Source organism: Apteryx rowi, unplaced genomic scaffold (assembly GCF_003343035.1).
Source record: "Apteryx rowi isolate R43461 unplaced genomic scaffold, aptRow1 scaffold_314, whole genome shotgun sequence".
Lineage (NCBI taxonomy): Eukaryota > Metazoa > Chordata > Aves > Apterygiformes > Apterygidae > Apteryx > Apteryx rowi.
Genome location: NW_020449575.1, coordinates 1 through 72,089, shown reverse-complemented (window position 1 = coordinate 72,089; position 72,089 = coordinate 1). Strand labels below are relative to the sequence as shown.

Genomic DNA, 72,089 nt, shown 5'->3' with positions numbered 1-72,089 from the left:
GTGGGAAACCTACTGTCTCTGTCTTTTTGGACTGGTTTGCTTCCCCTATGCTTCCCAGAAACTGTGAGCACCCAGAAAGGAAAGTATCCTGGCTTTTGCTACACCTCAGGTCCTCAACATTCATGTCCTCATCTCTGGCTTTCCTTCAGAAAAGTAAAGGTCTTCTTGGCTGAAGTAGACAAGAAGGTATGCTATGAGGAAATGAGATCTATTCTGACTGAGCAGCTTGGTTTTTTTAATCAGTCTTAGGTAAATTTTGCTAAATCTATTTTCTGTGTGAATTTCTTCACTGACTGCTGGTCCTGACTCCTGAGGACAGCCATGCCATAACAGTCACCAGTATCTTTTTGGAAGGATCAGAGAGAGGGAAACTTAATTAGACATGGTATTTTAAAAAGACACCACAGGCAACAATTTTCAGGAGACCCCATGAGGAGCAGACCCAGCTTTGAATTTTCAGTTGATAGAATCTAGTAGTGCATAATTGTTTTCTGATAGAACTTCCATTTAATATCAATCAAGAAACTTTGGATTTCTTTAAATAYGTGCCCCAGGAGACCGATTTAGTTTGAAGGCACAATAATCCCTTCCTGAAGCTACTGTATCTGGATATCTCTGGCAAAATATGTCAAATTATTATGTTCAAATTTAGGATGAGACCTGACTGAACTCACTTTCATGAGGTGTAAAAATAATCTATTTAGCTCACTGTGCCACTGAAACCCTGTCATTGCTAGCTTCACAAAGATTCTATTCATATTTCACTGTTACAAGATAACTTTTCTTAAAAAATATATTTTTTGGAGAGCTCTGTGGGTTTAAGGCTATGTCTTTTTTCCATCAAAATCAAAAGTTAACTTGGAAATATATAAAAGAATATAAATTAAATTTAGTGAATACCATTCTATGATCCATCATGATGCATATAATTGCCATAGGTAGAAAATACATCTGTGGTGGAGAAGTGGAAAATTGGAACACTATGGAGTTTCCACCAGACTCCCTTGTTAGTGAATCTAAACTAATCTTTAGTGAATTCCTGAGAAAGCATGAAGAGGTTTCTCCTCCTACCAAAAACTGCTGAGCAAGTGAAAATGGAGCCAGAACAGACACTATCACTTTGCTTTAACAATTTAGATGTGTTTTTTAATTTGATTTCTGCAAAGATAATACTAAACAGTGAAGGCAGCTGATTCTCCCTGGAGTATCTAGTAATCTGTATTAAGTAAACTTAATATAGAATGTAAAACAAAAGCCTTTGAATGAAAAGTTGCTCCATACTGGTGGTCAAACTGAATTATCTGGACAGATTCACAACACATAGTGCTCTAGTTAAGTTATGGCTAGGTTTACCCTTCTGCAACAGCAGTTCAGTGTACTCATATGTGATATGTTTTTAAATTAGCCAGCCCAAGTACCTGTAGCCAGTCATTTGTGGCAGCATGGAGTTCAGTGAAGTCTAATTGACCATGTTTTTTGTCCATATTTTTGGACAGCTCTTTCAGGCTGCTAAATACCATGCTAGCTACTAACTTATTTTAACACTGCTTTGACCAAGTTATATCTCTCAGTCTATTAGGCAGACTTCTATATAATAAGAGTTTCAGGAAGGTACAAACTGGAATAAGCCCTCCTATTCCAGCAGATGGAAAAGCAGGAGAGAGAAGGAAGAYGACCACCGTTCCTCATAATCGCCACAGCCCATCCCATGGGTGATTTCTCATTGCTGATCTCCCTGAGGATCTGCCCCACTCAGGCAGTACACGCCTTTCTGGTGTGAAATCACCAGAATCTAGGGAGGGTCACACATCACAAAATTCCTGTGATCCTAATGGGTTACTAGTTCTACAATATTTAAAGGATAACTGGAGGCTGAAAAAGCTGCAGTCAGCAAAACAACCTACAGCTAATTAGACTGCCAAGAGACTGATGTTTCTAACCCTCTTTCCCCATGAAAATCTCCCATGGATTCACAGGGCTCTGTAGTGAATATGTCTGTACCACAAAATGGTTGGAGAGATAACTGTTTCAACATATTCTTCCAAAGGCATAAGACCTATAATTTTACGCCAAATTGGGTCTAATTGACAACAATGACACTGCCTTTGCTGAGATATTCTCTTAGGGCTTGTCTTCTCTTCAGGGTAACTCAGACTCTCCCACTGTCCCCAAAACAAAGCCCTCTGACCTAGGGCTTTAACGATGGACTAATTTATCTGGCTAGGATTACCTTAGCAAGAAAACCATTGAGAACTGATGATCTGTTCTTTCCTCTTCCCAAAACTGAAAAGCAGAAAGCACGGTGCCAGATTCCAGTTAGAACTGAGAGGAATGAAACAAATAGAGGGAGGAATGAAACAAATAGAGGGAGGTGTCTGTAAAGCCACAGGGACAAATTAGGATACCAAAGAGAGGTGCCAGAGTACGAAGCGTTGGTAGAAGTTACTGAGGCAAAACTCTGTCTTCAGGCACTGAAAGGTATATTTGCAATGTTAAAATAACTTTCCCAACTGCAGGAGAGGAAGAAAAGTTCACTGGTCAGACCATTAGGAAACCTGAATTCAAGTCATTGTTCTGCCACTGACTTTTCAGTTGACTTTTTTTATGCCTCGGAGACATAAAACGCAGCTACACTGCCTTTTTCCCCCCATCTGCAAAATTGGGAATGACAGTTTTTCACTACTTCACAAAATACACTAAAGACTCTGAATTGCTCTAATGTCAGGGTAATAGGAGCTGTCAAAGCACCTAAGCCAGCAAGTTTTTTTTACTTACTAACAAATACAACTTGTTTTAAGAAAGCTGTTCTCTTTTTCCTATTAATGAGTCTCCAAAGAGAAGAGATCTAAGTTTCCATTAAGACCTGCACAGAACAAGTGTTTGTCACCAATGGTTTGTCCTAAAGTGAAACTGTAAACATATGAAATTCTATGCTAATATATGGAAGTTATAGAAATTTCCTTAAATTATGACAGACGCCTTAAGAGTGGAACTTGGAGGAATGAAACTATAGATGACAGAACTTGCCTCACTTAGGATATGTACCTTCTCAAAGGCAGTTACTGAGGATCATCATCTTATACTTAAAGTTTTTCAAGAACTACCAAGAATGCACAGAAAGAAACAATAAAGAATTGACAATGGTATGATTTATGTTTTTAGTTTTCCTATGTGAGCACAGAAGAATCTGAGTTCCAACAATTGACTACAGCATGAGTAAAGGATCTAATGATTAATGCTATGTTTGTTTTGGGACGATCTCTGGAGTGTCAGGGACATATGTACAACAAAGGAATGGTGTGTCTGGGAATACTTCATAAGAAAAGTTTAAGCACATCGTGTTTGTTTGTTTGTTTGTTTTCTTCCTAACAAATTATTATGTGCCATCAAGGGATACATCAGGATAAAACTTTGTTTCAGGTTTTTGTTTTCTTGATTGTTGAAAGACTCATCATGACCCAGACACATTAGTCTGCTTATTTATAACACAGGAATAAGACATATCTTTCTGGGATATAGTGAAGAACAATTGTTAATTGAATAGTATACTAATGTGTTTCCCAACTGGAGGCTCACAGTTGGGCTTGCAGAGCATATTTAAGCGTCTCATGTTCTGACTGTACTTGCAGCTAACAGTGTCAGAGAATTTCCGGTGAAGTTAATGGCTGTGGGTCATCTTACTTGAGGGAAACTTGGATTGGGCCCTAGGCATCTACATGAACATAGCCCATCAGAGGTCAATTATGCTATTGGAAACTGGATTATGCCATTTGCCTTTAATAGCTCTGAAGTAGTTTGACAGCCTCAGATGAAAAATACATAAATGTAGAAACAGGAGTATGAAGTGGAAACATATTCAGGATTTCTTCTTTTCCAGTCAGCTGGTGACAGTTATGTCTAGCTACACCAATATTTAGCTTTTCATGATTATGAAAATGCTAATCCCTAAGGTAACTTATTTAGAATAAAGCACTTTTATTTACTTCTTCTTCTAGATGGACTTATGCTCAAATTACCACTTGTTATATTGTAGATGTTTACACACAGCAGGGGAATGAATGAAAAAACATTTCAAGTTTTCACTTATTGTGTGCCCCCTTAATCTATGGATGAGGCAAGGAAACAGCAGGGGTTTGATTAAGCTTATTTTATTTTAAAAAAAATGTATTAGCGATCAAACATGAACTACTGAATGGCTGAAAAGGCAGGAAACTTAACCCCAGTCATGTGCACACGGCCATTTGTAAAAGAAATTAGCCTCCTGATTCTGCATTTGTTAATCTACACATCCTGACACAGAACTGGCAAGAAAAAAAAATCTCCCTACCTTGCTAGTCCAAAAGAAAGATCAGTTACTGATGCAGCTAATGCTTCACACCCCAGAGGAGAAGCTCTATGCTCGCTAGGGAGAACATTTCCCCAGTTGGGTCTCGGTTTAGGTGAGCTTTCTTGTTCCTAGCTTCAAATACTTCCTGAACGATTATATTAAATATATATATATAAWATATATATATATATAATTATATATATATATATAATAGCATATGTATATATAATAGCATATTTTTAAGAGTGTAACACTAATACAAGGACCAAACTGGTAGATATAAAATAAACAATGTATGCTAGCTAGGAATACAAGGTGTTTCTTTTCAAGTTAGACAAAAGCTAACTCCTCTGTGCATTTCCAGCTAAGTTGCTGGAATCCTGTTCTTTCTCTGAGAATTATCAAAGCAAGACTTTTCTCTGCAAGTACATTATGGGCATATCCTCCTCATTTCCCTTTCCTTTGGATTCTTCTACTTCTATTTTCATACATAGACCAGAAATACAAGATTAGACCTTTTTTATAGTAATTTTCTGATGTTCATTACACTAAGTWTTAGATCCACATCTGTCTGTGGTGCAGCACAAAACAAAAACATCAGACCTTGGGATCTGATCCATATGCCATCAAGTGCACTGTGATTTCTCTGAGTAGGTGTGTAAAAATAAAATATGCTTCCACCTGTTTTTAAACAAGACAGAGCCACATCTATATGTGTTCTATATTTTTGATGAGCATAGAAAGGTTAAATAACTGCTTACTCCAAAATCTCTTTTACCATTAACATGGTATCAAAATCTTTTTTGTAATCTTTTGTTTACTATTGATCACCTTCTAGACATTGGCCTTTAAAGGCTCAGTTTCTGTGATACAAACTCTAAGGTTATTTAAACAACAAATTCAAGAAACTTGAAAAAGAAAAAAAAATCCTTATCATGAAGATTTTTCTTTTCCACTCTCCCCTGCTTCCTCCAATGGACTGCAAAGAAGATCACCCCTTTAACAGAAAGAAAAAGCATATGTCAGCTTGCTTCACCTACAGAGCCTTCAGGCAAAATGCATCAGTTTTTCAGCACTGTCAAGGACTGAATAAATCATAGATAAGTGGGTTAAAATGTCAGCACCCAGTGGGACCAAAATACATCTACAACACTTCTTCCTTTAAGTGAATTGCTAACTGCAGTGCCACCATCACTTCTTTCATTCATTTAGCAGGACAACATAAAACTCTTTAGGATTATAATTTTTAAAAAGAGGGAAAATAATCCAACAGGTTGTTGGCTTTTTATTTTTTCCCTATTGCAATAAGTCTGTGAAAGTCATCTTGTACAAAAGGTCAGATAAGTGTGAGGTGAAAGATGGTGTTAAAAGGCTTTCAAACTTTGTTTATTAATAGATATAACCCTTTCACCTCTGCTACATCTGTCACAGCTAGGTTAAATATCATCTATCACATTGGTCACCTGACTTATTAGTGGGCGAAAATGCCACAAAAAACATTGAACAGCCACAAATCCATTAGATAAAAATGCAAGAGAAGAATTGCCTGAGCTCTTCTAACAAAGCATAACCTAACATGGAGTAACTAGAGGCATCAAGGGTAGCCTCTGGGTTTAAAAGCATTCATTAGGCCATTGATCATTGAAGACAATACACGGTGACCTCACACAAACACAATGTAAACTTCCAAACTCATTGATGGCATTCCTAGCACTCAGTTTTAATTTATATTGCCTCTCTGTAAACTGTTTGACATAAGCAGTGAAAGATGGAAACAGAAAAGGGCCTTATGACTGTGATGAGCATACCACCAAATGCAGCTGGATGCAAGTGAATTAGCTGCAGCTTGCTTTGATGTTCAAAGAAAGTTCATGCCAAGATGTGTCTTACAGAGTTTTTGTAAGACTCTCGAAGATACATCTTTCCTTCTGGAGAGCCCAAAATATATTAGAATATACAAATTCCTTGAGTCTTTTTTAAGGACGTGAAGAAATGAAATGGAAAATGTACAGTTTTATCAGGCATTTATCAGGCAGCATGTTATTGCTATGTAACTCAAATCATGCACTCAGGAAGGTGTGTGTGTATCCATGTGTGTGTGTGTGTGTGTCTGTGTATAAATGTGTGCACATGTGCTCATACATGAATTACCCTGATGTTTCTGAATGATATCCTATAGCTTTCTATTTTTCCTGTATGAGTTTTTAATTAAGAAGGGAAAAAAAATCTAGTTAAATTTCATTGAAGCAAACTTCTGAGACAAAAATGAAAGAGCCTGTAGAAAGTATTGTAGTATTATCTTGCCTAAAACACCCATTCTTTATTCTGGCCATTTCTGAAATGTCCAAAACCCACAAAATACCTGTAAGAAGGCTATTGCTGTTTAACAACACTGACTAAAAAGTAACCATGGTGGAATGGTACAGCCAAGTGCTTTTAACAGAAACAACACAGAACTTGAAAAAAGTGTGTAAAAATTTGACACTCTTCTGACATAAATAGTATGGGCTAAGCATATTTCTTTGCCTCAGATGGTATTGCTACTGGTTAATATTTCACTCTCCCTAATTTAGATATGCTGTTGAATGCAGTAACACATGCAACTGCCTTGCTGCCCAGACCAGTTCCTGATGCCGTGCCCGCACCTACAGGAACCCCTACTGTCTTATTTTGGTCCTCCACTGTCTGTTCTTACCTTGCCTTGACTTCTGTTTCAGTTTCTAACTGTGGCTGAATTCTTGCTTCTCTTCCAGTTGTCATCTAGTCTTGGTTCTTGGTCTAAGCAGTGGGCTTGGTAACTGCCCACCATGAACCTCAAAAAGGACTAGGGGGGAAAAGCTAAGCTTCCTCCACAGCTGCCAAGGCTACAAAAGCTTTTTATTTTTAAGAATGGAAAAATCCAAGATATTGTTCAGTGAAATACCTTCCAATTTGTTTTTAAAAAAGTTCAGAATAAAAGGACTAAAGCCTCCAGAAATGGCATTGCAGATAATAGCACAGTAGGAAAAAATGCTGGTTAACACATCCAGTCTGATGAAATGAGCATCTTCATTTAGCTATTTTTAGTGAAATAAATACTCATGCCAGCATTAATATTGAACTATGATGCATTTTTTTCTTTCAAGTTTGAAAGTTTGAGTGGAAAAAATTATAACAATGTATGTTGTCCCTCCCTCATCTACTGCTTTTCTCTTCTCAATATCCTCCAAAGAAACACAAGGTCACATGGAAAATGTACTTGAAAATAAACTGAATAGATTTACAAAAGGCTGATATTTGAAAGAGGATTATCTGAAATACAAGTTAGAAATTTTTAATCCCAAATTTAAGTACATTTTTATCACATAATGTATGATGAAAGGCTTTCTATTACAGCTGGTAGGGCCAAAGAACTACTTTGGAGGAATAAATTCCAAAAAATTACATGCTGTGAGGATATCCCATAAATAACCTAGGACATTCTACAGCATAAGGGATTTAATCTTATCTTCTGAGAATATCCCGTTTACAGGCAAGTCCTCACCATGCAGGGTTATATTGCTTTTCTCAACAAGCTTTTGGATGAAAACACTGTGCCAACCCTCAACTCCTTAACAAAGTCCTTCAGGTCACTTTCAACCTCACATCCTCAGTCTTATGATTCCTACAGTCGTTGTCAGAAGAGTTGTGAGACCTAATATTGGTTAGCGATCCACTGGTCTTCTGATTCCTGACCCTTCCTGCCACTTTCCCTGCTATTGAGGCAAGAACCACTCCATTGCAGGTACCCCAGCTCTGTGTAAGGGATGTATATGCTCTGGCCATTTCACACAGAATTATCTAGTGTTTGTGCTGGTGAAGTTACACAGCCTTGGAGAAGAGGCATGATGTAGCTTGCTATATCCTAAATTAAACTCTTAGTCACCTGTAGAAAGCACCTCCCCCCGCAAAACGAAGGTCTACATTAGATATGGAAAGAAGAATTCTTCAATTTGCAAAATGCCATCATAGATATGTAATAGATTCTAATGCAGACCAGAGATTGAAAAAAATGGCTCGTCTTAAAATCCTCCTCCAGAAGATTTAGCTAGTGGTTCCATCTAGTATACAGAACCGACTGCTCTGCTTAATTCTTCCACGATCTCTTCTCCTATACCATTCCTGCTATGGCGCTACATTGTAGAAAAGATATCAAGTCTTCTTTCATTTTCTCCTCACAATTTACTTTTTAAAATAGTAAAAACAGCCAAGATACTATTCAGAAGGCTGTGCAAACAGGTTGTGAGTGTGTACTGTTATGCATGTAGATTAAGATTTAACAGAACAAGCTAAGAGGACTCTGTGCTGAACAATGTAGTCTATTTTCACTGTATGTGCCGTGCACTGTACCTGCACTGCTTTGCAAATACATACATCAGTTATGTGGTGCACACAGCAAATTAATCYTTTTGGTGTCAAATTTTCTGTGCACTTGCTGTAGGACCCTTTTATATGAGGGTTGGGCCTTAGGCAGTGGGCTAATGATTTAAGAAGATGATAGTATGCGACACATCAAACTCTCTAATCATTTTTGAAAAAGTGAAAAAACATATCTTATTGTAATGATTTTCATGCTTTTCTTCTAATCTGTAGACACCATAAATGTTTTCTAGTAAAACTGTAGACTCCTGGATAATAAATTTAAGCCTAGCAACAGTTGTTTCCAATGTTATTGGAAAATGTGGTTTAACAATCATCACAAAAGGCTATTATTTGCCTATTTCGCTGCAGAAATATTCCATGGAACCATGGAATTCTGTGGACTACCATTTGAAAATCATTATCTTGTTGCTTAGGAAATGTGAATAACTTTAATAAAGAAACTAATTTGGTGTAAGGGAGGATTTTTCATTATTAAGAATRGTATTTCTCTTTCTTAAAGTTGTGGACTTAATTATGTCTTCTGTGTGATCTCACCATCCTTTATTTTAGGAATTACAAAATGGAGAAGGAGGATTTTAAAATCCAGAAATAGAACTGTAAAGAGAGATGGCCCCCTTTTGAATTAAGAAAAGTAAATGGATCAGAAGTTCCTGCTCTGAGAATGCTAGCAACTAAAGTATTTGGACAGAATAGGACAGAGAACGGGGAAGGACTAGAGGAAGCTTTATGGAAAGCAGCCACCTGGGTCTCCGTTCATAAAGCTGCTCAAGCATGCACAAGATTCCTAAAGAATTTAAGCACTCAAAGCTGCAGATAAACTCAGAAGGCCACATTCCCAAAGTTAGAATGCTTTAACCTGCTTAAGAAATTCTAGAAACACTTCTGAACATCTGTAGGCACCTGGAAATTTATTGAAATCTGACCACAGTGCTCCAGTCCCAAATGTAATGCCTCCTTAACTTCAGAATAACTCTTATATGTTCAGACAATACACATGCATTGCCAAATCAGGATCTCTGCATGAAATTTGTTCTGAGTATTTCTTGTTCTCTCGCTCACACATGCACCCACAGATTCCAGTAGCACTTGAAGAACAAACAGATCAAATTAACCCTTATTATGTCTTATCAAAACAAGATGAGTTTGCAATGGTAGCCTTTCCTAATCTGGTTTTAATTCACTAGGCAAYAAATCTGTTAACTACAAATCTATTACACATAGCACAGAGGAAGCACTTTACTGTGGCATAATTAAAAGGATTCCTACCACACATGTAATGACACGTTCTCTGCTTGTCTTATTAAAGGTTTCCTTTGTTTGGGTTTATGCCAAATTAGTTGCATATGTGACTGTTTTTGCTACAACATCATCCTCAACTACTTAGTGCATCATCACACTAACCTCTCAATTAACCCTTGTTTCAAGGACTGCTCACTGCAGGTGCAGCAACATTTCTTTTTTGACATAGATGTCTTGCACACTGCCAGCAGCCCCTGTTTCTGCTGAAGATCTGTGCAAGCTACATATGCTTTTTGTTTACAGTGCAAGGCCTCAGCTAATTGAATAATTGAGGTGCTGCAGACCCACAGCCTGTAGAAATCTAGAAGCTGTTCACACACAAAAAATAAAACCTAGGTATAACTAAACACTGAATTTGTACATTTTTCTGGCAATAAGCTTCTCCCCAAAGTACAGATATTATTTTATTTAGTCTGGAAGGATAATATACTTATGCTTTAGGTCCAATGAATTATTTAGTCCATATCAGAGCAAAAAGTTAAGATAGTAAGAGGGCACTATCCCAAAAGAACAGTATTACCATCTGGACAGAAGCTGTCTGTTACCCATCAAACATGTTATGAACATCTCTAGCAAAGAAACAACACTAAATCTTCAAAATAAAAGACTTCTCAGTCTCAGAAAGAAAAGAATGGATAAAAGATGTTAGGCAAATAGTGGCATAATAATATTAATTACAGACACACAATCATCTGGAAGTTGTTTGACAGCTTTATGTATTTAGATGTAATACAGCCCCAAAAATGTTTTTAGAAGTAATTTACTTAAGATGAGCAAATATAAATTAAATTAGGAAACATACAACCCTCTTGAAGATCTTCCTTGAAAATCTCCTCTATTTTTCTTATTATGACTATTTTTTTTTATAACTTGGTTGTCTTAGACACGGGCCTCAGTTTGTCAAATGCTGTTCTTCCACCAGATTATTCACACAGTTATATACTTTGTTGCATCAAGGTCAGTCTCCTTGTGTGGTCAGTCCTTCATATGCAATAAAAATAGCATACATGTAGACATAGGTTTATCTTTACCAAATTAGTTACTCACTCAAATTTAAGAATACTGCAAAAGGGTCTGCACTCATGGAATTTCAAAATTCTTGACTTGTTGCTGTTCAATGATATCCATCAACAAATCTTGCAAATACTTGTTAACATTTTTTTGCTTGCTTTTTTGTTTCTAACAATTACAAATTATATTTTCTCTAGCTAATAAAATGGTATAATTGTGGATTTTTAATAGAAAATATGAATAATTCTATAATTTCTCATGATGATTCCTAGGCCAATTTTTTTAATACCTAGGATAATGCTGGGCTTTCAAAAAAAAAAAAATTAAGAATTTTTCCCTAATAACCAACAGAAATGTAAGGCTAAGAAATACGAATATATTCTTTTTCTCTTCTATGTATAAGTCATAATACTGCAATTAATAGTATACTGTTAACTTGAAAAAATAAAATCAACCTTTCTGATAAATACAGTTCTTAATGCTAAAGGAGAGTCCACTGTCCCCAACACAGCGGAACTCCAACAAGCCTAGTAAAGTACAACCAACACAGAGAACTCACGAGTCAGCTTTTCTCTAGCTGCCCCTCATGATGAAATCGACTCAAAACCAGGCAACTGACCCCAAAATAAGCAATGCTTAAAAAATCTTTAATCATTCCTAAGCCATTATTGTCTATATTCTTCAACTTTTCTTTGAATTTGCAAGGTATGGGAAGTTAAATAAAATATGAACAGAATTTTTTTTTCATTCATTTACTTGGCTCCAGAAGCTGGCATGCTGTGGAGAAATGTGGATAGGCACCTACAGAGATCGTTTCATCTCAGCCCAGGATAAATGACTAAAATAAGCTGTTGAATCACATTCTGGAGGTACCTATTTCTTTCTATTGATTCTAAAAATATGAAATGTCTAACTGGAACTAAAAAATCTACGTTTTACACAAAGTGGTATTCATCTAATCTCAATATATTTAAATTCAGGATAAATCACTGAAAATGTCAATTAATACTCATTTTTTCTCAGTCTAAACTGTTCTTATTGGGCAGTTACATAACTTTAACAGTGTCAATATCATCTGGGAAGATAAAATTYGAGGTTCATTAGTCTATGTATACTGATAATTTTTTGTGCAGACCAGATATTTCTTGTGCAGGTCTCAGAGATTATCTAAAATTTAGAAATGAGGTCCTCTGTCATCAAGAATTATATTGGCTCTGAATGATATCTTGAGGAAAAAGAAGTCAGTGAACTTCTTGCTCCATGTGGAGAAAGCACAAACAGAAACATAAAAAAGACTAAACAAACAAAATTAGCAAACTTTGATTAGAAACTAAAGTTTGTTTTTTCTTTGAATTCATTTGGCTAATTCAAGAGGAAGGATATATAACCTAACAGCTACTCTCATTATTTCAGGTGTATTAGTCAGATCTGAAGTCTTTAAGACTTCAAGTCTTTATCTTCAGACACTTTCACCCCTATATTTGCACCACTTTCCATAGCAACGTCTGTTTTCGATGACCAGCTTTATAAATATAGTAGCAGAGAAGAGTAACCTCTCTATTTCCACAGATGGCAAAGGTAAAAGTCATATACAGAATTTAGTATTGTGCATCCTTAAAGAAGCCCTCAGATTTGGTGGAGTATTTTTACATTGTTTCCACTCCAGCACACTCCCATTCTTCATTTCCATTCCCGCTTCCTTCAGATTGCTTTCTTGCCATGTTTTTCAGCAAGGAAAGGCTTACCCATATCCTCCCCCAAACTCAGAGGATGTCATAGAAGACTTGACCATGAGGGCAGAATACAATGGATTGATGTTAATTGATTTTTTTCTAGTAGATTTTTTTTTTTTAGTAAACTCCATGGACAATGATTCAGACAATGGTTTACCCAAATTCCTCTCTCTCCTCCATCTTTTGTGGGAGAAAATATCCTCTTTTGACTTTAAGCTAGGTTACCCTGTTTAGTTTTTGCCACAGAAATAATTTATCCTATGTGATAGCTTTGCTATATAGTGTTGGACATATGCACAGTGGTCTGAAGTATAAGACTCTACTTTACTCAATCTCCATCTTCCTGAGACTTGAAAGGGAATAATAGGGAATTGCTAAATATGTTTTTGCTCTTTAGGGAAATATGCATGCTAAGTACGCGGAAATACGTACAGAATCACAGAATCACAGAATCGCTGAGGTTGGAAGGGACCTCTGGAGATCATCTAGTCCAACCCCCCTGCTCAAGCAGGGTCACCTAGAGCACATTGCACAGGATTGCATCCAGGCGCGTTTTGAATATCTCCAGAGAAGGAGACTCCACCACCTCTCGGGGCAACCTGTTCCAGTGCTCTGTCACCCTCACAGTGAAAAAGTTTTTCCTCATGTTCAGATGGAAGCGTCTGTGTTTCAGTTTGTGCCCGTTGCCTCGCGTCCTGTCACTGGGCACCACTGAAAAGAGTCTGGTCCCATCCTCTCGACACCCTCCCTGCAGCTACTTGTACACGTTGATAAGATCTCCTCTCAGCCTTCTCTTCTCCAAGCTAAACAGGCCCAGCTCTCTCAGCCTTTCCTCATAAGAGAGATGCTCCAGTCCCCTAATCATCTTTGTAGCCCTTTGCTGGACTTGCTCCAGTAGTGCCACATCCCTCTTGTACTGGGGAGCCCAGAACTGGACGCAGTACTCCAGACGTGGCCTCAGCAGGGCTGAGTAGAGGGGGAGRATCACCTCCCTCGACCTGCTGGCAACACTCTTCCCGATGCACCCCAGGATCCCATTGGCCTTCTTGGCCACAAAGGCACATTGCTGCCTCATGCTTAACTTGGTGTCCACCAGCACTCCCAGGTCCTTCTCCACAGAGCTGCTTTCCAGCAGGTCAACCCCCAGCCCGTCCTGGTGCATGGGGTTATTCCTCCCCAGGTGCAGGACCCTGCACTTGCCTTTGTTGAACTTCATGAGGTTCCTCTCTGCCCACCTCTCCAGCCTGTCCAGGTCTCTCTGAATGGCAGCACAGCCCTCCGGTGTATCAGCCACTCCTCCCAGTTTTGTATCGTCAGCAAACTTGCTGAGGGTGCACTCTGTCCCTTCATCCAGGTCATTGATGAAGAAGTTGAACAAGACTGGACCCAGGACTGACCCCTGAAATGATGAATATTTGGTGAATTTGGTGATCATTAATATCATTGTAACTGGACTAATAATGAGAAATTCTATRTATTTTACTTAAATTTCTAATAAGGCTAACAATAAATTCTTGGCTTAACATATATGCCCGTATTCCCCTTTTTATCCATAACAAGAGTTGGAATATAGCAAATGAACAATCAAATAACGGTGGCTTTAATCTACTGTATATCATCTGATCAGTGGTAACTCTCTGTATATCTGCTTTTAGCCAAAGAAAATGCAATTTAGCTTGATTCACAGTCAATGTGGATTAAACTCCACTGTGTAATTTGGTTTTGCAGATCATGCTCTATGCATGAAGAGCAAACACACAAACATCTACAGCTCAATTGATGCCTAGTAACTTGATGAATCACAGTAGCTTGAGGATAAGGTATCAAAATAATCAAATTCTGGACCAAATACTAGCAAGGAAAATATAATAAAAGGTATCTAGTTTACCTAAATCTGCCCTAAAAAGCATCACAATTAATCCGATATGACATAACTTTTAATGGGATTTAATCTTTAACCAATAGAATTCCTATTTAAAACTGTATAACAGTCTYTACAGAGGATGTTGGCTAAAATCAGTGTAATTATTGATATACAAAACTACATTAGTTTAACCAAACCTCAGAGCAGCTCCACCATACTTCAGATGCAGTGTATCAGCAGTTGAACACTGCTTATGCCAAATTAAGTAACACAGAAACTGCCACTGAGATGATAAAAAGCTGGAATTGCAAGTGGTATAATCATTATTGTGCACTTATGTGGATATATCAAGCCTTAATCTGGCATAATTAATGGTGTTAAAATGGAACTGTAAGAGAGGCTTTCCTGAATTGGAGCAAGAACATGAAACAATAAAATCTTCCTCTCCAAACTGAATGTGTATGTTGAAACCAAATTTTTTTCTAGATCGTGTTCCCAGCAAAATGACTAAAAAATTACAGTCCTGACTCAAATGGATTGTTATGATGTAATGCCTCAGAACCTCAGAACCAAAGTTGTTAAAAAGGCCTAGAACCTAGAAATGTCCACGAACACCTTCAATAGTGCATGCCTTATCCACAGAAATCAATTATTACATTGAAGTGCAAGAATCAAATGGCTTATTTGCTCATTCATCTATAAGCCTCTGAGGCAGAAAATGTTAGTTTATATAATGCATAAATATTCTAGGGTAATTTCCCCAATATTTGTTTTCTACTGGTGCATCAATCATATTCATTTGACAGGATTCTGGAAAGCCTAGTCTTTTGGATTGACTACAAAAAATGAAATATGCCAACCTTTTGAGGAGGTGATGGGAAAAAAGAAATCCTCACAGAGCTAAACTGAAGTACCATGTTGTACACCCACTGTTGTGGGTGTTTACTACAGGCCACCTGATCAGGAAGAGGAAGTCGATGAGGCCTTCTACAGACAGCTGGAAGTAGCCTCACAATCCCAGGCCCTGGTTCTCATGGGGGACTTCAACCACCCCGATATCTGCTGGAAAGACAACACAGCTAGGCACAAACAGTCCTGGAGGTTCCTGCAGAGCATTGGTGACAACTTCTTGACACAGGTGGTGGAGGAGCCAAGGAGGAGAGGTGTGCTGCTGGACCTCGTACTAACAAACAAAGAAGGACTGGTGGAAGATGTGAAGGTCGGGGGCTGCCTTGGCTGCAGTGACCATGRGATGGTGGAGTTCAGTATCCTGCGAGGAGGCAGCAGGGCACCAAGTAGGATCGCAACCCTGGACTTCAGGAGAGCAAACTTTGGCCTCTTCAGGGACCTACTTGGAGGAATCCCATGGGTGAGGGCCCTAGAAGGAAGGGGCGTTCAAGAGAGCTGGTTAATATTCAAACATCACTTCCTCCAGGCTCAAGAGCGGTGCATCCCTATGAGTAGGAAGTCAAGCAAAGGAGGYAGGAGACCTGCATGGATGAGCAAGGAGCTCCTGGCAAAACTCAACCAGAAGAAGGAAGTCTACAGAAAGTGGAAAGGGGGAGAGGCCACTTGGGAGGAATATAGGAACGTTGTCAGAGTATGCAGGGATGCGACGAGGAAGGCTAAGGCTCGTTTGGAATTAAATCTGGCAAGGACAGCAAGAAGGGCTTCTTCAAATCCATCAGTAGCAAGAGGAAGACTAGGGAAAATGTGGGCCCTTTGATGAATGGGGTGGGTGCCCTGGTGCCGAAGGATGCGGAGAAGGCAGAGTTACTGAATGCCTTCTTTGCTTCAGTCTTTACTGCTCAGGCCAGCCCTCAGGAACCCCAGACCCTAGAGGCAAGAGAGAAAGTCTGGAGAAAGGAAGACTTTCCCTTGGTGGAGGAGGAGTGGGTTAGAGGTCCTTTAAGCAAACCTGACACCCACAAATCCATGAGCCCCGATGGGATGCACCCACGAGTGCTGAGGGAGCTGGCAGATGTCATTGCTAAGCCACTCTCCATCATCTTTGAAAGGTCATGGAGAACAGGAGAGGTGCCTGAAGACTGGAAGAAAGCCAGTGTCACCCCAGTCTTCAAAAAGGGCAAGAAGGAGGACCCAGGGAACTACAGGCCAGTCAGCCTCACCTCCATCCCTGGAAAGGTGATGGAGCAGCTCATCCTGGAGGCCATCTCCAAGCATGTGGAGGAAAAGAAGGTGATCAGGAGTAGTCAGCATGGCTTCACCAAGGGGCAATCATGCCTAACCAGTCTGATAGCCTTCTATGATGGAATGACTGTCTGGGTAGATGAGGGGAGAGCAGCGGATGTTGTCTACCTTGACTTCAGCAAGGCTTTTGACACTGTCTCCCATAACATCCTCATAGGCAAGCTCAGGAAGTGTGGGCTAGATGAGTGGACAGTGAGGTGGATTGAGAACTGGCTGAATGGCAGAGCTCAGAGAGTTGTGATCAGTGGCACAGAGTCTAGTTGGAGGCCTGTAGCTAGCGGTGTCCCCCAGGGGTCAGTCCTGGGTCCAGTCTTGTTCAACTTCTTCATCAATGACCTGGATGAAGGGACAGAGTGCACCCTCAGCAAGTTTGCTGACGATACAAAACTGGGAGGAGTGGCGGATACACCGGAGGGCTGTGCTGCCATTCAGAGAGACCTGGACAGGCTGGAGAGGTGGGCAGAGAGGAACCTCATGAAGTTCAACAAAGGSAAGTGCAGGGTCCTGCACCTGGGGAGGAATAACCCCATGCACCAGGACGGGTTGGGGGTTGACCTGCTGGAAAGCAGCTCTGTGGAGAAGGACCTGGGAGTGCTGGTGGACACCAAGTTAAGCATGAGGCAGCAATGTGCCTTTGTGGCCAAGAAGGCCAATGGGATCCTGGGGTGCATCGGGAAGAGTGTTGCCAGCAGGTCGAGGGAGGTGATTCTCCCCCTCTACTCAGCCCTGCTGAGGCCACGTCTGGAGTACTGCGTCCAGTTCTGGGCTCCCCAGTACAAGAGGGATGTGGCACTACTGGAGCAAGTCCAGCAAAGGGCTACAAAGATGATTAGGGGACTGGAGCATCTCTCTTATGAGGAAAGGCTGAGAGAGCTGGGCCTGTTTAGCTTGGAGAAGAGAAGGCTGAGAGGAGATCTTATCAACGTGTACAAGTAGCTGCAGGGAGGGTGTCGAGAGGATGGGACCAGACTCTTTTCAGTGGTGCCCAGTGACAGGACGCGAGGCAACGGGCACAAACTGAAACACAGACRYTTCCATCTGAACATGAGGAAAAACTTTTTCACTGTGAGGGTGACAGAGCACTGGAACAGGTTGCCCCGAGAGGTGGTGGAGTCTCCTTCTCTGGAGATATTCAAAAYGCGCCTGGATGCAATCCTGTGCAATGTGCTCTAGGTGACCCTGCTTGAGCAGGGGGGTTGGACTAGATGATCTCCAGAGGTCCCTTCCAACCTCAGCGATTCTGTGATTCTGTGATTCATCTAGTCCAAATTATCTATCTAATACAAATCACATCTCATCAGTAACACCATTAAAAGTGCTATAGAAAGCTTGCTAGCCTTTTTCTTTCGAGTTATGATCAGTTCCCCTGTCCTTCTGCATCCTAAGGCCAACAGAGCCAATCTCACTCAAGAAGAAGGGAGATGGCTGCAGCAAGTCAACAGCATCTTAAAGGAGAGTGATGTTGATCCAAAGCCCAGAACCTAAGCCCAGAAAGCAAGCAGCATTATCTCTACTTAAGATTAACTCCCCCTCACCAAGCTAACATGATTAGCACCAAAATAAGTAAGGAGTCTGTAAAATTGAGTGGGAAAATGTTTTTAATAGCCTTTGCTGCTTCACTGACTTCCTAGACACTAGAAAGCACTGGCAAGGTATCTAAATACTTAATTTCAAATGCTCTTGTGTCTTTGTCTCTAAAATCAAAGACATCAGCTAAACTCRTTATACCAGCTTTTCCTTTTCTTGAATTGCTCTATCATGTCCAGTCTAGTGTCTCCAAAAACTTCACATTCCTGCTATGTTTATGTCTTCACACAATATTATATGAAGGGAATATATGGGTCTGATGATTGTGTTAACAGAAGATGTGCAATACACTCTCACACTGTTCTCTGGAGTCTCCTTGACTTTCAGACATACTAAGCTTCACAAAAGGTCCAGAGGAAAGTGCTATTTCGTATACAGTTCTGCTGATAGTGAAGCATGAGATTTTAATTAGATGCCTTACTATGCTACCATAGCTATGCACCATAATAATGCTAGGGACAGGATATGATGTATTCTAAAACTCAAGGTGCTTGCTATTAAAATAAAGCAGGAGTCTGAGCCACTTCTCTCCAAAGACCTGCTTCTGCCAAATCTATTTTGACAGAAGGTTGTGCTTCCTAAAGTGTATGCTGTTACCAGTAGAGACCTAAGCCGACCTTTCTTTTCCTTCAGTGTTTGACTTTCAGTGCAGGTTCTGCTCATGAATGCCAAGCCAATAAAATGTCCTGATGTTCATGCTATCAAAAGTTTTCTTTACCTGAAGTTTTTAGCTTAAGGAATGGTATGTCTCATATTTAGGATCATTTCCTATAAAGAGTCAAAATCACAATCTGATTCCTTTGTAAGCTGTCAACAGATGGTAAAATGTCTTTTTAGTACTTTCTTTCTTTTTTTTTTGCCCCAACTTTTATAGTTTGTTTGGTCTCAATCACAATATTATATAGTTTTAACTACCTCCGTACCTTTTTTCACTGTGTCTCCATTTCATATGACCTACTGTAGTTTTGCCATAGCCAGCAAGTGGGTCATGTGAAAGGAACAGTTGCTACATGATTAGCTGAACCATCAAGGGGACAAGCATAACAAGTATGTTATGCCAATACAGACATTCCTTTTTTTCCCCCTGAAACCATATAAGAACCTGCTTCAGGATAAATGCCTTATTTGGCTCCTGTTGAGTTTTGCACAGATTGGAGAAGTGCAATGGAAGAGCACTGTGCTAATTTTTCAGATATGCGTAGTACACACATATTTTTCTGAAGTCTACAGGAGCTGAACACCTGCTCAACACATTCTGAATATCGTGCTTTAACAGGAAACCTGATACTCACTCTTAAAAAGGTTATTACTTTTAAAAATCAGATAGAGTCCTTCCAGTTCATCTGACATTTGCTGCAACAAATTCCTTCATCCTGCTGGAAATAAAAGGAAGTCTTATGAAAGAACCATTGTTTATTTAACATCTTAGAGGTAAACCACAAAAAAAGGATATAATGGAAAGAAGTGTCTAGGAATCAAGCCCTGGATAAAAGCAAAACTTCTACAAGGCAAATAATTCTGAAATAAGAAGTATTCCAATAGCATTAGAGTGAAGCAGCTCTCTATACAGTGCTTTCTCTAGCACACTGGAAATGCTCTTCTGACATATTCAAGCTTTGCTCCTAAATCTGATGAAATATAAAAGAAAACAAGACAAACAGTAAGAGTGACAAAATAAAATGAAATGTTGCAAAACAAAATAAATTAAATACAATAATCAAAGAATAACCTAGAGAAGAGAAAGCAATGGGGCAAATTCATTCCTGCTGGGACTGCAGGTATAGGTTTTATAGGACTCAATAGGTTTTAACCAGACAATRTATTTGTCTTATTGTCAGTATATTTTGGAACGCTTCATGCTAATTTCTCACTTTATTCCTTCATTTCCTTTTGAAGCCAAAAAAAAGAGAGCAGAAAAAATTGAAAATCAAGAAGGAAAAGAGATAGTTCCATCCATGAGTAAAATTTCCAAATGCAACTGAGATCTAGATCATATAAAAGTAACTGGTTATTAAGCTCTCACTGAAACTACTGACACTGCTGTTCAAAGAAAGTAAAGACTCACAGCAGTTTGTATTCTGGGCAGTGACAGGAATAGTACCTGTTTTTCCTATAATAGTCTCATGCAGCAATAACACACTTCTTGTTATTTCTAGTACCAAGCTTGTTATAGAAATCATTTTAACTTATTGCTGGTTAGAAATTCTGTGCCAAACAGTACTTGCTACTGATTTGTCAATGTTAAGCGAGTTAGCACATACATTTTCCAAGTGTTTCAGTCTCTATTCAATATGAAAGAGCTAAGGACCACAGTGCCCAAGGGATGAGGTAGCACTTTCATTGCTAGTCTAATTTAAAGTGCATGAAAGTGTATGGCATGAAAGCCTGGCTTCACAGGAAAGCTTGGGAAATCTGTATTTTGGGGTTATTTACATAAACTAGAGGTTAGAGCATTTTCCTGTGATGTGGGAGATAAAGATTTTAGACTCCTTCATGGTCAAATCAGCCSTAGAACAAGGATCTCTTACTTCCCTGACAAGAGTTTTGATTACTAACTATTATCAAAAAAGGGAACTTGAGGAAGTCACTGTATCACAGACCCTGTTTTTTTATGGGGGGACTCTAACCTCTCTAATGTGTGCTGTAACAGTCACAAGTAGTCAAGCAAACTTCTGGTGTGTGTCAGTGATAACTTCTTGATACAGGTATTGGGTGTGCCAACAGCAGTGATTCACAGCAGGATCTGCTATTCAGTTGCAAGGAAGAACTGATTGGGGATGTGCTAATAGGCAGCTTGGCTGTAGTGGCTGTGAAATTGTGCAATTAAAGACCCTGAGAGTGATGAGGAAGGAGCATAGTGGAGTGTAAACCCTGGACTTCAGGTAAGCAAATTTCAGCTTACTCAGGAACTAGTAGGTGGGATCCTGTGGGAGATGGCTCTGAAAGGCAAAGGAGCTCAGGAAAGCTGGTAGGTGTTTAAGGAGAGCATCCTCCAAGCACAAGCATTCTCCAAGCCCACTAGCCCAGTACTCAGGAAAACAAGCAGAGAAAAAAAGCTTGGCTAAGCAGGAAATTCATGATGGAACTCCAACATACAGGAGGAAGAAGCAGGGACAAGCTACAAAGAAGGAATTTAGAAACATTGCCTGGGCATGTAGGGATGATGTTAGGAATGCCCAAGCTCAACTGGAACTGATACTTGCAAGGAACAACAAGAAGATGCTCTACCACTAAACTGGTAGTATAAGGTTGAGCAAGGAAAACGTGGGCCCATTGCTGAATGGGCCAGGTGATTGAGTGAGAGAAGACACAGGTAAGACTGCAATACTCGATATCTTCTTTGTCTCAGCCTTCACCAGTGAGGTCTCCCAGGCCTCCGCTTAGAGGAGAAGTTCAATGAGATGAGGATTGAGTCAAGGATTCCTGGCAAGAACTCAACCAGTACAAGTCCACAGGACAGGCTGCACCCAAAGGGAGTGAGAAAACTGGCTGATGCTCATGCAAGCCACTCCCTATCATCTTTGAAAGGTCAGGGAGATCAGAGGAGATTCCCAACTGTAGGCAGGCATATGTTGCACCCTTTCAAAAATGGCCAAAGTGACAATCAAGGGAGCTATAAGCTGGTCAGCCTCACTTTGGTCCTGTGAAAATCATGGAGAGAGTGTTCTTGGAGCATATTCCTTGGCACATGAAGTAGGAGAAGGTGAGTGGAAACAGCCGGCATTGATTTACCAAGGGTAAAGCATGCTTGACCAACCTGATTGCCTTATATGACTAGGCATGTGGGCAAGGGGAGAGCAGTGTGTCATTTACCTCAGCATTAGCAAGGCTTTTGACAGTGTATCCCACAATATTCTTGTATGCAAGTTAGGATGTTATGGTCTGGGTGGTTGAACAACCAGATGGGTAAAAAGCCAGCTGGATGGTCAGGCTCAGAGGGCCTGGGTTAATGGGTCATACGCAGCCTGGAGGTTGGTAGTAAGTGGAGCACCACAGGGATTTATCCTGGGACCTGTCCTGTTTTACATCTTTCTCAATGTCCTGCAGGAGGTGAGGGAGTGCRCTCTGACCAAGTCTGCAGATGACACCTAACTGGGGGAAGGGATGATATGCTCAAGGGCAGAGTGTTCGTTCAGAGGGTTCCCATGGGAACCTCATACAATTTGTCCAGGACAGATGCCCAGCCCTGCACCAGGCAAGGAGAGTCCTGAGCAGTGATACAGGCTGGGGACGGACCAGCTGGGGAGCAGCTCTGCAGAAAAGGCCATGGGAGCGCTGGTGGGCCACGAGCAAGGCAGGAGTCAGCCATGTGCCAGGGCAACAGTAGTGGCCAACAGCACCCTGGGCTGTATGAACAGCCAGGAGGCTGAAGGAAGGGATTATCCCCCTCTGCTCAGCACTCATTAGACCACATCTAGATGCTGCATCCAGTTTTGGGCCCTCAGAACAGGAAAGACATGGAGAAACTGCAGCGATATTGGCAGAGGTCACCAAGACGGTCAGGACTGGAGTGCTCGCCCTGTGTGGAGAGGCTGTAGGAGCTGGGCTTGTGCAGCCTAAAGACGGGGCAGCCTCAGGGGGATGCAAGAGCAGCCCCTGGTACCTATGGGGAGATCGTTTAGAAGATGGAGATGGGCTCTGCGTGGTGGYGCGTGGTGGGAGAATGAGCTATAACGGGCATAAACTGAAATGAGAGAGTCTCTGTCTGGAAGAGAGAAATCTTTCTCCCAGTTGGGCAGAGGAACAGGTTGTTCAGAGAGGTCTGGCAATCTCCATCCACGAGGGTTTTCAAGATCCACATGATAAAGCTGTGAGAAACCTGGTTTTACCTCACAGCTGACATGCTTTTGAGCAGGCAGTTGGACTAGAGACCTCCTGAGGTCCTTTCCAACTTGAATAATCCTATGATCCTATTAATCCCAGGCATTTCATTAGATATCCAACCTCACTTTAGGGTTAGATAGACTCAATCCCAAAATAATTAAGAATTCTGTTATAACATTTTAATATTTGGAAAAAAAGAAAGTTTAAGTACAATTTTCATGAAAATATTTAGTCCTGATTAAGAAATAACTATCATTCATGAAATTTTAGATTTTTCAATGGAAACTGCATAATTTTTACATTACTTTAGTAAGGCTAAGTAGGTTTACTTCAGAGACAAGTTAAGAAGCCTTAATGGTTTTTGTTTAGTGTTTTGAGATCACTGAGTGGAAAGCCTCTCCATACACAGTTGCAAAGGATTATTAAGAGCATCAACATGATCTTTGATCTGCTCCTTACCTAGAGTGTATGATTTTATTTATTATAAACAGTTGGTAGAAAATTGATCAAAAAAATCATAGAAGACTGCTCTCAGGAATTTTTAAATATGCAGATTTTACCTGTCTGCTGAAATTTTGCCTGCTGGACATCTACCTAAAACAAAATTATAGGAGGAATACTTTTTGGAAGGAATATTTCAGAAAACATGCTTCACTCATTTCCAAGAACAAGATGTAAATTTATACATATTGTTAGCTACAAAACGTTATGACACTGTGAGATTCTCTACTGTTCTAGTGGTATAAGACCAATTGTGTCAGGGATGATCCTTTTGCTCTCCCAAAAAAACAAAATCCAGGGAAAAAAGCAGGGAAAGAAGACGAATCGGAGTGGGGGAAGAAAAGAAAGCACAGTGGAGGGGTTTATAATATGAACATAAATCTCACATTCTTGGTGATGCTTGTAATCTTGCCGAAACTGGTGCAGATGGCATATCATATCTTACTCGGTATAATCAAGACATTTTGCAATATCAAGATGTCAAAAATCCTTTGATGGTAAGGTTACTCTTTGTTTTATCAAATTTGATCATAACACGGTCACTGGCTAGCTCACTTGCTCTTTCCTTCACAGCCACTGATTTCTCTAGTCAGTTTTATGCTGTAAATAGAATTGGACTTTTATGTATACATACAATATAAAGTATTTCACACATGTACAACTATAATAGATAAAACAGCTTTGTACATGTGTAACTGCAAGTACAGAAAAACATTTTTTGCTTTTGCTTACAGAACAGTATTTTGAAAACAATACTTTTCCCAAATTCACATTTTCTTTATTTTTATTCCTTCCTGCACCTTGTCTACTTACAGGTGAAATGTTTTTCATGAGAAAAGGTCTATACTATGATTGGTTAAATGTATGGTTTATTGTTGAATACTTAAACAGAGTTCTAATAAGAGGTCATTAAATCTGACGGATGAGGCCTCTGCAAACAATGTCAGCTGTCACTCTATGCTCAGTGGAAGGAAGTAGAGGAACAGCTGGTTTCAGTTCTCATGAGTTTCACATTTTCCTTATTTCTGAATCACATGGGATAAATTCCTGTAGCTCTGATCTGAAAACACAAAGGAGAACTTATACCCAATCTGATTTGTTTTGTCTAGTTTTGAGTTGAGAGCATAAAAAGCTACCAAGTTTGAGAATATATTTTCTCAGAATTTATGTATCAGTCTAACCATTTTAATTAGGCATAAATTTGCAAACATTGTTAAATTAGCCAGTCAACCCCTGCTAACTTCTGAGTATTCTAAAGGCCTCAAATGAGCTTGCTTTCATGTGATTACAGGTTTATTCATGTTATGATTCCAGCCTGAAAGAAACAGAGTACAATAGATCAGGTGCTGGAAAGGATATTCTCTGCCGTATACAAGATGCCTTATCTATCACATTAGTGAAAGCTTACCTAGCTAATTATTGACTCATTGCTAGTTATTCCTGTGASAACAACCATAAAGTTAACAATGCATCATTAACCTGTAGACCCTGAAATAATGTTTAACTTATAATTCTGTAACTAATAAACCAAATTCTCTGAAATAAGCAAAGACAGAAGCAAATGCCAAACAAGAAAAAAGACACTATTGTCCTAATTAGTCTAAAGAATACTACATAATGAAATACGTAAAAATGTAAAATATCCCTGGAAAGCTATCAGGATAGCAATAGTTTGAAATCAAACATAGACTAGACTGTAGATGTTTTTAGTGATTTAGCCTGATGTACATACCCTTGTACTGAGCACTTTCACTCCCTCCCTACCTTCCTCTGCAAATTACCTTCTTCAGACAGTGTGAATATGATGGAACATTTTAAGTATAACCTATACTTTCTTTGTAATATCTGTAAAGTCAAGTTACCTGGACATGCAAAGTGTAACAATCACACTGAACAAGAAATTCTGCAGTGAGGCATCAATGAATTTTCATACTATCCATTCAATTGTAAATCATTATTATTGCTTAACAAACAGCTTATTATTGAATCTAAACAAAGATCTGAGTGTCCGAATGTGGCCTAAAGTTTTTGGATGAGGACAGCTATGCTGGCACATTATGCTTGACATATATACCGGAAACTATAATTTATCAATATTTAATAGTTTTATATTATTCATTTGATGATCTTATCAACATAATCTGCACATAAAATAGTAATTCAAGTGTTAGTTTTTCTTCTTCARAGGGAGTTGAGAAACTAAAAATCATAAACTGATCTGAAAGATTACATAACAAATAAGTCCCATGCTATGCGATAACGATCTCCATTATGTCAAAGCCATCGATTTTCCCTAAGTTCTTGGAAATTCAGGCTACAACCAATTCAGTGTACAGAGAAGAGACAAATTTGGTATTTGGTTCTAACACTCYCCAAAGTTATACTAGGAATTGCATTTCTGTTGAATTCAATCTCCACCTTTTCTTGCTTGCTTTCCTCTTCAGATGTGATAATTAAATTCAAAAAGTGGTTTCAGCACTTGAAATTTCAGAAGAAAAGCCAAAACATTTCATTTATAAAATTTCAAACCATCTTCTTTATTTCAGTACCACTGTCTCCTGTATATACACGTGCCCATACATAAAAATATATATTTAATTATTATAAATTAAAACTCTATCTAAAATGTTTTCCCCTTGATTCCATTTTGCCCATCCTGATATTACAGTTCCTATCCATGCATTAATTCAGCAAAAAGGAGCGGGGCGGGGGGAGGGGGGGAGATAAAAGGAATCTGTATGTAGAAAAGATGGGGAGAAGAGGAAAAATATGTGCTGTGCATGTTAAATCTTTTGACTCAAATAACTTTTCCCACTGAGCTCAAATATTCTGTAGGGGCTGCACACTGAATCTCCTGTTTGTGTCTCATTAAATAAATAAATACATTTTTATAGTCAATTTTCCACTAAAACTTTCTAACACTTGCTAGTGCTTAGCCAATGAGCCGTGTCTTATTGGTCATAAAAGGGTCTATGGGATACTGATGATGCATTCAACAAAGGAATTATAGAACTGATCCCACACAGGACTCCTTTCAGACTTTTAGGCAGTAGTTGTGACTCTAAACCAGATCTACAAAGTGGGCTGTAAACCCAGCATTATTATCATCTTGTATGTCACAATGCAGGTTGCAGGATGTAGCAGTTATTGGACAACCTTCCTCATCACCTTTCATTCCCGCACCCTTTCTAAACTGTGCCCTTGGTTGATCTTGTCTATAAACCCACAATGGCACACACTATTCTCCAATGGCACAACAATTTCATAACAGACATCAAAGACTTAATAAGGATGCTGTAGTTCAGAATTTTTGAAAATAAAAAAAATCCAGGGTTTGAGTAGGGGTGGGCTGTTCTGTGCTTGGAGTAACAGTATCACATCTGCTTCGTATTGTGATTACATCTTCTTCCATTTCTAAATCTAACATAGATATCTTCTATGTGAAAAGAGATGATTCAGACCTCACAAATTCTGTGTAGACTTGTCTGGCTTCTCTTCTTCTTTCGATACTATACACAATATTTTTAAATCTAGACAAAGCATCGAAGAAAGTTTTTTCCTTATGTTATTTACCCTTTCTCCTGAAGCTATTTCTGACTCTGGAATTCACCCTTTGCCCTTTGATGATTGGTATTCAACTCTTTCCAGTAAGGAAAGAATCAGTGACAGAAAGCATATAGACAATCACTTGTTTATCTGCCAGTGTACAGATAAGGCACACTTCTCTTGAAGAAAATAGAAGAGTATGTGACCACATAATTAAAGATTGTATACTCATGCTTTGAAAAAGGGTAACTAATTAACTCTCTCTGAACAATCTACTTCTAACATTGCCTGTATGTTGTATCCAAGCTTTGTAACCTTAAAAATATTTTTCGAAATGTTTGATATGCAGCTTCCTAGATTTTTCGGAAGAAAAATAAGAAATTCTCTCTCAAAGAATCACACTGATATCTCCATGGCGTACAAGCAACTTTAGGATCTTATCACAGCTCTCAGAGCTCGGGTTGTTACTGTCTGCCTGGCCAATCAGCAGGAGTGCAGAGAGACATCCTTGTGTCACAGCTGCCAGCTCACTACAGGGAAGGGATGTTAAGGATGTTAGGATTTAGGAATCCCCATTCTATTTCAATTAGAGACAGCTCTGTCATTGTCTCTACATGCCCAAACTCCTAGCCTGTGTCTTTGTCTTCATCTAAATCACAGACTTTCTCCAGAACTGCCAATAAAATCTATATTTGTCTCAAAGCATCTTACAGTGGCTTAAGAACAGTAAGCAATTAGTCTCACAAATAAATCTGGATGTGGATGTGCACTCAGCAGGACTGGTAGAGTTGAGCAACCACATGACTACCCTTCTACTCTATGGTGTGAATAAGGCACATGCCACAACAGAGAGTGCCAGCAGGGTGGAAAGTTTACAATCTCTTTTACTTGACCTCCTCCTATTTTCTGTTTATTTTTGATTTTGTTCTGAGATGTTTTGTTTTTTCTCAGACAGGAAGCTGATACAAAAAGAGTGGTTAACAGCTGGCACATAACATTGCACTCATCTGTTCAGTTCTGCAAGACTGGATGCACAATTTTGCAATTAGTGTATATATAGTTGCCAGGCCTATGCACAACTGAGAATATAAATAGCAAAGACAGGATTCAAGGAATGCAATTTAAATAATCTGAAAATGTTTTAAAGAAGACATCTAGGAACTATCTGGGAATAACTCATCAGGGTAAGACTTCTTTAAAGAAAGCTAATGGAGCCCATGAAACTTATCACGGAACCAGAAATTAGAAACCCCATCTACGTGAAATAAAGACCCAAGTCAAGCTAACAATCACAGTCATAAACTAAAGGCATGACTAAGATTTCAGATTGGAGTAAAAGTGAGGACTAGGAAAAAYATCTTAAAGAGATTTGCATGGACAATGAACTTGACTATGGAATCTACTAAGAGTAAGTCTGTAAAATCTGTGAGAGATAAGAATCAAAGCAGCTCAGAAATAATAGGAAAATAATGGGAATACACAGACTGAAGAAGAGAGAGGTTCAATATTGTTTAAAAGATTAGGTAAAAGGGATCAGGGGAAAGCTGGAAAAGACAGGAATCGGAGAAGAGAAGGCTCATCATGATCCGATCAAAGCAAGAAGATACCTCCATAAGAGAATACCACTGCAGAGAGGTGGGTCCAGGACTTTAATAGATCCAGGAGCTGCAAGATCCTTGTAACAAGCCAGAACAACATTTGCTCTTACAGGTCAAAGATAGCTTGAAGTGACCCATTAGTATAGCAGCTATAGACAGAAGGGTAGGACTTTGGTTTTAACTGTCAGCTGAATGCAAAGCAGTACCTGTCTGGCAAATATGGTGCATAATTGTCAATAGGAAAGGAATGCAATTATAGTTATCCCACTTGTGTAGTTAGTTGCTTCTACCTGAATGTTTGAAAATGAGACAAGAATAATACCTAGGACAAGATGGCATGATGGTATGATGGTATGATTATGAGGGTATAATTACAACTTATTAGAGAATTTTGGATAAGCATATGATAGAAAGCTAGTAACCAACAATAACCAAGAACCAATATACCCAAGAATAACTTGGGATACGTAACATATAGAATGTGTAGCAGGAGAAACAGAGCTCARAGGCGTTATACATGGAMCGTTAGGCAGCTCATTCTCACTTTGTGGTCACTAACATATGGTGTTATGTTTCAGGTTTGTTGTTTTGCACCAGTATAGAGACAACTTCAGTAATGAATCCTGTAGAATCTATGATTAAAGGATTTGGAGTGAGCCGGGATGGCTGGGGAAGCTAGAGTCCAGAACTGCCAGTATCAGTCTTGGGTAATGGGGAAAAGACTGACCCTGGTGAATTACCAGAAGTGACTGAATTTCTGAAGTCACTGATAGTGTGAAAAAAAAGTTTTATAAAGAAGAAACAGCCTTTTACAGATTTTCTGTCTCGATGTTCTGAAATATTCTGTAGGCTGGTAAAATTATTACAAATTTCAAGAAGTTCTAAATTGATTTTTTTTAATCTTGTTTTAATAAAATAATTAAATTGTTTCGCTTTGTTAGCAATCTTCTTAAGAACCTAAGGAGCTGTTTGTTTTAGTTTACCATAAACAGGTGTTTTTCCTGTGGAAAAAAAATGTATTTTTAAATTTCTTTCATGAAGTTCTTGCATAAAAAAACTAGAAAAGACATTCCCTTTCCTATTAAGTTCTCTTTTTCTACACTTAGGGACTGGCTGAAATTTTTCTTGCAAATTATTTTTAAAAAACTTTGATGCCTACTTAGCAATTTATCAGCTGTAACTTGGTGTACTTTAGATAATTATTTGAAATGATCAGATGTCCTTTTTCATTAGTGGCTTATTCTGTCAAGCACAAGGACTGGAAATATAGGAAGTAGTAGCTAGTGTATCTTGTACTGTAAACATTTTCTATTGGGTGCAAAATGCAAGTACTTCAGACATTTTTGTTAGCATGCGTAAATGTAGTTCTTAGCATCGTTCTGATTTTTAATAGTCAACAATTTTGCTTGTCAAGTGCAGTCACACAAATTCATTTGAAATGCAAGCCAATAGGAAAGTTACTTAAAAATTCAAACACATTTTACAGAACATTTTTTAGTATTCACATAGACTGAAAAGATAGTGGAGTAATTCAGAGCTTAAATTTAATAAAATTTGATGTATAAATAGCAAAAAGACTACTTCATTTTATTTTCATTTCATTTTAATCAGAGCAGCTGAGTGACAAGATGGTTTATCACTGTTTTTATGCCGTCTAAATATTTTGTGAGTGATTTATTTCTGTTTTACCCTGTACTGCTCTCTTACATCACCTTCTAAGCTGATCTGTCTGACCCATTTTGTTATGGAATTTATCACAGTGTAGTCTGGGCCAGAGATAAAATAACTTCTCATTGGTTTACAAGACAATCACTGATGTGAGAGCTTCACTGTCATCACTATATGGTTTCAGTAAGAATTACAATGTACTATTATTATAAGGAAAGAGAGAGGGAGAGGGAGAGGGAGGGGGAGATACATTTTGGGGGCTTTGTTTTCATATTCAAAAAGCTAAAAAGTAGAATTTAGTGATATATATGTTTTAGCTGTGTATGTTTTAGTTACAGCCATTTGTGTATTTTCCTACTGAATGAGATATTCCAAACAGGGATTTGAATCCTGCTTGACATCAGTGGAAGGAYACTAATTCTCACCAGCTGACCTTCTGACATGATACCATAAGCGGTGCAGACGTGACCACCAGGCCAGCAAGTACTGACAGCATCATACACAAGCAAATTCTTTTTCTTTTAACTGTGTAATGTGCAGAGTGGTCACCTACTTAGTGTAAATCTTTTCCTGTCCCTCTAATCCTGCTGGGTGTTCACAAGGATTGAATCAATTGTTTATTCATCATAAAGATTAATTTCAGCTGCTGCTGCTTTGCTGTCTGCAAGGAAAAGAAACACTGAACAAAACAAAAAAAAATGCAACAATCTTTAACGGAAAGAGAAGTCTCAGCTCTTGTTCCATGCAGATGGTGCTGTTTACCAGTTATCTTGCAATGCAGGAAGGAGACCAAAGCCTGTATAAATTACAGCTGGTTCAAACTAATCCATGGAAAAGCTGAAGTTAATGAAAAGAAAAGTAATTTATAGAATTCTGTGATTACCATGATCTCACAGCTAGTCAAACTATAGCCCCACTAATAGTCTAGTATATATGCAAAAATTGCATCTTTGATACCCAAATTACAGTGTTGCCAAGAAAGTTTCTGCCTGAAATGATTACAGACTAACCCTTCTCCAATTTCTGATTCAAAAAAAGGCCTCATCATTTCTCTGTGAGAAAGAACACCCTTTTCTCTCTTTTAGGTAGAAGCATCAAAACTGACTGGGTTGATCACTGTCTGGGTTGGAAGAGGTGGGTCACACAGAAGCTGAATTTAACCTATATTATGAACAGGCAGATCTTGACAGAAGAGACAGGGAAGTGAATACCATCCTCTTATTCTATAATTCATAGTGACTCCCTTCCCTCCTCCAGGCAGATTCACACTTGCAGACTCTGCTGTGCATCAGGAAGTTTCCCATTCTTGGCTGCTTGCTATGAAAGCTCAGACTCACCAGTTGACACTTCTTGGTACATCTAAAGAAGCTTATAAGCAGAAGTTAGGATAATAAACGTATTTTGCCATTACTGGCCATCACTTGGCACCAGGAAGGTCCAGATGGCTCTGTGCAGAGTGCATGCCTCTTCATAGCAGAGTGGTTTGACGGAAGAATATGACAGTGGTCTGACAGAATAACATATGCCTCTCTGTGGACAGATGAAGAACAAATGAGAAGGAAGAGACTGGGGGCAAAAGGAAGACCTAATTATCAGTTGCACATATGCCTGCAGTTTCTGGGTATAAGGCAGTTGCCTGTTGTTGAGCTTATACCCAGAAGCTGCTGGCTGCCTGCAGAGCTACCGTGCAAACAGGAGTCATGTCTTCCTAAAAGACTTTGTTCTTCAAAAGTGGAATTTCTAAAGGTTAGCAGACAAATATGCCCCTTCCCTGTTGTATAATGCAAAAGAATATATATAAAATATGCTACTATTCTTGGCAGACTAAATTACCAGTATTTAATTAGCTTCCAAAGTGAGTATAAGCATTGCTTTTTCATGAAAAAAGACATACGGATTCTCATAGACTTACTTTGCTTTAGATACTCAGGTATTATTTGAGCATGACAACCTCAGAACACAACTTTCTACCTATTTGGCTATCTTTTTCTCATATAGGCAGAGAGTTCTCAAAGTCCTTAGTATTTATAAGAAGTTTCTTATTGATTAGTAAAATGAGAAGTCATTATAATTTTTAGGCTTAAATATCCTTGTCRCTGGAAAGAGGCAAATGTCCGGTTCACACTAAGGAAATACATGAGCAATCACACAGTGATGTAAGGGGTCTTGGACAAGACACATGAGTAGTCATCTTATCAACTTCCAGGGAATTACAAGAGCTAAATAACTGACAGAGATAAAAACAACTGCTAGTACCCAATTCAGGGARAGTAGGTTAGATGAACATCTGTCAGGAATCATTGATCCTGCCTTCAGGCAAAGCAGTGGACAGGATGACCTCTAAAGGTCTCTTTTCCAGTTCTATTTTTCTGTGATAATGTGGTGAGACTTAAATTGCCGTAGCAGGATCAGGTGATAGAGCACCAACCTTCCTGTGCAGTTAGCCGTCAAGCTTGGGAAGATTATTTTCATTGTTGGTTGTGTAACAAATTGCTGTTAAGCAGAATTATTATTGTTTAATTATACTTATTTTTCCATTATGCCTTGTTGCAAGCCTATCCTGGATACCTTCAGGCAAGGTAAGTCCTCAAGGAGAGTATTTGAAATCTTACTGGATTAATTCATATTTTTGCTGAGGTTTTTTGCTGCCTGCAGATGAGAGCAATTTTTTTAACCCTGGTCATACTGAGTCTGAAGTAGAACAACTTTAGGAGTCTGGTAGTGATAGGGAGCAAGGACCCTATTTGCAGGGAGATCTACCCTTTCCTTATTGCTCGGTCTCCATACTTCATTATAGGATTGCTTGGTTTTCATTTCCCATTTCAGTGAAGACAAAAGATCCAATTACATACAGCTCTTTACTTACCAAAAAGAATCTTGGCAGGAAAAAAAAATCACAAAAAAATCATAACAACCTATAAAAGACTGGAGTTTCATGCAAAACATTACATACATTACATCCTCAAGTTGCGTTCCATTGTAAAGAATTAAAATGTTGGCATTTCTTGACAGGCAGAGTGATCACTTGATAAGATTACACAGATAAAGTGACATTCATCATTTTTCACACATAATTAAATACAACAAAAGTAATATTTAAAATAGATAAGCAAGCACACAATGGGTAATTATGTGTATGGAGCTTTCTGTCTTACAGTGTATAGTGCTTAATTAGACCTTAAGGGACAGTGCAAATTTGCTAATCGTATGTGCCAGTCACAGTCAACATTTTGTACCAAAGTTCCAGACTCCTGTCTACATCTGCACATAATTTACTTATTAGTTTAAATGCACAATTTCAACTCTTTAACATTCAGTTTTGATTGGTTTTGCTATATTAATGGGAAAATAACATCATTCATAATCAATGTTCTCCAAACGTAAATGATTTTAATTGTTCATACATAATAGTATTCTCTATTAAAAAACACATACTGATGCCTAGTTGAGAAAATTAATTTGCTGTGTTTGTTACTATAATGAAATAAAGTTGTTCCAGTTTAATGAATTCAGCAGTAGATTTCATAACTTCATTATGAACGCAAACTCAATTTTCTGGGGGTAACTTACCATTAGTTCAAATGAAAAGATTCATTCTCTGGAAAATTCAGGAGTCACTGGTTCTATTTCTTGGGGTCATTCCAATTAATAAAATGAGAAATATTTAACAATGCCATATAGTGAGTATTGCGACATGCAATTGAAATAATTCTTTCTGCAYCCTGAATTTCAGAGTTCCCCCAGCTGAATTGCAATATTTTTTTTTTAAGATTCTCAATGGAGAAAACAGAAAAAAAAAAGTAGTGACAACATCATTTAACTATTTTCATACTAAATTATTAAGGTCCTTTTGTATTGTCTCTCATGAACTTGAAATCAATGGCTCTGTTTTTGTTCAGCAGATCAACAGACTTGCAGAGTTTATCACAGTTCAGCTTGAGGAAAATGAATTACCACATTGCAGAAATATAATTTTTAATGCAGAGATGTGAGAAACACCAACTCTGAGAATAACTTAATGAGTAGCATGCTTAGTTATTTCATCACTGCTGGGCATAAAACCATGGATATTAGTACTGAAAAGCTCCATAGTGTGAAAAAGATTGGGGAAGGCCAAAATTGTCAATACATCTAATCTGACATACAGCTTTGAGGCTTTCTTTTGCTAGGTCTTAAAACAAAAGTCACCAATTTGGGGGGCTCTGGGGACTAAACCTGGGGCTAACACTAAGGTAGTGAGTTAACTTGGATAAAAAGAGAAATCTTTTCCTGAGCTCTGATATCTTAAACATTCCTGAACTATTTGATATGCCCTATTTCCAGGTAGAACTTTTTCTTAATTTGAAGGGTAATTTTCTTATATTTCTGGGTCCTAAAATCCTTCCTAGAAAATAAGACCCAGCACAATAAAGCTTGTAGGTCTCAATATAGCAAACTGTTATTATCTGCTTTTTATGCATCTTAGTAACTGCACAAACATTCTCTGCTCTTTGTCTTGCTGGAATATATGATTTAGTTAAATATTAGATTCAATGCAGAGATATGAAATAGTTCAGGTAGCTGGTCAGTCTTGATTATTTAATGCTGTCTTCAGGCCTTTGCATAGAACTATGACTCTTGCAACCATTTTTTTCAGTTTGGGGATTTTAATTCATACCTAACTATAAGCACGTGGGTTTTTTAATTGAAATCAAAGAATAAAAAATTCCACCCCATTAAAATTCTATTGACAGCCTCTAAGCTAAAGGCAGTTTACTGTATTGAGTTACTCTGGTGATTCAAGTAAGGCTTAAATTCTGCTGGGTTTAGCAGAGAACATTCAATACCAACCTTACAGGGCAGAGCTATGCATATGTTCAACAAGTGGATGGGTGGATTCACGGAGGGAAAAGCAGGCATTGTTTTCAGCTCTGAAGGCGACACTGGATACTGCACAAGGAACCTCATTCTCATTCATCTTCCTGAAATCTGTGGTCGGTCTTTGTAAATTTAGTGAATTAAGGCAGTTCAAAACATTATCCTGACTTTTTAATGTTTAGCCTGAGTGAATGGAAGCTTCAAACTTGTTCTTTTTTTTTTATAACACTTGAGAAGAATGACACACTCTTGGACACCCTCCAATTCTCAGGCAGTGTGATAGAATTTTTCTATTTATAGAAAAATGATACTACYTCAGTGGACTACCATAAATGTATGTGGTATTTTGGGATTATTGTATTGTGCAGTCATCTTCAAGTATCTGCCAGTTTTTCATAAAGCTCCATTTTTCCATTGAATCTGGTTATTAACACCAAAGCAATGCATTATTTAGCTACACCTGAATTTTATCTCACAGTAAATGAATTTATTAGTTACATGGTAAAATGTAAAACAATCCTCTCCTGAGCCAAGTCCAAAAGCAAAACATTTAAAGTTACATTAGTATTAATAACTAATTCAAACTTTAATGTTTAAGTACATAAAACAAACAAGGAAACTTTGTTTGCTCCCCCATTGGGTTTACTTTGCTCTCATTTCTTTCCCCAAGGCATAAAAGAAAAATTTACTTCAAGTTATTATATTACCACCCTTTTCACCCTTCCAGATCCATCCATGAATGGTCCCTTCTCTTTTCCACCATTACAGTTCCACAGACATCTGTTTGTTTCTCTCTTTATCCCATAACAAAAATCCGGCATATGAAAAATAGTGAAAAGAATGGTTTTCATTCATTTTAATTGGAGAAGTGTGAGAAGGAAAATGTCTGTATAACCAAACTGCCTGTGTTACAAATTGTATGTTAGACTAGAGGATGATTTCTGGCAGGGTCTTTATGTTTTCCTTTCCCCCAAAATATCCAGAGTTCTAGTTCTCAAAAATAAGAGAAAGAATCTTGACGATGACAAGAAAATGAACGCTGCTCATAAAAGTTTCCTGCTGGTGTTACTTATATACAGCTAACAAAGGGTATCAAGGGTAAGATCACAAATAGTGATGTGAATAAAAAAAAGAATGAAATGCAAATTCCATAATGAGAAATTTAATGAAATCACTGGAGTTTCAGATGAGAGCAGAAACATATTTATGTTATTCTTATTGTAGAATTAGAAACTAATTTTTCACATAAGCAAAAACCACTCTAACATGAGCCATCTTTTGTAATGTTGCACTTCCTGAGTTTGATTTACACACAGAGGTAGATTTTATATTTTGTGCTTCTTTGTCTTCAGTGTTTTGGGGAGACAGAACCAGGCACCACTGGACTTCCAGCTAAAGTCTACAAAACTTTGTAGTGTATTTTAAAAGTAAGCATTGTCTAGGATCTATAATAAGGCATTTCAGGTCAATTCATTAATCATTTCTCTTAGGAATGCTTTAATTACACTGTTCTGAAACCAGAGGGAAAAATGGTAAATACTGGAGAACCAACAGACCAATACTGCTAATTAATATGGATTGCGGGAGAAAGTGTTGACTAAAAAGCCTTGGATGAATTCTCTGAGGGATAATGAATTATGATCAAGGGGGTTTTATTAAAAATAGACCTGCTAACAATACTAAAATTCTATGTACTCTCTAACACCTTTTACTCCCTTACAAACTTTTTGCAAACATTAATTAACTCTTCAAATATTTTAATAACTGAAGTAACTACTATTATCCCCACTGAGGAGGCTGATCCTTTTTGAAAATTGAAAGACTTGCCAAGAATAGTGTGTCGGCAGATTTGGGAATAGATATTGCCTGATTTTTTTTCCCTTAGCCTTAGTAGGCCAGACTGCTTTCCTGCAGGGCCTGATCCAAACCTACCAAAATCAACAAGAGCCATTCAGCTGACCTCATGGGGCTCTGAATTGCTCCCAAAGAGACRTATCGAACTGTTGCTCATGGCTATTGCCAGGAAAAAAATTCTAGACTGCAATGATACAGAAAAGATGTGGTATTATGGGTAWGGAGCAATTGTCCTTTATCCTACTTCAGGGTAGTATTTGGATGGTAAAAGAAAATCTCAGAGGGAAAAGAACAGTTTATGATGGTTTCCCTTTACAGTATTGGACCAGTGCCTTAGTGTGGTATGACAACATGCCATACTCCTTTTGATTATTTTGGTAGGAAAGAAAAAAGGAAGATCTTATTACTAAATGAGAACTTTCACAAAAATAGTGATGACAAATCTAAATATCCAGATAAATTCTAGCTAACTATATTGTGCCTTCCTTAGAATACCTCAAGTTTTTCAAACTATTATATTAACTTACTAATTTGATCACTCTTTTTATGCATAAACCTATTTATATGCCAGAAAAGATTTGATTTGCTGGCTCTTTTCAATGGTTTCTGCATACTGTTAGAAATGTGCAATGATTCATTTCCAAATGTGGTTACATTTGGTTCTAGTGATGCCTCTAAACATAAGACACAGTAGGACAGGATCTTCACATGTTAAAGACACATAGGCTATGCTGAGTTTTTATGTGTGAAAAGATTATTGAACAGGATGTATTTTATGATCTTTAGAATGGAAATTGTCTTCCTTTTCATAATATAAGGTATGCCGCTGTTATGACATGATTTTTGCACATTGATAAAATTCCTCTTGCATTGAGAGGGAGTTCAGTTATATCAAGGAGCTCACATAATGATTCTTTCCCAATTTCTACTTCATTTGATCACTTCTAGATGCTTTGGTTGCAGGAATAAAACAGAACTAGGAAATCCAACCTGAAAATTAATTCTGCTATCACATACATATGATGATCTAGTATATAAAAGATCAATAAACAGCTAACCCTGAATTTTTTAAACAAGCTACAAGCCCAACCTGAGCAGAAAATCTTTTCAATAGTTAGATAGAGTGCTGATATCAAAAATACTGCAGCTAACCTTGCAAAATGGAGCTCTAAATGGTCACCAGAGGGCACAAAATGCCTTTGAATAAATTTAAGTGGAAGAGGTACACCAACATCCTCAAACCTGGTCCCTGAAGCTAAGTATGTAAAAATCCCAATTTTTATGTTTGAATAACACTTTGTTGTGTTCAGAGGTAATTAGTACAACCTCCTGCTGGGTTTTAGGTTTTGAAAATAGCAAGCTGTAGGTGTTTTGGTGAATAAATCCAAGCCAACATATGTAGAAATTTTTGCTGTGTTCCATCGTTTTTACTTGAAAACTGACCCCCAGTGTATGAAAGCATGCTTGCAACTTTTAGGTATTCATGGAATAATTACACTAATTTTAGCCTGTGAGTCTGGCCCCACTCAAAGGTTCACCCATTATTGTCTCTCTACTTGTGGGAAAAAATCCTAGAGGAGGAATTACTAGTTTAAGTTACCTTGCTCTGAGATGCAAAGATGCTTTGTCAAAGGCTACTTCCAAAGCAAATTCATGAATGTCCTCAGCTACAGTCTCCAGCAGTGCAGGTCTTTCGTCTTGCACTGCGATTAGCAAAAAGCTAAGAACAGTAACATGATGGACACAGTTTTTCTTTCACATTCTTCAACTACTTCATGCTCTCTTTGGCTAACCTCTGCTATCCATGTTTAAGGAAAGCATGRGTCCCATAAGTGAGAAAATATGTTAACTGACAAGATCTGTGATCAAGATAGGTGGTGCAACATTCAATTTTTTGAGGATATTGTTTATCACTCTACTTGTGCTACTGTGGCTGTGACCGCCTAATCTGACAGAAACACAGCATGGGTAGTGTATAAAGTTCCCCTCATTCATCTAAAAATGAAGTGGACTAAAATATAATGAGGTCATGTGGTAAGGATTTGAACTATTGTACTGATGACAAGATCTGGAAAAAATATGTAGTGGGTATAAACAAATCCACTACTAAGTTCAGATTGAAACCTGTCCAGCAAAACGTCAAGTTAGGAAAATATACTGAACACTTACTTCATGAATAAACTACACTTGTGAAAACAACATGAGCAAAATCATATTTGCAGAATGCAGATTCTTGATATATTATCCTAGTGCTAATGATTGCTTCACCATCTGTTGTTGACATCAACAACACTAACAAGCTATTAGTTCAAAAAGTTTTTCGTTAGTCTAGTTGAAACATTCAGTTATGGTGCGGAAGGTCCAAGGTTCAATCAACTCATGGCTATCGCAGACACATTTTGTACTCCAAGAGGTGTGCTAATATCAATACAATCAAGTACAAGAAAGGAGATCCTGATGACTTCTCTTTTAAATTTCAGTATCAAATCCTGCAGTGAACTACAAGGCAATTCCCTAAGGTGAGTAGGAAAGTCTTCCAAATTAAGCATGCTGTTAAACTAGATTAAACTGACAAAAAACAGATAAGTCAGATTAAAGTCTGATCCTACTCCAACGTTAATTCACACTGCTGTAAAATTATATCATTACAGCACACAGAACAGTGAATTAAAGATGAAGTGCCAGCTTTAAATTTGATTTCCTCACATTTGCCAGTTTCAGATTATCTAGTGCTAACAGCATGACTGACACTTCACAGGCATGCCTGAAAATAAATTCCTCTAATCCAGGACCTATCCTGCCAGCGTCTGAATTGTCTCACGGGCACCACTAAATGGATAGAATGAGGACCCAATGGAATAGAAGGATGTTGGAATATAGCACTAAAACTCAGGGCCATTAAGGCACACACAGATTAAAGAGGGGGAACTAGACAAACCCAGAACTGAATGTGATGTGAGGAACTAAAATGTCCCCTTGCTTATACTTATAAGAAGTATCACCTCAAGAAGTACTATCTTTGAGAGAAGCTTCTTGATCACAGCCAAAAATCTGGGTCTGTATTTCTGTAATGGATAGAAAAACATTGTGAGACATTTTGGCACACAGGAAAGGATGTCCATTTATTTACTCCTTTTACTGTAAACACAGTGACTTTCAGATATAGAAAAAAGGGAGGAAGTGTAGCATGACTGATAAAAAGCTATTGCCAAGCCCACATATTTAAGACAGTCATTGCATTTACACCTCCACTTTACAGATGTGCCTGGCTATACCTCCTGTAGTTTTCAGGAGCCATTCTTTAGCTCAAATGACATTAGTTGGGCTCAAGATTCACATTCAGACCTGTCACAGTGTGTAGCCTATTGCAGAGGATGTTAGAAGTTGGTACAAACCCTCAGTTCAGCTGAAGCTTTCATTGAAAATCTCACTTTAAAGATTATAAAATGCTGTTTTAGTTGTATATGATGACTACTTCTATATGACTCAATAGATTTTTAGTCTGTGGGAGAATTGTATAAATAAAAGAGAAAGAATCTAAATAAATAGTTTAAGCATTGGATAAATAAAGCAACCACAAACCATGTAGACTACAAATCAAACAAACAAAGAAGTCTAGTAATCTACAGGAAACCACAGATGAACTTGGGGGTATGCTGATGGAAGAACACTGCTCAAGGTCATCATTGTGCAGAAGACATCACATGCCATACAGCTTCTTCTCTCCCTGGGTGTCAGAGGATATTGCCTTTTTGTTAGCAATTTGGACCATCCTGATTTTGGCTGTTATGCTGTGTAAAGTGAAAAATATGGAATTTTAGCCTAGATTACCCAAGGCTAAATTAAACAACTAAAAGAAATGTAAAAGTATAAAGTCTCCAAGAGAACTAATATATTGAATTTGCTCATTCAGCAGTCATCTTAACCATTGCTTTTAAATATCTGAAACCAGAGGGTCAGATTCTTGTAAGTACTTTCTCACTTTCTTAATTTTACTTATGTGAACAATTCCAAGGTGTTCAAGGCATACTCAGATGTCAAACACTGAACATATACAAACAGGTTTTTAGCATAGGTGGTTTTAGGACAAAATCTGAAAATGGATTTGCATGCTACTAGGGTATTTTCCTTGTTCTTTAACTCTTAACCATTTGTTGATAAGGAGAATTCACACCTGCGTTACCCTACAGTGAATACGGAAAATTGATGCCAAAGAGTGGGAGACATAAAATCCAGCTTGATGAGCTACCTAAATTAGCAAGTASGCTAGTAGTATATGTGCCCACTAGAAGTAACTTGATAACACCCTTTGCCCAAGCCTATGAGGAGGATGTCCTAATCATGGGCATAGAAAAATATACTGAGAGTGATAAAGGAACTCTTTCAACCCTTGCTATTAAAAATGTTCTACTTCGGGCAGGAAGTAAGCCAAGGTGAATCACTTTGCATATTGGAAATTAGAGGGTTTGTTTAAGTGAGGGAGGAGACATGGAATCTATGTAATGCACCTCTGAACAGTAGTGCAAAATACCTAAATCCAGGCCAATCTGTTTCCACCAATGCGTCCTAATCCCTGCTTTCTTACTTAGTAAATTTGTTATGGTCCCTAATTTTCACCATAGCTTACAAGGCAAGATAAAAGAGTATCCCCAGGATGCCTGATGCACTCTGAAGGTTAGAAACTGCGTTCAGGTCTCCTTCAGGAAAAGGCAGAAGCTGAACTTGAATTTGTAGTGCTTTAGATGAGTGCTCCAATCATGGGGCTAGTGGGTAAAAGCTATATTAAGTAAAGACAAGCCCTTTCTTCTTCTATGTTTAATATATATAAGGTCCTGCCTGCCAAAGCTTTTTTGAGAATACCTGCTGGCTCAAGGCCAATAGACAAGATGAGCACAGCAATGTCTGTGAACCTGACGGAGCACAGGCTTGAGCAGAGGCAGTTATGGAGATGACCACTTAAATCTGACTTCCATGTATAAGGTCAATTTTAAGAATCTACATTTTGGATTCGGCATTTATGTTCTTTGTTCTTCATCTTCAAGCAGTCAGATGGGAGGTAAAAAACACTGCATGCATCAAATCATAGTATATGCGCTTATGATGGAACAGACCCCTCAAGAACAGACTGTGTGTTTCATTACTTTTTCACGCCCTCCCAATTTCAACAGAAGTGTATGCCAGAAAAATAAATGAGATGAGTTTGTTTAAAAGGCAAGTGACATAGGAACAAAAACAACCAAGCATTAAAAAATAATACATAAATTTCTCAGCATTCTAGTGTAAGATCTGAAATGTATTCAAACTTTTTTTTTCTTAGCAGCAGCTTGACTGAAATCATATCAGCTCTGATGCAAAAAACAAAAATACATTAATTAGGAGTCACAATTATAGAATCAAATAGGAAGCTGAAAAATGCCATCTCCCCACCTTTTTCTTCTAGTCAAACCCTTGTTTCCTTGAAAGGTGATTTTTTTTTGGAAGTGGGTGGGGTAGGGGAAAGGATTTGCAAAGTAACTGCAGCCTTGTCCAGGATGAATTGCTGCCTCCCTACTACAATACGAACAACAGTATCCCTATTCATATGTTTCCTGAACGGAGAACAAGAAGAGCCAGAAGTATTCAAAGGAAAATTGTAATTGGAACCTACAGTAGTTCCAAAAACAATGGGAGCTAGAAGGGGAATATAATGATTCATTTTGGCTACTCAGTCATATCATTTGTTCTGCCTTGGCCCTATAAACTGGTACATAAYGACTTTTAGAAATATAGGAAAGTTAGAAACAGAAACCAGATGTTCAGAACTTATAACACCTTTCCCTTATTTCCTCCAAGTTAAAAAAAAAAAAAACAGTATTTGTGAATGTAACCCTCTAATATTARAATAAAATCATGTGTTCTGGTAGCTGATTGTGACAGTAACTCTTCATTTGCCTCTTTTCTGTTCTCAAGTGGCAAACTGATATGACACAATGCAGAAATGTTTTCAAACACCCGTCCTGAAAAGCTTAAAGGGTATCTGTAATACATTAGTTTCTGAAAACTTAGATGTCTGTATAGTGTGTCCATATCTGTAAATTTCTGCAGGAAAACTAATCCAAGCAGATCTGAGCTAACATCTGTCTACAATATCAGCTACTTAAGTCAATGTTCAGAATTCAGGTCAAGACTATCTAGGGAGTAAATCAAAAAAGATGTGAAATCAAAATGAATAATATCTACAGTACTTCAYATAGAAAATTATTTCTGGTCTTTAAAAGTTTAAAGTTTTGTTTCTGCTACTTCTTTCTCCAGTGACAAACTAGAGCAAAAAGAAAGGCTGAACAATTTTGTTTTGATAGAGACATTCAAAATGCTATATCACGTCTTTGTCAATATGTTGTATAAATAGAATACAGTCTGAACTCAAAAATTAACAAATAACTACCCTTGTCAGTTATGGTATGTCAGGAATGGTATCTGGATGGTTTGGGAGGAGGGTTGGACTAGATTATAGTGTTACAACACAAGACACATTTTCAGACACAGCACCAGGACATCTCCTACCAACAAACATCAACAACCATCAGCTCTGATTAAAAAAAAGAAAAAAAAAATGTTGATTAGTATAGATTGAGGGAGCTGATTTATTTACTGTATCTTACAAATCAGTGTTGTCACATTTGTCCAGATGTTAATAAGTTCTGTTTCCACATCTCTTATTCTCCGAGGACTCAGGCACACAGAGAATGAGCCAACTGCCCAAGGATGAAATAAAGTAAGAATTTTTAATTTGTATGCACAAATGTTTGCTACAATGGACTGTAAGGGACTGCTATATTGGTAAGCAATACCAAACTTGAGAACTTTATTAAATAAACAACATTCATTTCAGTAGCATAAGATCCAGCAGTATCAAGAAGCTAATAGTGTGACAGATGCAATCCCATTCTGACTGGAGGGTCTTTGAGTAGAAAGGTCGATAACATCAGGTGGCTACAACTGACAAAGAAATATCCACTACACCGTTCACTGCTTAATAGGTAAGTGTAAGCCCACATTATTTCCCTCTTCCTTCCCACCTGTACCTCAAACATCTTTTTACTCTATTATAAGGGAGTTCACAAGATAAACTGAATACAAATAATTAGACTTAAAAAAAAGCCCACTTAAATACTATAGTATGAAAAATCAAATTTTAGCTGACTCACTCCTTTTCAAAAATTATTTATTTTCTGTAATACATTTTCCTCTTTTCCTAAAAATCTGGAGACATTAAAGTATTGCATTTTTGTCTGGGGGGAAAAAACAGCAAAAGAAATAATTCTTCATATGATTTTCTGTTTGGAAATGTCAAAATGTTTAATTTCTTCTTAGACTAAACAAAATGTAAAACATTTGCAATTAAATTTCTTTTCAGGTTGCTCCACTACGATCCTCTTAGGCTGCTTCATGTTTTTTCCAAGCATTTTCTATGAGCTGCTCTCTCCACAAGTTCAAGGATGCAAAGCAGCCATGAGAATCCAGTGGTGAACTGCACCAGGAAGCAGTGCCATTGCCCCAGAGGGGATGCAGTCCAGTCAGGAATCCTGAAGCCCTTATCATGATGTCCAGACAGGTGGATAAATATTGATCATATGCAGGAAGAGAAATATCACTCTCATTTGCCTATTGGAAACTTTGAGTTTTACTGAAAAATTTTCAATATTCATATTTTGGGGTAAAGGTTGACATTTTGCCTCCCCCCAGGACTGGAGGTGGAAGCCGTCCTCACAGAGAATATACCACCCAGAACACACCGCCCGCTCTCAGTCAGCTCTGAAATCCACGTGGGAGCAGCTTCCCCAGCTTGCACCCTTCAGAGAGAACAGCTGAAACCAAAGAACAATAGATAAGGCTTGGGAAGCAGGAGAATTTCCATACCCGCTGGGCTTTTGTGACGCCATTTTTCATTTTATTATTTCTGATTCACTCCAGTAGGTTCCACTTCAGGAATAACGATTTTTTAGACTGGAGAAGTTTGGAGACTGATTATAAGAGTCACAGTAAGAAGGAATGGAAAGGATGAGAGAGAGAAAGGTTGGAACATATGAGGACAAATACAGTTTAGCAAGGATTATCTTAAGTTGCACCCCTGTTAGTCTTTTATAAATAATTACAAAGATCAAATTTCAGATCGATTCAAGATGAACCAATATCATCATTTATTTTTTGTTGATTTGTGAAATAACTACTGTAGAGTCTAGCTTTATTATGCATCCGTTACAGTTATTTCCAGGGGGATTAAGTAGATGTGAAAGAGTACCACTACAGTGCAGTATGTTTTGCATTCATTTTGCAGTGCTATGTAGTGTTATTATACAAGATGTGAAATAAGTCAGAATCAGAATGCATGTGTAAAAGCAGGACTTGCACAGAAAAGTAAGGTTGTATATATATCTTAAAGAATTTGGAATTCAGTTTATTATAAAAGTCAGATTATTAACATTTGCCCCTTTTTCTTAAGAAAATAAAAGAATTTCCGGTAAAGGCAAGCAGACACTCTTCTGCTGTCCAGTCTTCAGATCCCTGACACAACAAACTCTTTCAATGTGTAATTCAGGAGCTATAAAATGTGGACTATTGACACAGCAGACCACATTGTCTCTTGCAGGGCCATTATGGCCTCCCTTGTCAATTGGAGTTTGTTTATTTAAAAAATAATCTGCTGTGTATGGGGGATATGACCAGAGGGTGAACAAAATAAAGACAGATGGCAATGGATTAACTCTGGCATATTTCATTCCAAGGCAGCCTTTACAGTCAGAAAATCAAGCACTGCAGAAACTGGTGAGAAATTGCCCAGATTTGTGACATATAAAATCACCTGTGTAAGATGATTTTGGCCAGGTTTAAAAGGTGGGTGGATGTAAATTCATATCTCTATCAACTTCAATATTATACTGATTTATATCAAGATGATCTTGTGATTGCTTTACATAAATATACTCCTGAAATATACATGCTCATTCAATATACACTATCYCTTGTAAAAATACAGTTACTTCACTTCAACTTTACTATTATTAGGCGTATGAATATTTCAGCACATAAAGAAGTCAACAATTCATTTATTTAAGAAACTAGCCCTAACATCATTATATGTACCCAAACCAAGAAGCGATTCCCCTCTATCCAGGCGGAAAGGGCGGTTAGGCATGCAGTTCTCCTGCAGAGTTACAGATAAGGCATGATAAGCAGTTTTGTTACAATGAGAGATCCTAATGGTACCCTCCAAAAATCAAAGCACTGAAAAGAATTAATGGCACTGGATACTCCCTTCAGACATTGGAGACAAACGGTTTCAGTTAGTTTATTCTTACTGATAAATCTTATAGGCATTAAAAGTGAAAGTTAGTGTTAAATAGCACTTCAGGCATTTTCTAAATACATTGCTCTTAAAAGCCAATGACAAATGATGTTCCTGTTTAGAAACCAAAGGCTGCTTCAGCAGTTCTATAGACTGATTGCTGCTTTCTGATAAATTGAACATGATTTTTCAGGAATGGCAGAGTGTCCAGGGGACGAAAACAAAGAAGCTGTGAATATAGGAAAGAAAATAAACAGTTTTCCAATCCTCCATCCCACTCTCCAGGTGAAATACTGGTTTGGTCCCCTTGGAATTTCCCAGACTTTCACAACAAAAGGAATGAAAAATGTATGAAAAGCAAACCTATTGGTAGCTGTATTTAACCATCACACAAAAGAATCTGTTACCACTGAAAAAAAATAATACTTATCATTTGATCTTCCCATTCACCTTAGTGAATCAAATGTATCTGTGCCTTTCACGGCAACTGTGAATCCTACTTTTTAATTTCTGCCATCTGTGCTGAGGCACTCCTCTTCCTCATAACTATAGGCCACTGAATCACATCATTTTTACCAGAGACAAGGTACTGAGTATCTAATATATCTATATTATATGTAGAAAATAAACCAGATGTCTTTACGGAAAAACTAATGGCGTGAGATCAGATACATGGATGACAATAGTACAGGGACTCTGAAACATTTTTCTGCCCTATGTTTGCCCTCATTTTGGAGCAGTAGGTAGAAGGTACTTCACTTTTTGTRTGTATTGATAACTTCAAGCTGAAAGGCAGCCATGGTAAGACCTAAATCAGAGCATCTAGATCAGAAATTTTTGTTTGAGTCTGTATGTAGCAATATTTGGTAAGGCAAYAGTCCTCTCTGCCCTTTTTTATTGAAAAGACTCAAACTTTCAGGTTTCAATGTCTGAAATGCCACAGCAGCACGCCATCATGAGTTACTGTTAGGAGTATGACAAATCATCTCTTTGCAGGACSATCAAACGATAAATATCAATCAAACTAAATATGGCAAATGTAAGGTCATTCACTTTAGCAGTGATAGACAAGCACCAGCAAAAAATCTTGTATTTTAATAGCACACTCTGGCAAAGATGAAACTCGAGCGTTAGATATTCAACTAATAGATAAAAGTCATACTTTAAAAATCTGCATAACAGCTTATCTAAGAAAGTTAATTGGGGGGTTTAGTTTAAGAGATATGCCCAAATTTAGTGGCTACAATTCTTAAACAAGACTGAATGAGATAAAAGCAAATTGGTCATTGGGCATGGTGCAAAGTAGCAAGCACTTTTTCATGAGGCTTTTCACAGAACTGAAGTGGGAGAGGAGGAAGCTTTACATTTGGTACAAATGTGGCTGTAGGTATGCTCATGAGCAAAATGACTGATACAAATAACCATCTGTAATATGTAAGCATTCAAAGATATGGATATTACTACTGCTTAAAATGAGGTTTTTGTGCAGTTGTCCTGTATAATCATTTTAGTTCAGTTTGACTGGTTTAAGCCAAAATTAGATGAGACAATTTTGTCTTTAAGGACAACCTGCTATGAATATGCTAAACTACATTTTACCAACTTAATTTTTTGGCAGTAAGTGTCAATTTATTTTATTTACATAAATATATTTGCAGATTTACTGGTCATTAAGGTAATAACATTTCTGTTTTGTTTGTCCTTTCCTACCTAAGTAGTAAACGCTATGTGCAGTTATGAGAAAAATGCCAGCTTTTTTGCTTTTATTTTGCAGAATTCAAAATATCTGCTTTCTCCCCCAACAGTCATGAAAAAGCCCATGGAAATCTTTGGAAGAAATATACAAATATTCAAGCAAAAAGCACGGTTAAATTCTAGATCCTATGCATAATCTTTGCATCTCTTTTTTTGTGCACTGACACACTACCATGTGAGTAAAAAACAGAGAACGCATACAAGTTAAATAATTTGATGAGTTTGAATAACTTTTCCAGTATGAGTTTAACATTCATACCAGCCCAGCTAAGCAAAACTGAACAGCTAACTTTGAAGGGAGACCTTAAGAGGGAATAGAAAAATACCACTGCAGTCACCCAGTCTCTCAAAATATCATTGCTGTAATTGCCAGAATTATAGCTTGTGGTTACCTGCCACATTCTTTGGTGCTCAACTCACGGTCATTGTGCTGCCACAGTTTAAAACATTGGCTCAAAGCTATTTAGCAATCCACATAATGCTATATCTGCTGTGTACAGTACTGTGTCAAACAATAAAAGCAGACCTTCAAACAAAGGGAGTTGAAATATACTCACATAACAAATGACATTTTAGATAAGTAGAAAACATTGCACATTGGGTATCTTGCCAAAGACAGTGTCTCGACCTTTGGTTCTTAACCAAAGTGTAATAGCAATCAAAAATAAACTATACTTTTCATCTTCCAACTTCTGTGATGACAAAAGAAACGAGACTTTCAACATACAGCCTGTTTCCCGAGGTCCTTTCTCTGGATCTTATTGCCGCTGATAATGAAGACAACTTGATAAAAGCCATGGTAGACAGTCAGTTCTTACATATGCCATCTTTGTCACACTGTGTAACTCTGTTCAATGGCTTGGTAATAGTAGGAATATTAAACATAGTCTGATAAGAAATTGATTTCTGATACCTTATTGTAGCCATTTTGTATATTACCTTTCTCCTGACAAGTGATCAATCAAGGGAGACACTGATCACTTTTTTTTAAATTGTTATTATTAATAGAATCAAGCTGTTATTATTAATAGCAGATAAATATTCACACAATACATTCAATTATGCACCCACTTAGTTCAGTCTCGCATACACACATACACACAATCATTCATATTTACCTGGCTGAAGCAACAGCAGGGAGGCCAACCCCAGCTGTTGGCTCAGCGGCAGAGGATTGTACTGATGCACCAATGGCTTCTGGTAGGCGGTCAGAAAGTCCCTCAGGGTCCTCTTGTTTCTTCAGGCACATATATATAAGCCTGAAGTCTTTGCATATATCAGCCACCATCTTCTTGGATGCAGTCTGAGTTATACAACCTGCTGTTGAAGGTGATTTTACCCTGGTGGCCTTGGACAGATTCAGCAACTCTTGGCATCTGAGTGTACCAGTTCTTGCAGATTTCATAAGACCGGTGAGCTTATAAATTCTTGGGGGATTTTCGCATACTATCTCTCAGCACATACTTCTCTCTTCACCTGCTGTTTTCTGGTGACTATTTCTGCATCCACACACATAGGTAACTATAGAAACCATTCACACGAACTCACCCAGAAGGTTCTGGTTTACCCAAGGTAAAGCAGATTGTTTTCCTCTATCAAACATCTTCCAGAGAGGAAGGAAATGATGTTTTTAAGCCCTAGGCTGATGAACTTGTCCAGAACATGGGATATCTACTTCCAACCTGGAGGTCTAAATCTGTCCACCTTTAGCTGTTTACCAAGGTGCTTTATGGCAAGAGGTGGACAGGTGGAGAAGAAGGGGAAAAGCTGTGAAATGTGTTTGAGCTCCAGTCTTACAGCCCAGACTACTGTGTATTGACATAGAAAAGTCATTAGATAAAAAGCATGTAAGTTTTATAATTGCCCAGCAAGTTCAGACTGAAAAGATATTAAACATGAGTAGGAGACTGGTGCACAAGTATGTAAGAGGATTTAATGATGCTCACTTGATGTTTCTACAGTTTTATTGCTGTTAGCTGGCAAAATGATCTGGTGAATCAACATGTTGCCAAGCATCCCAGCTGTGACCTTTCTTAGCAATTTTTTTGGACTGGTACTAGCTAACCCCTCTCCCTGGTCAAGTTCATTTCTGTCATGAAGGATGTGCACCAGATCATGAAAGAAGCTGAGATCGTTGTGACAGTGAAATGGTCCTTTATATTTAGAAACATGGAAAACTTGTTTGGTATCAGTCTGACTAATTACTTGGAAACATACCGAATGTTCTAAAATCTGTCATGATATAGATGATTTTGTTGTTGTTGCATTTTGCTTAGCAGTATTAGTATGACATGGAAACATAACCAAAATACTACTTCCTCAGTGGTCTGCTTAATGTTCAACTCCTGTTTTGTCTTTATTTTCATAACAACAGTTTCCCTTTTAGTGAGTCCTAGAACAAAAGTGTTAACTATAGGTCCAGAATTTTTTGAAGCCAATGACAGCTTTGCTATTGGCACAATCAAATTAGAAGATCAGGTCATTATTGTGTGGAGAGAGCAGTAACCTAATGAATAGAAGTGTCTATCTCCATATGGCATAGCACACGGAGACTGGAAAATCAAAGTTGTGAACTATCAGCATAGCTAAAGGGATAATTATTTTAATTAGAGAGTAGCAACCATTTACTGCAATTACTATGCAAAAATACTGTGAAACAGAGAAATTCTGGATGTACCCCAAGAATAACATCTACACTCGTGGAAGATCACCCAGGAAATATAGCTTTTGATTCAGACTTCTAACACATATATTAAATATTTGACCTTTATTAAATGAAATGACATGACTTACACATATAATCAGTTCACCCCTTACAGGGGCCCTTGATTACTTTCCTTGGCAGAATCCTTATCATTCAATGTTACTTTATGCTGCATTGTTTCTGTCCCAATACCTTCACTCATACCTACTGGACTGAGCAGATTAGAATGAAAATACCTTATCTGATTTAAACTAATTAGGCTGGGTGTCATTTTAGCCAAGGCAAGATAGAAATTATACTAGGTCAAGATAGCTGGCAAAGGCAAAGTATAAACTTATTGATACTTATATGACATTTCATTTTATTGCGTAACTGGAGAAAAAAATCCTCTCCTTTTGAAGAGAGTTAATAAACTAGAGGAAGGTAGAAAACCTACTAATACAAGAGAGATGGACCTAAGGACATAATCAAGGATGAAACTTGCAGAACCTCTGTTAACTTATTTTGTGTGGATATTGATAAGAAGGCTATGTATTCCCCGAATAAGAGTGCCAAAATACAGGATGCAGCAGAACTGAAATAAACACTATAAACTTACATAAATCAATACTAAAGTTGAATTTGAAAGACTTCCAAATATGTTAAGATAGAAAAACACAGTCAAAACAACATAAACTCTGCTGCGTAACAATGTAATAACCCCATGAAATAACCGGGAATGATGGAAGTTAATGTTTGAAATCCCAGACTCAGTTGACCTAATTTTTTTAATTCTGTTTTTTTCTTCTTTTTTCAAACAAAGTATTTTAGCAAAGTAGAACCTTGAAACTCAGAAATTAATCTTATGTTCCACCGCATAATTGGTATTGTTTATTTGGGCTTCAGCCCTAATGACAGATATGTGTACTTTTAGATTTTTTATCAAACCCAGACATTCTTACATTTGTCCTGGGGATTTGTGTTTAAAGATAAAGGTTTATTAAAATAAAACCAAAGGAAGAAATGTTGACAAGAGGAATAGCTAAAAAAACCCTAGATATTAATAAGATTCAGTCATTGTTCAAGTCTAGATGCTTAAAATATTAAAATTCATTTGTTTCTTTTTGCAATGCTAAAACTAGGCAAGAGTTTCAATTTTCTTTTGAGTCAATAGTGTCTCACTGTACCCTCTTAATACAAACATAAAGATAAGAACTGCACAATAACTGAGTTTTAATTTAAATCAGTTACACTAGGATTTTGCTGTTTAAATTAAAACCTAATTTGAAGGAGTGTTTTTCTCCTTCTAAAGAAAAATGTAATTTAATAAGTTTTTGCATTTAGGACTCCAGTTTATTCTGAATAGAGGGTGGAGTCATTTAATCAAACCACTGCTTCTGCTGAAGCTCCACCCACTGGTGAAAACTGAGTAATTGGCCTTCTTATTCAGCATCAGCTAAGTGCCCCTCTCCCCACAGTGCAGAAACTCCCAGCCTTCTTCATCATTCTCCAAATGAAGCCAGTCTCTTGAAAACAGATCCATCTTTCATAATTGATTCAGCTTTCTCCATATATTCTCCAATACAAGTCCTTTCACAACGAAAATCTCTGCCACAGACACAAGCTTCACTTGTCGAATTCGTTCTGCACAATTACAGAACATCACGAAACTGTTACAGGACAGGACATATTGATGAAAGCACTGGCATTCTTGTGCACAAAGCACACATCACAAAATACTTAACACAGGTATTCTGGTAAGATTTACAAGGGCCTACTTAATAATAGTAAAGGACTATTTTCAAATAATACATTAAGTCTAGTAATTACACAGTCAAGTATATTTAGACTGATCTGTGCTTCAGCTCCAAATAATGGTTGTCCTTCTGACAACAGAAAGTGATTCATTCTATTTAGAAGGAAGACTTTAATTTCTCTTAGCAAAGGTACCTCAGAATTATCATTTTTTTCCCAGTAATATATGAATCATGCATTCTGCTTTTACTTGAAAAACAATTCTCATTCTAACATAAATAGTTGCATTAAGCATTTGGTTTGTCATTTATTTCCATAAACGAACATCAGAACTTTCCTACCTGAGAAGACARCAAAATCTGGTGTCTTGGAAACTCTCTTGAGTATACTAACTGATAAGAAGTTGAACTCCACCCATTCATCAAAACTCACCCAACCTGGAGTTTTCAGTCTTCATCAGAGGCTCTCTGGGATAACCCTAAGGAAATGTTATAGCATAAAAAGATTGATTTCACTAGTGAGTTTCCACATATTCCTCAGACGTAAAGGAATCCATAGCTCCTAGTAGAAGAACCTTTGGAGGCTGATATATATTAAAAAAAAAAAAAATCTGCCAAAGGTTAACAAAAAGTCTATTCATACCCAGCAGATAGCAACATCAATAGCAAGACCATAAAGCACAGAATACTTAATGGGATCCAGAATTCCTTCAGTTTTCTTGAAAACCTTTTACTAGACACCCACTATAGAAGAAGCTACAACTCTGGAGGCTGAATGGGGGAAGCATTGTAATGTGAATAATTAACAAAACTTATTATTTTAAATATGCACTTCTTGTCACTTCTTTTAGTGTAAATGCTGAAGGAAGAGTACAGATAGGCATCTTGTGATACACAATAGCCAAAATGACTAGTAGTACAAGCGTGTGCAGAAACATCAAAGCTTTATTGTGAGCTCTCCAAAGAATTCAGAATACATCAGAGGAGAGGGAAATATGGAAGAAGATCTGTGTCTCTAAGTACTGTTCCATACTGGTTTTGTGATGGTGTCTAGGGCATGCTAGGAAGTAGATTTTCAGAAGAGAAGCCTCTACTTCTGATGGGTAATGAGGTTTGCATACTGTCCCATGCAGTTGAACAGGACAATATTTCCTTACATTTGTGTAAATAATGTCCCCCTCTTGTGTCTAAGTATCACCATAGTTTCTTTTGCTCTTTCAGAATCAGTGGGCTGAAATAGAGATTTATGTACACAAGGAAGAAGACTGAAAAATGCTTTATTTATAACAGTAGTAATAAAAAGGCAAAGTTGGTACACCTGTGAAAACTCAATGCAATGTAAGCTTTATGACTGGGCTATTATTAAAAACTATTTTTAAAAAATCTTTAAAGAAAATATTTGTAAAGGTATTTAAAGCTGATTCTGTCTCCTGTTAGTCTGTTCAGCTTCTTGTTATTTTGAGGAGGCACTCTGCAAAGTTTAGCCTTTCTTAGAGTCCTTAAAAATCTCTTGCACAGGAAAAACATATGGAAATAGCCCACAGGAAGCACATATCAGATAAACACAGGAAGTAATTATTCAGCAGGAAAGTTTGGAGGAAATGAGTTGTTTTTCTGTCAGTTCTGGTGTTCTGYGGGTTGCAGGACATCAGCAGTAATGAAGGAAATAGATTTGCAATTGCAGGGCAGCTATTGTTTATACAGTGTTGACACCAAATGTCACTCTCCTAGAATTTACCTTGTAAAAATAATTTAATATTGTACTAAAGTCAAGCAGTCTTTCTTTTTTTCTAACAATATCACAGCAGTTAAACTTAACATCTGCTCTGCACTAGGGAGGCATATGAAGAAAATTATTCACCTGGAAAAGTAGTAAAATTGAAGCAAAATATATTAAATAACTTCTAAGTATTTCTTAACAATGCTTTGTTTCTTGCCTTGAAGATGACAAACTTCTGTTTTAGAAAATAACCCAGTAGTAGAGGATCAGCATAAATCCCACCTCACAAAATATGAGATTTTTAATTGTTGCTTTACTTCTTCATCAAAATGAAAAAAAAAMCCCTCCTGAAATAAGACTTCTCTTGAAAGCTTTAAGGGGCTCTAATTCCTGAATAAAGTTGTTATGCATTAAGCAAAGATATGTACCCACATTTCCTTCATCTCAGTCAATTCTATAGAACATTAAGTTCTAATTAATCATGTGTTTGCTCTTCTTTTGAAAACTTCCCTGTGAAGATTTTAACTGAAATAAATATTCTTCTGTACAAAAATCTTCAGGTTTAACAAATCAGCATTTTCATTGTGAAAACGTGTCATGGGGAAAACATCTCTAGCCTGTTCCTAGTTTCCCCCCAAGTGGAGAAAGGTGATTATAAGGAAAACAAATACAGCTGTGAAAGGTGTTCTGTTCTGTGCAGGTGACAAGGTAGCCAGTGTTGTCCCTTGACAATACATTTGTTTCAATAGCAAGATGCATGGAAAAAAGGGCAGGACAAGGAGCAGGAGAAACATCCAGAAGCAGCAACTTTAAGCATCATATTCCCCTTCTGATATGCACAAATATTTGCCCAGGAAAGTAGGATTGCAGCAATTGTTCCACTTCTCTCCCTGGCCCTCATGCTGAGGATTACAGAAATTATCAGCCACCCCACTGAAGACAGAACTGAGCCCGCTATTCCTGAGTAGCTGTCAGGTGCTACCACAGAAGACAGAAACAGTGAAATCCCATGTTGCTTCTCAGATTTGAGCCTGTTTGAGCTGTCATCAGACCTGTGGGACTCTGTTTGTTAATTGTTTACTATGGTCTTAATTTTGCCTGCTATCCTTCCCTCCTTTCAGTTGATTCAGTCAATGATTTGGGTAACAGTTATATTAAACTGGCTGAATACATTCCTAAGAAAATTTCAGTTCAAGCTATTTGGAATATTTTTCTCTGTGGATTTTAATGTCTTATTTTAGCCACTCATAAATGTAATACTGTATTATAAGCATCTCATTTGGAAATGTAATAGACTGTTTCGTTAGCAAAATATCCCAATGAACATTTCAACAACTTTAAATGTCTCTTCACATTTCTTCACAGTTGATAACTCAGTCAGATGACTCATTTCCACAAAAAGTTCTAGTTTTAACAAAGCAGTATTTTTGCTGCTGCAAAATTGAAGCAGCAGTGCAAAAATATTTAGCAAAAAATTATTGACCAGTTCTGATTCATTTTATTTATGAAAACTGAAGTACATTCTTCAGGTAGTATTATATTCTATTAGCAAAACAAACAGAAAGATTTCCTGTTACTCACTTTGATTGCTTCTTAGTGTCACAACAGCTTACCTTTGAGGCAAAAATTATAGCTGCTTCTAGCATTGCGTATACATACTCATTTCTTATCCAAACAACTGGTAGCTTCTCATATGCCAATATACCATTTTTTGTAGAAAATATTTTCTGTTATTACAGTCATAGATATGTTTGAATGTTTCAAACTGACTTTGAGAAAAACTAAGTCAGACAGTGCAACCTTGCTATTCTTACTTGCAAAATTGACTATGGGAGCTCATTCAAAATCCAGTGAGTGAACTGGAAAAACTCCAATTGGTATCAGAAGATTGGCCTGAATATTTCCAGTAGAAGGACTGATGCAACAATTGTTCCATCAAGCATCATGAAGAGGTGCTAACCAGAAATTCATTCTTGTTTCCTTTTTCCTCCATGACTTCCCAAGTGAGCTGGTTCCCAGACCACTCTCTCTAAATCCACATCTCATAAGCACGATCACCTTCTGAATACAGCTCAGCAAAATGGCATTCTGAACACAAAGGGACATATGGGGCYGTTTGTCCAAGACTGTGAGAAATCATGGCACAGTTATTAGAAGAATGTGAAGAATGAGTTATTAGATTTTGTAGAAGAAGAAATCATTTGATAGTCTTCAAGCAATTTACTTTTGTCATTTTATTTAGTTCATAGACAGAAAWATCTAAATGGGTTTGAAAGAACAACACTGTTTGAAGGAAGCATTGGAAAGACAGTAACAATGCATCTCACTGGCATAATAGTTGCAGCTGCAGGATTTTTCTAACACAGTGAGATTCACTTTCAAAATACAACATCCTTTCAACCGCTTGTCCACCTTAAGGTACAAAAAATAGTATGCTTTTCACAGCCTAAAAAACTGTTTCCAACAGTTTTATATGATGTTCATTACTCTACAATTGTATAATTAATATCAATATTAAGAGAACAATATACACTAATTTCTTTTTCTTTTCTTTTTTACAGCCTTAGGTTTGGTTGCTTTGTGGAGTACATGTCCACCYCTGAACAGCTGTTAGTCACACCAAAGCTTTTGATTATCTGATTCCAGAGCTTTTTCTCTAGCTTCTTTTAAAGGTTCTGCAGACTTCTTGCCTCTGGGTCCTCAGTGCTTTTTTGTGACTTTCAGAAAGTTTACTTTAAGAAGATCTGTTTGCTCTTCTTGACAATTAAAATAATAGTTTGTTAGGTAAGAGGGCTGAATTAGCAAACGCAAATTTGTTTTTAAACTACTAAGGGAAAGTGACTGAAAACAAACAGTGTGACCCAAAATTACCTTTTTTTCTTCAGCATCTGATTTTCTCTCAATTGGATTTTCTTGTAATAAACAATGTGATTTAATCAGTTCTTTGATTTGTGCTGTGATCCCTTGAAAAATTAATTATATTTGTAATCATGTGCTGAGAAATGTCTGTAAGAGACAACATTTTCAGGGGAAAACCATTTGTTACACTTCTTTTTGTTCAAAATTTAGGGCATAAAGTCCCCTGGTGCAGCTTCTCTTCAGGAAGCAGTTTCCATTTATAGCGTTTATTGAAGTGGGTATCACCACCRGTGTTATAGATGAGGAAGATATGTGCATCAAATAAGAAGTAACCTGGACATTTGACTCAAAATTTCAAACAAGAAAAAATGATTTTTCAGTGACAGCTGTTATCAGAATCAGGATCTGGGTCTACACAGGCTCCCTGAAAAGCCTGGAATACATGGCTTTTTTAGCCCTTCCCAATGCAGTAGAACTACTTGCTAAAAGTTTTGGGTGTCCCTGAAAGCAGTCACTCCCAACTCCCTAGAACATTTTTCAGGGTTTGAGTACTGACAAGGAGTGGTAGGAAGAAAATACATGAGAAGAGCTGCATAAGAAGATCAGCAGTACCTCTGCTGTAAGCTATAAATGATTGACACAGTCCAAAAATGATTGAGACCTGTCATTATGGCTTAATCCCTCTCCTGGAACTCAGCTAATTTATGGCTATCATTTTTGTGCTCATAGGGAAGGCTAGGCAAGAACAGTGTTGATTCAAGTTTAAGCAAATCTGAGGATCTCTGAGAAGAGCAACATCAGACTGGGCTGTTGAGAAGAGTCACTGAMCTGAAGGCAAATTTAACTCTCTTTATCTCATCTTTCTTCTCTCAGTATTGTGCTCCTTTTTCGTAATTCATTGAGCTAGTTGTGAAGTGATATAGATATAAAACGTTATAAATGTCAGGGTGAATAAATGGATCAATGAGTTCAAACTACTTTTCTGGTCTTCAGTCAGAACTGTCTTAAAGTGCAGACTGATGTCTCTCCAAGTTTGCAAGGCACCCCATAGTCATCCCTATTTCTTTGCCACTCCAGACTGAGTTTACCTGGAGTTGTTGTGCAGGCAGGCTGGACAAGTGCATGCAATGCTCAGGCTCCATTCTTCTTCCAGGTAGACTATAACAGCAGACCTGWACACTTCCACCTCCCCTGAAGAGTGAAATGCACCCATGCTTTTGGCAGCTACTCCAAATAGAAACACACCTCTGAAGGGTAGCCCATATTTATTATTCTTAGGAGTTGAAGGACTGCCCACATGTTATTTTGTTGTGTGGATTCCACTTCATGGCTTAGGTTTTTATTTTGTTATTAATAACTTTAAAATGAACTAAAATTCACGATAATGCTTATTTTCAGAGAACTTTGCAAGCAGAACCACCATAGTACTGACTCTGGTATTTAGGTAACTCTGTTTTATTACTTCGGACTGTCATGTTTGACAGAGGAGGAAATAGCTTCATGTAAGGAAATTAACAAACCCATTTCTATACATGAAGAGATGAATAATATTTTTTTTATGTAGTCAAGAAGAACCAAACTCTCATGGAAAATGTTTTGTTATTCTGATGATTTAAATGACTGCTGGAGTGAAAATGCAAACTTCTTTTCATATTTTTGTAAGCTTACGTTGTTGCCAAACCACTTAGGCTGTTATTCGATTACCATCACAATTACAGTTTGAATATCATCGTATTAAAAAAAATCTATGAACAGAGTAGACTGTGATCTGTGCAGTGGCACTAGAGCAAGGTATAGGCAGGAAGAGGATGCATTCTTTCATGTAGTTCATTGACAATATGAAAATGTCAAATCTTCCATTTCTAGCAAAAACGAGATGCCATTTCATCCCTAGAAACACTAGATGCCCTCTTTCCTCCACCTCTAAAACAGAGGGAGGACCAAAGAAAAAAATGACTTGATAAAACCAAATGATTATGGGGGACAATGCATGTAGAAAAGCACAACTAAAGAATAAAAAATGCAAAACCAGGGAATCAAAGGGGTTCCCTACTCCTCGAATAGGGCACAATGAATAAGGAGCACTCCACCAGTGACACCCAAGATTCCTTGAAGGTGAAGATGGGTGCCGGACAGCCGCCCTCTTCCTGGAGGTGTGGTAGGACCAGGGACCTGAAAGCATTCCCACAGTCATCAGAATTCCCCTGCCAACCTTCCAAATTTCTCTCCAGCTTTCCCCAGAGATACTTCTTGCCTATCAATACTGTGTCACTAATATCCACAGATAGAGTTTTCTTCCAGCTCAGGGAATACTCAGTCCCTGTGTGCCAAGCACCACTGTTGGTCTCACACATACGTGGGCACCTCTTAATCAAATTTATTCCTGCTTGAACTGTCTCTTCTACTGACCAGTACGGGAGACAGGAATACTGGGTGAAGTGGACCTTTAATCTGACCTAATGCAGCCGTCTGTATATTCATACAAGTGAATGTGATCTACCACTGAGAGATGAGATTTCTTGTACACAACTGTAAGAGCTCTTGGCATATTGAGTTTACATGCCTGTTACTGCTGTTAATCAATCTTATTCTTTCTTGACACATTAGCTTGCAATGTTCTGCTTAGGTACCCAGAAAGATCAATGTCTATAAAATATAACCAGATCTTTTTCATGCATTTTAATTTTTCATGTCCCTTGTTTTCTAATTTGATTAAAACAGTGTGTTTGCCCATTTACATTCCCATTAATCAACAGAATTGCTTCACAGGGTAATACGTTAGCCAATGTGAGTAAAGATCCATATTCCTGCACACTAAACATTTGATTTACTTGCCATAATAATATTGTATAATTATTTTCTCTATAAGGTCAGAAAGTATCATACTACCTAGTTTCCTACAAAATATTCAGCAAGAAAGATTTTAATTAGACCAGAGAAATGAAAAATTATTGATCTTATCTACCTATATACAACCTTCATTTATCAACAAGACTAGGCAAGTTGAAAAGGTTTCAATGGATGCCAGCATTTTCTAATGACTGAATTTATCGCCAGATCCTGAGGCCTCACAATTTACAAGCACATCCTGTGAGTCCTGAGGCTGTCAAAATCAAATAGTTCATGCCAAGAGCATGTTCCAGTTGCTAGTGTGATCAGGTTTTGTCAAGGGCATATACACACGAAAGTATAATCCGTTATTTGGCAGGGGTGAGGGCATGTCCTCTATTCTCTGTCACTTTTGGTTTTGTCTAATTCATATTTATTTTTAGAATACCACTGAGTGTAAGGTCTACCACAACTCTGAAGGAATACCCCACACATTAAATGGTCAGCTTTCCTGTTTTGTTTCTTTCTTTGTTTTTAATTGGGCATGTGCAACTGAAGTAGAGCCAGTGAATCAGATTAGGCATGCAACAGAGTAACTGTCAAGATTTGTTCAAATCAAGAATAATCCTGGTGATTCACTCAGTAAAACTTTGATTCATTTTAGCAGTGGCAGGATTAAGCCTCCAGTGTTACAGACTGTAGTGGAAGTAAGGAGAATTTGTCAAATCTGAGGTAATTATTACACAAACATGATGGAGTATTGAAGAACGAAGATGCACATTTCTCACGAGCAGTAAAAGAGATGGGTAAGTACTTTTTAATCTGAAGGATGATGACTACCAGCTACCAGGAAACTTTCAAGGAATCCTTTTGAAAACCAGGTAGGAGGTCTTCTGTGAAATCAAATGTATGATTTGGCTCAGTAGGCAGGAAAAACTGTCTTTCCATATTAAGTTTTAAAAATGGCCTGGAACCGATAYCCCTTTCCCAGAAATTCCAGGAAATGTGTTCATTTAGACCCAAATGCAAACCAGAGCTCTATATTAGTTACGCAGTCTGAATATTTGAATAATTGATTTTGTCTTGCTTGCAAGCTTCTTGGGATATTGTGGTTACATAATTGGTRGTCTCTTGGTTGCTACTTTTCTGAATGCTATGGTTGTTGTGCTGGTGCCTGTGTTTGAGTTCTTGGTATAGTGATGATGATTAATGTGGCTTGTGCTCTAGCATCTGGGAACTGAGAACTTCTAACTCTCTTTCTGTCCTGCCACAGTTAATAATAGTAATAATGACTTACTTAGTAAGTATGTGAAGATGACGACAGAGTAAAGCATATGTTGACATTAAATAACTGGATTTTACTAAACAGTGCTGATGAAGACCTCAGTTTCTTAGCTCTTTGTGATATCTGCTTAAACACAGCTAGTTCTGATGCAAAACAATTAGTTCTAGTTAATAAGCAATGTCTTTGGAGCTCATAAGGCACAGAGYACAAGTTACCTCAATGAAGAATTTCTAAGATCAAATGCAATTTTTACTAATGACAGGAAAGATGCAGAGCCCAAGACAATGTGACCTGCTGGACCTGAACTGACTGTGTAAAACAGAGCAAAGAAGCAGGGGAAGTCCTGGAGGCCTGGTCAAGGAAGTGAGTGAAAACAAACTGGACATACAGAAGTAAACGGACCTGATGGGATGCAACTGTGAGTGCTGAGGGAGCTGGCCAATGCCATTGCAAGGCCACTCTTGATTACCTTTGAAAGGTCACAGTGATTGGGGAAGGTTGCTGAAGACTTAAAGAAAGCAAATGCCACTCCTATCTTCAAGAAGGGCAAGAAGGAGGATCCGGAGAACTACAAGCTGGTCAGCTGCACCTTGACCTCTGGGAAGGTGATGGAGAAAACAATCCTGAAAAATATTTCCAAACACATGAAGGACAAGTCTTTGTTGCTACTTATAGTTCCAATAATAAACATGGGACGGGGGGGAAAGGAAAGCAGATGGTGATCTGGTGTAGAAAAATTGTCAAAAGAATATAAATGTAGTTAGATAAGCACACAAGTTCTGCCAGAATAAGTTACTCAACTAGCAGAATTGGCTCAAGATTTGATATAAAAAATAAGTTTCTTCTAAACATACACAGTCAACACTACAGATCTTCATTGGTATTGTTCTGTCAGTCTTTGTAGTTTTGTGAAAAATCTGAATGCACACAGACTCATAAACTGGAAAGTATTCATCATCCCAGTACCACTGTCAAGTGGTCAAGTGAAGTGAAGTGTCAAGTGAAGACCTGATRATGTTTTGGACCTAGGCTGGAGAAATTGAGGGAAACAAGAAGGAAAGAAATTTGAAGAATAAGCCGAGTGAATGAAAAGGAAATGACAGACAAAGTGCTCCCTAAAAAGCCAGTCTCTGGGAAGAACCATTTTAAATATGAACTTAAGGTGAAGATTCCAAAGACTCACAAACTTCTGGTTATTTGTGTGTATGGGCAAGCAAAATCTGGAGAACTGGATCGAATAGACAGCATAAAAAACATGTGTTGGGAAAAGTGCTGGAAGGGACACTACGCAAATCGTTAACTCTTAACTGTTCAAACTGCAAGATGAGAGGAGTCTTTGGCTGCATTTCCCATGGTAGTCAGACACCAGAGAAATGGAGCCTAAATAAAATAAATTATTAACTTACTTGTTGCCCAAGGCTTGTTTCTATTATTGTTGGTTTTGTGTTTCCACTATTTTAACTGCAGTTACTGGGGGAAAAAAATATTTTTCTCTACAGCTTTATTGTGCCCATTGGTAATCTATTTTGACAGTAAATCAAAGATTATAGATGCAGAACGAGAAGGTAGAAATCCAGAATTTCTTTTACTCTGAGGCCTCTATTTCACTGTCGTATGTGAAATAAAATATCTCCATTTCAGCATTTTTTCTCAAAATTTGTGTGAGAAACCAAGCAACAACTTCAACATTATTTTTGCATATCATGGACATTAATTCAAATAATACCAATAGGATACAGGACAGATTATTTTCTGTCATGGATGAGGAATGAGTAGGATAGGTAAAAGAAAATGAATATGGCCAAATTAATTCCTCCCATAAGGAACATTGACAGAGTAACAATAAAGACTGACTGCTCTTTCTTCATTTTACATTACAGGCCAGCTTAATAAAAGTATTTAAACCTCACTTGATGAGTGCATAGAATGTTCAAAGAAAGAATTTAAAATATTATTTTAAAAATCACTGTCTTCTACTCACAAATAAAAAAGTGTACAACTTACTTTCTCCAAAGAATGCAGAAAATCCTCATAATAACAAGCATCACCTACTCTTGCTCTTTTTAAGCTACCTTTGCCAGCCCAGCTTAAGAACAGCTGGTGGTGGAGTAGTGCTAAACCAGACAATGTAATTTTTTTCAATTTATAACCATTTGAAATGGACATCCCCAACAGTCAATATTTTAAGTATACATTCATCTAAAAATCTTTAGTTAAAATACACTTACTTTATGCACTTCATCAAGGCAAGGAAATAATATAAAGTGCCAGGGGACCAGCAGGTATGGGAAATGTCAAATTTCCATCAAGCATCTGCTTTCTGTTGCTACTGAGCTTAATTTATATGCCATGAGTTTTTACACTTGAAAATGTTGGCATGAGATCTCACAGGTAAAAATAAAGCAAGATTAATGCTTCCTTGTTTTCTAGTGTGTAGTAAAGCATGAACTGCAGACTTCATTTCAAATGAACAGTAGATTGAGAATTGCAATTAGTTATGTGTTGTGTGTAGGTGGTTAAAATACCTTTAAGAGAACTGACGTGTAAATGAAGCTATGTGCTATTCTGTTAACCTGTGCTTTAATTCATTTCATTAGTGTGCTATTTCAATATCCCTATAGAACTAGGTGATTTAAAAACTCACCATCATCTCCCAACGTATGCAAAATTTCCATTTACATAAGTGGTTTGGTTGTTTTGCCTTCATGATCCAGTTGTGCCCAAGATTCAGGCAGTATCTATTGTACTTTTCTGTAAATCATCAGCATTGTTTTTGTGCAATGCATGGGAGAATTTAAGTCCTCTGACTTTCAGAGTTGGTTTCAATTCACAGACTAAGACACCTACATTTTGATGTCTGCATACGGGTGTTTACATAAATCTACGTTCCCACTGTTGTCAATAAAGATCTAGAGATTAAATCAGTTACCAAAATACAGATCAAATGCAAGCTGAGATGCCACTAGGCATCCTCCTAGCCTCTCTCTGCCAGTCCCAAAAAGTGAGGAAGATCTTCCTCAAGTCCTGAATCATACCTGCCAGGCCTTTGACAGTGACTGCAATACTCTAGGGAGTTTGAACTGTTTAAGCAAATGATTGAGACTAATAAATACAGTTAGTGGCATGTGGAGAGCTATTCAGCTGGACATGGGAGGTCTCTGCCTTAGGGTGATCTAAATAGCCCTTACAGCCGAGTAGGTGTGTTGCCTGATTATAATGAGAGCTTATATACCTTGTTTGCATACAGATACCTGAATTTCGATGTCTCTAAACCTCACACTGAATTTCACTCTTTTGTTAAGCTTCCAGAAAGGCTTCATTTTAGTTCTGACTTGACTTAAAGTAGGCTGAAGAGCTGTATTACAAGATATAGTAGCATGCACCATCTTGGCTGCAACTGATGTAGGCACGTTTCACTCTTTTAGCCTCTCTTCTTCCTTTTCTTTTAGTAATTCTGTGTTTGATTATTACTGTTACTGAAGTATGTGAGACTGCACCAATACAACTGAGAAAGGATCTGGGCTCTAATTACCAGGTTTCTGAAGAGCATCCACTATCTCCTAGTAGTCGCAGTATGACATACAAAGTACCTGGTAGCTTTGAAAATACATCTCTTATTAACTTCTTAAAATATCATACAAAATCAACAAAGAAAATAACATGAAGATCTAACTGGGATTCTCCACTCAGGGTGGCTTGCACTGCTGTGCAAACATGCTTCTGTACATACCGTCTTTCATTACAGCTTGAATTCTTTGACCTGAATGTGATTCATTGCAACTCACAGGGACTTATTTCTTCCTGTTGGGCATGAAAGGGGACTGGATTACTAAAACAGATAGAGAACTCTGTTCTCTAGGCTTTTAATATAAGGTGAGAAGACACCTGACCTTTAGATAAYATGGCAGATCATGTTATATACCGTGTTTCATGTACGGGATTGCAGGAGGATTTACTGAATGCAGGAGAATGTCTGGAGTTGCCAATTGATTAATATGGCAAATCTAGTTGCTAGAAGAGCATAACAAATAGACATAGAAGACTGCTGTGTGGTTATTCCAATAGTCCTAGAGACCAAATAACTCCATATATATAACGTAAAGCCTCTTCCCTTCCCCATCTGAAGAAAACGTTAAACAAAGCAAAAAGATTTAACAAATATCTTGAGAGAGGAAAAAAAAATCTAAAAGTGCTCCTTTTTGTTTCTTTACGCCTGATAAATACCAGATCAGATTTTCATATGATCTTTGTTTACCCGTGATTAACACCTCTGGTTGAAAACAAAAGCTCTTCTCACTTTATTTTAATCTCTGCACTTACTTGGACTCCAAGCAATTTGTTTGTGTCTATATTTGAATAAGGAAAGGTAATCCTTATTGTCCAGGACTGTCATTTACAAATGATTGCCCATTACTCATACAAAAGACGTTATTTATAACTTGGCCAGGATACTGAGGATTACAACCTGTTTATTTTAGGCTTCCTGAATTGCCCTTAGGTTGATGAGCTGATAATTATATGTTTCTTTCTTCAACTGATGGCTCAAGTGATAGACGTAATATTAGTTATTTGCTTTAACAATTAGAAAATTGTTCAATTTGTGCTGTAATTGACTAAATTACACCTGCAGAGGTCTAAAGAATTTTCATTATCACCTGTGTAAAAGCAGCACATGTCCTATTAACTATATCTGTGTTTTTTCTACTTTAACCCCATCGCTATCAGCTTTATGACTATCACTRCAATGAAATGACAATCATTTCCAAGCATTAAGCACATTTCATATTTGAATGTATGTCTGCAAAAAACCACTTAGTCAGTCGTGCTTTATCTTATTTTGAGCTATTCTCCTTACAGAGTCACAACCCCAAAAAGTCCACAAGAATAATTCAGTACCTAGAGTGAAACCCTGGAAGTAGCAGCAAAACAAAAGTATTTGAAAAAGAAAAAATGTGCAACATCATTTCTCTAAACAAATATGTAGAACTTCATTTTTAGAAGACAGGCATAACATCAAGTCCATTGTACCTTGAAAAATTACACCTCTTAAAGTTACATTACCACAATATATATTTAATACCTATTTCTGTCAGCTGATGATAATATAAACTCAATATTCTCCAGCTTTATGGGAGAAAAGGATCACTAAATTATTTTCAATTTAAAATATGTTTTTGTGTGTGTTGCAGCTAAAACTGTACAAGGAAAAAATATTCAGATAAACTAATAATTTTGTTTCCATTTAATGTTTTCAACCAAACTCTTGTTCTCATAATACTCCGGTCTCAGAAGCAAGCAAATATAATTACTGTAGCAAACTTCACAGTTCTGTGATTATCAGGTAACCTAGTAGCTTCCTCTGGTCAGGATCTACCTGGCAATTCACAGAGAGTTGTGCATGGCCCCTGCTGGGAGTCCCTAAAGGTGTCTGAAAGATAACAATCAGTTAGCCGAAAATATCAGAGATCCAGCAGCCTACACATCTTGATGTTACCAGCTTCATTTTCTGATGTTCCCATTGTATACTCTGTCTTTCCCTGCTTCTATGTGCGAGTGGGCCTTTTTAGGTTTACTGACTGAAAAGAGCGGACTGAAATAGTCAGCAATAAGTAGAGGAATATAAAAGGTCAGCCCTCTCTGCTGCCTTTTTGGAGTCATTTCTAGAAAAAAAGGAACATATTGCTTCTCTTCTTCCTGTCTCACGGTGAATTAAAATTATATTTTGTTTTTTGCTAGGCTGAAATCTGCAGGTCTCTCAAACATACATTTTCAGCAGCTGTGGGCAGCTTTTTCTTTAGCTCCCACAGTGTTTAACTGACTACTTTCTTTTCTGGTATAGTGCCACTGATTTTAGTAGGAATTCTTTTTGAGGACCTGGAGACTAATTGTTAAAATACGGTAACCATGACTTGAAATTCATTGAAATACAAGATAAAAGAAAACTATATCTGCAAGTTATATTTAAACTTACAGAAAAGCGAGCATCAGGAAAAAGTCTGGTAGTGGATTTACCTTTTAGAAAGTAAGGAAAATGGTTTAAAACTAGTAGAAACAGTGTATTTGTTGGTACTATTTTCTATATGACGAAATGCATCTTTCACTTATGTCCTAATCTTGGATCTAATGTTACACTGTAGTTTGTATTTGCATGTGCTAAAAGATGCTGAACACTACATCTCCTTCACAAATGCTCTTTTCTGGAATGATCTTTCGGCTTCCAGGCCTGACTGCAAACTTTATGTATTGCGGCAATGACTGTGACTTAACATAGAGGTGTACTGTTCAGAAGATTTTCAGGAAAGCAAGTCATTCCAAAGATTGCGTTGAGGCAAGTCGATTTTCTTAGTAACTCTGCCACCTGCAGCAGTAGAGAACAAATGTCTCCATGATGGACAGGTCAAACATAGTTTTTCAGAAGCTGCCCACAGCTGTTCTTTCTTTTCCCAGTGAATTAACCACTTCATTGCTGTTCATTCATGCATGTGTCATTGCAGTTTTAAGGAGAATGTGTATTCATTGAATGGAAAATGTAGCTTGAAGGTCTAGTCCTACTGAATCAGCCTCATTATCCTGAACATACTGATATGTCTTTTAGTACTGAAGGAACTACTTACACCTTTCACTATATGTATACGTGAGAACACATAATGTTACTTAGAAAAAAAATCTGAATTTTGAATAATCACTGCTGGCAAGAGCATCATGAAAAGGTAACAATGTTATTTTTTGTAACTAAGCCATATGCCCTCTAAGATTGGATACACAAAGAAGGTTAAAGGAACCACCATCAGTTTGGTGATGAAAATGATTCCTAGAGTAGGAGTTTTTGGGGTTTGGTTTTGTTTTTTTGTAGTGTAGAGAGCAAGAAAAACTGAGAACACATATTAAGGTTATGAGGTAATCTAAAACTAAATATAATCTTCATGCCAGAAAATGTAACCTAATAGGAATTAGCAGCAGAAAGCACTGTCTGTGCTATAAAATACACTACTATGTTTCACTTAGACCAGATGTTCGTTGGGTTTTCATGTATAATTCAAGTTCATTGTAGTCATGCTAATATGAGAAATGATCTATTCCATTATAGAATGWCTGAACACCAGCTAGGAAGGCTAGCTGTACAATTCCAGACATCATATGGAGAATAAAAAATTAAATTAAAATCCTTAAGCAATGAGAAAGGACTAACTCAGACTTCCAACAGTTTTCCAACTGTTACGTTGCTCTGTCCTGGTGATCTTATGTTAATTTGAGGAAATGTGTGTCATAAGTAGAGTCAAGGCAAATTATTAAGATCTTTTTGAAGAATTCATTCAAATGTCTTGAATTCAACCTATTTTATTTGCTACTGGTCTGTGTTAATACATTTTCTCAAACCCATACTTGGAGTTCTCCACTAGCCTAAAGTAGTAGCAGAAATATAAAAATTCACTTCCAAAGTATTTCTGGAAATTTGTAAAGTATTTTTTTATTATTTATATTCATTTGTAATTACTGAAAATGCTTTCCTTTTATTGATAATTCCAAGAGTTATTATTTGGAATTTTACAATATCATAAACACTGCAAGGAAAGAAAGTATTTAGCATTCAGAAATTTCTGATTTTTAATGTATATGGGGAATGTAAAATCTTTTTTATGCAAAAGATTTAGTTGCAAAATATTTGTTTTTATTAAAAAGCAAATCAAAAGCCATAAAATTATTTTTAGTTTATCTGTAGAAGGAAACACTGTGTAAAAGGAACCAGGCTCAGGGATTCTTCGTTTCTAGGTTTGCTATTTACAAGAGGGACCAAGAAGGACTTAACCAAAGCCAAATGCTTTGGTTGCATTTATGAATGCATTTATCCTCCTCATGGAGGATAGAGAAAAGGATAGTAACTTTAGTCTATGGGTTATCAGCCATCCAATTTTCAGAGTCCTTGTCTACCAGGACAAGTGTGCTTGTGGCTCTTCAAAAAATTTCAGAAATAAAATGAAATGCTGGACAACATTCAGGTAGAAGRTTGCCAACGCTCATTCTACAACTTTTCATCATATGCTGCAGTTCATTTGATTAAAAATAATAAAAATGTTTGCTTTTAAGCTCTAGTCTAATATTTCTGATTAATCTAAAATTTCAGAAGAGAGCAGACCTTTCTGCCTCAATGGCATTATTATATACAGTAGAAGTGTCATCTCTATACCATTAACATGATAGTGTTCCTAAGGACCCAATGCCGCATGACTGAAATGACTGAGAAGTCAGCAGAGACTTCAGTGAGAGTAGGAAGAGGTCCAAATAACAGAGTTATTTATAAGCAAACAACCCCAAACAGTATTTCTATTAAGTCAAAGAACATTATAGGAAAAAGATTTCCTGTGGCATTAGCTGATTTACCAAGGTGTTTCTTCAATCCCAGATTGGAGTTACATAGTAAATAATGTGTATTGTTGTCGTGGGGTTGAAAGGGGGGGAGGAGAAGGTTATTGGTTATTRGTTACCAGATTTATTGAAGATGGCCATACAGTGTAGTCATAGCAAGCAAATCTTACTGCACATTTGTTAGTGCCCGAGTCTCGGTTTCTTACCACTCCAATGGTTTCTTGTCAGAGGTTCTCTTAACTCCAGGAGAATAACCTTGAGAGGCGTCCCAGCTCAAGGGAGATTCACCGCCGTGCAGCCCACTGCTGTGCAGAAGAGCTCAAAGGGCTCTGGGCTGCAGCGCTATTTATGGGCACAGAGTTTGACTCATGGTCATACAATATTTGGTGTGGACATACACCTTTTTTGCTGATCTCATGCTGTGTTGGGGAAAATATACCTTTTTGCTGATTTCATGCCGCATTGGGAAAGACATACCTTTTTGCTGATCTCATGCCCATTTCTGGCCTCACCAGTTGCAACCASTATCACCTAGTTCCTCCCGGTCAGCCCTGGGCGCAGTCAGTTATTTGCTGTCAGCTGGGGCCTGAGATAAGGTGTTTGTGTGTGGGGGGGATAGTTGTGCTTCACCACACTTTGGGCCTGAGATGGGGGGGTAGTTGCGCTCTGCCACGCTTTGGGCCTGAAATGTGTGTGTGTGTGTGGGGGGGGTAGTCACGTTCCACCACAATTATCTATCACTGTATTATATGCCTGGAGAGAAAGATCTTTTAAGGTAATTCCTGAAATTTACATTTAAGCAGTGAATTTTTTGCAGCGTACCTCAATGAAAAAATGGCTTGAGTTCAAGCTGTAATTAAAATGTTTCTTTTACCATCTTTAGCATAGCTCACAGTGAATCTGAAGCAACAGCAAGCCTGTTAAACAAGATAAAATATGGTAACTGAGCATATACTTTTTCTGACAAGCAGTTTCCCAGTTTTCATAATCTCCTATAAATAAACCCAGAAATCTGTGCCAAGACTTGTGGATTCTCTAATGGAAYGAAAAACCTTCCAGCAGGAGTAAGCAAGCATGATAAAGCAATTAACGCTATCGCTGTCTTTGTTGACAATTGCCAAGTAAGATATAAAGAACAAATTATTCCAGGTAACTCATTCACAGAAAGATCAAGGATTTTTGTGTTTCCATTTAGCCTAGCTGAATATGATTATCTGCATTTAGAAAAAGGCCATGCAATGGAAGTGAACAACATCTTTCCTAGGCTCTATTTTAGCAACAGCTCAGGAGTGCATTTTTTAGACTGATAAATTTAATTATAAGGGGGACAAATTTAATTATCTTGCAGATGTTACACTTACTGAGAACAAGATAAATAAATGATAGTTTTGCACTTTTGTATGCACAAAACCACAAAAATTTGACTAGCTATTGACAAATCCTGGGTCACACTCAGCCCTATTAAAAAACATTGCTTTTTGGTTCATCTTAGGGGGATTTTATCTACAGTCTTGAAGAACATTTATGGACTAATAAAAATTACATTTATTATAATATATTGCACTCACTTTTCTGAAGTAAATTTGTTTATGCTGATTAATTCTGATTACTCCCTCAGAGGATATGAAACCTGTCCACTTGAGGACTGACCACAGCCAGCTCACTGAAACACAACCTTTACTTATCTTCATGGAGTACAAAGTCCTACTTAACATGATCCTAGTCAAAAATACTTTAACTGGTGTGGCTTAAAATGCAATTGCTTTTACTTTGCTTGGGTGCTTTTTTACTCTAGACATTCACTAGTCCTGAGTGAACACTAAGGCTTTTCAAAAATTCCCCAATGCCAGGCGCAGTGAGAGTAGTTAGCGTAATGTTCACAGAATCGCTGAGGTTGGAAGGGACCTCTGGAGATCATCTAGTCCAACCCCCCTGCTCAAGCAGGGTCACCTAGAGCACATTGCACAGGATTGCATCCAGGCGCGTTTTGAATATCTCCAGAGAAGGAGACTCCACAACCTCTCGGGGCAACCTGTTCCAGTGCTCTGTCACCCTCACAGTGAAAAAGTTTTTCCTCATGTTCAGACGGAAGTGTCTGTGTTTCAGTTTGTGCCCATTGCCTCGCGTCCTGTCGCTCGGCACCACTGAAAAGAGTCTGGTCTCATCCTCTCGACACCCTCCCTTCAGATACTTGTACACGTTGATAAGATCTCCTCTCAGCCTTCTCTTCTCCA

At 37.7% G+C, this 72,089-nt stretch overlaps 1 long non-coding RNA gene across 4 annotated transcripts; it reads right to left on the bottom strand.

Moving 5' to 3' along the window:
• Nucleotides 1-45,433: 45,433 nt before the first annotated feature.
• On the bottom strand, nucleotides 45,434-70,394 carry LOC112968376. 4 transcript variants are annotated; one of them, XR_003254341.1, is made up of 3 exons: nucleotides 70,062-70,394; nucleotides 65,222-65,292; nucleotides 45,434-53,277 (listed from the first exon to the last, which is right to left on the bottom strand). It is a non-coding gene; the product is annotated as an uncharacterized LOC112968376 (long non-coding RNA). The 4 variants fall into 4 exon arrangements; XR_003254340.1 differs by lacking the exon at nucleotides 65,222-65,292 and adding an exon at nucleotides 61,961-62,114; XR_003254339.1 differs by lacking the exon at nucleotides 65,222-65,292 and having other exon boundaries at nucleotides 45,434-52,714; nucleotides 53,232-53,277; nucleotides 70,062-70,392.
• Between the last annotated feature and the right edge of the window lie 1,695 nt (nucleotides 70,395-72,089).